Source organism: Poromitra crassiceps (assembly GCF_964638095.1).
Source record: "Poromitra crassiceps genome assembly, chromosome: 16".
NCBI classification, from domain to species: Eukaryota; Metazoa; Chordata; class Actinopteri; order Beryciformes; family Melamphaidae; genus Poromitra; species Poromitra crassiceps.
Genome location: NC_139645.1, coordinates 30,978,549 through 31,050,637, shown reverse-complemented (window position 1 = coordinate 31,050,637; position 72,089 = coordinate 30,978,549). Strand labels below are relative to the sequence as shown.

Genomic DNA, 72,089 nt, shown 5'->3' with positions numbered 1-72,089 from the left:
ATGTGTAACGTTAACAGTGATGAATAACTGCTGTCCATTAGGGACTGTGGACTGGACTGATCTGATGACACCGACCGAGCGGCGAGCACCATGGAGGCTAACGTTATGGACAGGGATAGCGGAACGCATCTGAACTTGGGGGGGCCAGGGGGCGTGTCGGGGGGGCGTGTCCCCTCGTCGGGGGGGCGTGCCCCCCCCACACACACACACACACACACACACGTCTGTGAACCACCATCATTGATTATTATTATTATCATCATATAAAGATTTTGGTCGTTTGAAGCCAGATTCATATAGGAATATCTCATTTTAAATTAACATTAGGATTAGACGGTTGTGATGTCAGTATTCAGTCTTAACAATCATATATTTGCTCCTTTTCTCACTCACTCCTATGTCACCACCTGCTCTCACTGCAGGGTTTGAGATTCAACTTTTTTTTATCACCAGCCAATATGGCTGCTAGATTTTAAAGTTAGGAGCCAATTAATTTCAACTAGCCAAAATGTTTTTCTTGAAATAAACCAGAATATGAGGGCGACTGGGTTTTACAGCAGGGCTATTCAACTCAATTGTTCAGGGGGCCACATTGTCAGAAACCTAAGGGACCGGGGGCCGGACCGTTCCCCGAGCCAGTACACTTGACACAATGCGCCACCATATTTTTGCAGCCGCGCTGGAACTATTATTAAGTAGGGGGTGCTGTAAGGAATGGAATCTCGGCAGCGCCGAAGAAAATTTTATGTTTTTTGGACTTTTATCCATATTTAGAAGAATATTTAATTTTAAATTAACATTAGGATTATACTGTTGTGATGTCATTATTCAGTATCTTCTCCTTTTCTATTATTAGTATTAGTATTAATATTAAATACTGAGTATCTCATGAAAAACTATTAATATTGCATCTTTTGTGTTTAGCTCCGTCTCACAGCAGGCCCGGCTCCAGAACCAAATTACAGAGGGGGCCTGCCCCTAGCTTGGGGGGGCCAAGGGGGGTCCGGGGGGATTCTCCCCCGGAAGAAGATTTTGTACATTTTAAAGTAAAATTCGTCAAACTGGTGCATTTGAGAGCAAAAGGAAGAGGCTAAATCTATGAGGAACTACAGACATCTCTAATGTGTTGTGACTTTACAAATAGGCCTAAACAATTAATATTAAATGTATTTACACATTGTGCACAAATTGCATTCATTGTGACAAATTTACAATAGTTAATTAATATCCAGCCAGAATCATTGCAAATGGAGGTTCAAAGTAACAGTTAGCAATAGCATTCAGTTAATCAATGCCTAATGACAGCCAGATTCCGTTTTAAACTTTAAAACAGAAAAACGGAAAAACGTTTTTAGCACACACACAAAAAAAAAAAAAAAAAAATGAATGGGGGGGCCAGTTTAGGGAATGGGGGGGCCCGGCCCGGTCAGGCCCCCCTCCAACGCCGGGCCTGTCTCACAGCATTGTAACATTGTAGTGCAGCAAGAAAGGAAAACTACTGTAAACATTTGAACCACATTTCTTGTTTAGAACCTATAGCTAGCAACATCGCCATCTCCTGAAAAACATTAATATTGCACCTTTCTTGTGGCTACATCACAGCATCTACTGAAAAACATTTATAGTGGATCTGACTTGTTTAGTTCACTTTAGATTCACATCACATCTGAAAAACAACCAGTCGAGTGTAATAAGTAAATGAGGTTTAATTGTAAAAAAAAAAAAATCTAAAAAAAAAAAAAAAAAAAAAAAAATTTTTTTTTTTTTGGGGAACTGAAAAGTACCCGGGCCGCGGCCCGGGTGGCCCGGGCGGTTCCGCGATCCCTGGTTATGGAGACCCAACAGGCACAATGAATGCTGTCATATTTACGTTTAAAGTGTTAATCTGCATGTGGCTCATTAGGTGTTACTCGTATGCTCTTCTGAGACGTCTAAAGTTAAGTACATGAGTGAGCTGATGAGTTTAGTCATTAACCCGGGATCATTGCAATAACATATCAGCCAAAATGCTGCTACGCAATACAATGATTTACTATTTAACATTAATGGCTGGTGAATATGAAGGTTATCTGTCAGTGCAATGTTAGATTTTCACGCTTGACCAGAGGATATTGTTATTATTTGCTTGCTTTTGTTAGAATAAACAGAGATAGCCTCCAAAGAGATCCAATTGTGTTATTGTTGTTGTATAATGTGCTAAATCATGTGACATAACATCTGAATCATGTATCACATGCAGACGAGGAGCTCATTCTCTGTTGTCTGGTCAGAGGCACGGTTTGATTAAATGATAAGATGTTCATGTTGAGTGAACACCAAACAGCTGACTCTGACCAGCCCCTGACCAGAAGATGTTAAAGGTAGGGATGCAGCGATCCACATTTTTTCGGTTCCGATCCGATTCTGATATACTATGTCCAGCAGCTCTCCCTGTGGAAAACCCTGTGGAAACTGGCCTTATTTCTCCATGCTGGCCAGCAGCTCTCCCTGTGGAAACAAGTTGTCGGCTGCTGACATTGTGTTCAGCTTGACAGCTTGATTTTAATTTCTATTCATTTTTCTAATTTCTATTTTGCTCCACTCAGCTCAGCTCTGCCTGGTGCAGCTAGTCCAGCTGGACCAACTCAGCTCAGCTCTGCCTGGTGCAGCTAGTCCAGCTGGACCCACTCAGCTCAGCCCTGCCTGGTGCAGCTAGTCCAGCTGGACCCACTCAGCTCAGCCCTGCCTGGTGCAGCTAGTCCAGCTGGACCCACTCAGCTCAGCCCTGCCTGGTGCAGCTAGTCCAGCTGGATGGTGGTTCTCATTACATTTACATTACATTACGTCATTTGGCAGACGCTTTTATCCAAAGCAACTTACAATAACACATTTTTGTCAGCAATAGAGCAATCAACTATGCAACACAGTCTATGACAACTACAACATCTGAAGGAATAGTGGTAAAGTTAAAGGAGAATTTCGTTTTTTTTTAACCTGGACCCATCTCCTGGCATTAATTATGATTTGGCCACTCACCAGGCGATCTCCGCGGCGTTTCTGGCCGTCCTAGCGTTGTTTTGACATCAATAGCGTCCAAGTCAGTTGTAAAATGGAGCTGACTTGGGGCCAAGTGTGAGCCTGTCTTTCCTGCATCTAAATAGCTATTTTTATTCCCGTTTTCGCCAAATATCGTCATAATCTGATCCCTCAAGAACCACCACAGTGATATTTCGCCAAAGGCTGTTTCCTGGAGTTGCACAGGGATCAAATTACCTCAAACGTGATCTCGGTCACCAAGTCTCGTGAAGTCCCGCGATACTTTCCTGCCGACTGGCCAAGTACAGGAGGACGCTTTGCGGTGGTGGTTTTAGCGCAACCTATGTGGGATTCGAAATAACGAAGGTTATGCCAAACCCCACATAGGTTGCGCTAAAACCACCACCGCAAAGCGTCCTCCTGTACTTGGCCAGTCGGCAGGAAAGTATCGCGGGACTTCACGAGACTTGGTGACCGAGATCACGTTTGAGGTAATTTGATCCCTGTGCAACTCCAGGAAACAGCCTTTGGCGAAATATCACTGTGGTGGTTCTTGAGGGATCAGATTATGACGATATTTGGCGAAAACGGGAATAAAAATAGCTATTTAGATGCAGGAAAGACAGGCTCACACTTGGCCCCAAGTCAGCTCCATTTTACAACTGACTTGGACGCTATTGATGTCAAAACAACGCTAGGACGGCCAGAAACGCCGCGGAGATCACCTGGTGAGTGGCCAAATCATAATTAATGCCAGGAGATGGGTCCAGGTTAAAAAAAACCGAAATTCTCCTTTAAGTTCGTATTTTTTTTCCACTTTTTTTTTTTTAGAGAGAGAAAGAAGTTAGTTCAAGAAGGGCCCAGATGGAGCATGAAAAGGTGTGTCTTTAGTCTTTTCCGAAAGACTAAAGACACACTCGAGTCATGTCACTCACACCTCCAGGCAGGGCTTGCTTGTTTATCCACATTTACCAGTGTGTTGGGAAATTTATACATTTTACAATTTACCCTTATTTAGACACAAAGAGGTTTAATTAGTCAGTCCGATGCTAACGTAGCGTTAGCATGTTATCAGCCCAGCCTGTTCAACAGATGGCTAGCGTTACATGTAGGTAACTGTGGCTACCTGTAATGTTGCAAATCAGTTTAACCTGACACATGTTAATCAATAGTAATAAACGTACCTGGCATTTGATCCATCAAGTGAAGAAAAGGGCTTCCCAACTGCTTAATTATGTCCGTCCTATCTCTTAACGCTACTGTAGGCTATAGTATATGGGGAGAAAAATGGCGACCGAATCGGAAATAAAGTGGGCGTTAGTAGGCGTGACCATGCTGTTTACCCCAATCATACCCCAATATAATTTTGTCTGGAACTTTGCGCTCACTCTATTGCCTGCAGGTAATAATTATGCTCCAAAAGGATTAAATATTACTATTTGAGAGGAAAATAATATTTACTCTGGGAAAAATACCCTCCAGTTTTTCCTGTGTACTGTGTACTAGGCTACTGACGGTGGACTGCTCTGAGAGGCAGGCGAATCACAGGGCGAAGTCAGTCTTTCAGAAAGCTAATCAGACGGTGTTGTTTTTGCGCCTCCTGGTGGGTGAAAACAGAAGTGGACTTCCAGGGTGAAAAAAAAATATTCCCACCGCACCACTGCCGCACGTTGCGCGCAGGACAGTCGCGGGGAAGTGGTCTCAGTTTGGCTGGCTGCATCTGTACCATTCTCAGCCTGTATAAAATTATAAAAAACCTACAAATGCTGCAAAAAATGTGTGTGACTCTCAGTCTTCTAGCAGATGGTCCCTCTCCATACCTGAGTCTCCACTGTCCAACAGACAACAGCTTCACTGAGGCTCCTGGATGATTGTAGCTCAGGTCCAGCTCTCTCAGATGGGAGGGGTTGGAGCTGAGAGCTGAGGCCAGAGAAGCACAGCCAACCTCTGTGAGCAGACAGCCTGACAGCCTGCACGCACGCACGCGCGCGCACGCACACACACACACACACACACACACACACACACACACACACACACACACACACACACACACACACACACACAGGAAGACACACATAGGTTAGGTTAGGTTAGGTTAGGTTAAGTTTATTTGATATGGACATCACAGAGCATTGGAGATGTAACATACATGTATGCACAGATACACAGTGTTAAGTGTTCATAGCGGAACGCTAATTTTCAACACCTGTCCACAGGCGACTCCTACACCAAAACACAACCCAAGAGGACATACCCAAAAAGAAGCAAAATCAAATATAAAAAACCACAAGAGTAAAGCTATAGACATACAAATGTATTGACTAGAAAGTCACTATACAGAAAGTCACTAAAATACACCCCAGAGGACATACCCGAAAAGAAACAATCAAATATAAAACCACATGAGGAAAGCTATACATACAAATATTCAAGGATGTACATACAATACAGTACACACAATGTACACTAGGGCTGGGCGATATGGCCTCTAAAGAATATCGCAATGTTTTTCGGCTATATCGCGATACACGATATATATCTCGATATTTTTGAAATCTCTCATAAATGCTCAATTTAACCCTTCAGGGTTCATACACATTTTGACCAATGGATTTCCATGACTTTTCCATAAGTTCTTAACCTGTATTTTATGCACACCTGGGGTAAAAAAGAAGAAGAAAGAAAGGGCAGGTCAGGACGACAGCACCCTATCATTCCATTCCCACATCAACAACACCATCCGGTCCGCCTACTTCCACCTTCGCAACATCAACCGCCTCCGCCCTTCACTCACTCCCAACAGCGCCGCAATCCTGGTCCACTCCCTTGTCACTTCCCGCTTGGATTACTGCAACTCCCTTCTCTTTGGCCTCCCCCACAAACTCCTCCATAAGCTTCAACTCGTCCAGAATGCTGCTGCCCGTATAATCACCAGAACCCCTGTCATCAGTCACATCACCCCCGTTCTACACCAACTCCACTGGCTCCCCATCAAACTACGCATAGACTATAAAATCCTCCTCCATACTTTCAAGGCCATCCACAACCTCGCCCTCCCATACCTGTCCGACCTCCACCTCAACATTCCCACCCGGTCCCTCATGTCTGCCTCCTCCATCAACCTCACTGTCCCCCCTGTCCGTCTGTCCACTATGGGGGCAAGAGCATTCAGCCGCTCTGCCCCTCGCCTCTGGAACTCCCTCCCCCCCGACATCAGGAACATCGACGCCATCAATTCATTCAAAACAAACCTCAAAACACACCTGTTTAGGCAGGCGTATGTCTGAGACACATTTCCCACTGGTTGCTCTGCTGCAAGCTCTGTGCTTTTTTTCTGTCATGTAATTTAACTGTTTTGATTGTATTTTTGTAACTGTTTTTACTTGTTGTACGGCGACCTTGAGTGCCGTGAAAGGCGCCTTATAAATTAAATGTATTATTATTATTATGTAGTGAGCAAAGATGGATGATTTAATATTCCATAGCTCTGACCTAAGCAAATCTGACATCACTATTGTGATATAATATGATTGTTTTAGTAAAGTGTATCACTCAAAAAATAATGGCTTTTATAGAACCGAAACAAGCCTAGCTGCTTAGTCTGCCGATAAAACATAAAAGGCAATTTAGACTCTTATTGGCATGACGGCAACATATAAGCTGTCTGAATTTTGCATTGGGCCAGTTCTATAGTGAGGCATGGAAAGCCTCACTATACGCCATCATATCTGTGTCGTCTCACTTTTGACTGAAAAATTATGCCTCTAGATTAAAGAAAAGACACTATGTGATGATGTTGACTTTTATGTAAATGTGCGCATTCGTTTTCCTTATAGATTACGTTTAGATTATAGACTACGTTAGCTTCACGTTACCTTGCATGTAACGTTAGCGTTAGTTGCTTTTGGAGACACAAACCCTGGACGTTTCATTTTGAGTAATGCATGAGGTTCTCTATGGTTTACGCCAGCTCTGGGAGTATGAAGTGCTTTATGAAGTGATTTTGGTCACAATAAGCTTGTGGAACGCTGCCTGCAACTAGAACTAGGTAGCCACAACCAGCTAGCTAACGTTAGCCCCCATCACAACAGCTAACGTTAACGCCAAACAAATCCGCTGCCTCCTCCCCACGTTTGGTTTAGCGTAACGCCAGCTCAGACTTCCCCCTAATCTCAGAAACCTTGCGGGACATGTATTGCAAATTGCAATAGTGGTTGTTTCGTTATAATTTGAAACAGTCAGCAGCCACACTGGAGGCGGCCATGTTTCGCCTTGGTTGCTGGGGACGGGTGTGTGAGGCTGTTTGATGCGTTTGACGTATCCATGTGATTCCCCCTCCCTTCCTCAGTGTGACAGAGCTCTCCCTTGAGAGGGAGAGCTGGCAAGAGGAAACGTGAAGCGAGTCATGCCGGCGGCTCAAGTTATAAACAATGCGTGACAATTATACTCGAATGTTCGCGATATAGTCATTTCTACATCTCACGTGGCACAAGCCGCGATACATTGAGTATATTAGAGATATCGCCCAGCCCTAATGTACACACAATACAGACATAATACACAGAGTACCACCAGAGGTCTACAAGGGTATTAAGTGTGAGAACACAGTTGTTTCTCTTTTAACCATGACTTAATACCCCTGTTAAAAACATTAAAATCGTGTTGTGTTTTCAGCTCAGTAGGTAGACTGTTGCATAGTTTTGCTCCTTTATCAGAGAAAAGTGATTGTCTTGCTGGTGTTAACTCATTCCCTGCCACAGTTTCAAATAGTAGAGCGGATAAGCTCCCAAAAATACAGGAATTGTGGACTTTTTGAAAGGAACATGAAATTTCTCACAGTGAGTAAATACCATAAGGTTTATTGTCAGATGTGGAGGGAAGTCAGATTTGAGCTCAAATCCAAGATGGCTGCCATTCCCCCGGGTCTAATGTACAAATGTGCTTATAACACTTGTGCACTCCTTGTCTAAAAAGCATGACATTTCTCACGTAGTGAGTCAATACCATAAGGTTTATTGTCGGATGTGGAAGGAAGTCGGATTTGACCTCAAATACAAGATGGCCGTCATTCCTCCCTAGTCTAATGTTCAAGTGTGCTCATTGATAAAACTTTCACAAATCTGAAAGTATTTCTTGGTGAGAGTGTAGGGTGCCCTTGGTAATCTAGTCCAGATTTGAAAGGCCTAAGTGTAATGGTCTTTGAACTAGACCTGGTTTTATGCGGTCTAGATGGGCAAAAACAATGAAATCTTCCATTTTCCATTTTCACAGATAGGATAAAAGTTTCCCAAATCTCAAAGTGTTTCTTGGTGAGGGTGTCGGCCGGGTCCCCTTGGTAATCTAGCCCAGATTTGAAAGGTCTAAGTGTAATGTATTTTGAGCTGGACCTGGTTTTATGTGGTCTAGATGGGGAAAAACTATGAAATCTCAGTGAAACCACCTATTATTTTGCTTTTCACAAATGGGATAAAAGTTTCATAAATCAGATAGTGAGTGAATACCATAAGGTTTATTTTCAGATGTGGGGGGAAGTCAGATTTGACCAAGATGGCCGCCATTTCCTCGGATCTAATGTACAAATTTGCTTATAACAATAATTGTGCAATTTTAATTGTGCACTTTTTCAAGTGCACAAGTGCTAGTAACATAATTACTTAAACCCATTCAACCTCTTAATAAACAATATAGGTAATTAGTTTCTTTAATGTCCATTATGGTGTAACAAAGTCCAATTCTTTGCATGGCAGCCAGCTAGCAGCTAAAAGGCCTTTGGCTGAGAGCACCAACTGAAGCTCGCTGCCACTGTAAATATTAATTTGAGTATGAACCACAAAAAGAAATGTAATGTAACTGCTGACCAGTTGCTGCTGTATTGTCTTCCAGGAGGATCTGTTGTTGAACGTGTTCAATGTGACTTTTCAGGTTGTTTTCTCCTCATTCAAACTCTAAGTCGAGTATTCTGTCAGTAAAAACGTGTTTTAAATTAAATTTGACAGATCTTCTATTCAACTTTTATTCAGGAGGAAAATTAAACTTCGAGAAATAGTGATTTTGCATAGTTATGAAAGTCAACACTGCCTGATATGAACATTTGTATTGTAACATTTTCAGCGTCATCACTCAGCACTAATAGTTTATCATTTATTTATTTTGAATCTAACCCTCTAAAAACAGATCATAGCTCTCAGTGGAAACTCTTTGATTAAAACCAGCTACATGTTGGATGTTCTCATTAATAAACTGCTTTGAAATCACTTATAATACAAAAAAGAACTGTCTCCAATATTTGCGTTTTCATTTCAATTCTGCACTCAATTTAACATTCTGACAAGTCCTTTGCTTCAGGTTTCACCCACAGAGGCAGTGTGGAGAGAAATAATGAAATATTCTCTCAGCAGAGAGAGTAGAGCTGAAAGTTGGTTTCTCAGCTGGTTTAAAAAATCACTTCAGCAGGAAAATGAGGGTTCACATATTTTCTTTGACATTCATGTGCAGAGCAGATTTTTTTTCTGACACCCCCCTCCCCCCCCCCCCATTTTTCTCCCCAATTGTACTTTGCCAATTCCCCCTGCTGCTCTAGTGGCTGCCCCGGTCACTGCTCCACCCTCTTCCAATCTGGGGAGAGCCAAGACTAGCGCCATGCTTCCTCTGACACATGCACATTTGCCAGCCACTTCTTTTCACCTGACAAGGGAGTTTCACCAGCAGGACGTAGCACGTGGGAGGATCACGTTATTCCCACCAGTTTCCTTCCCTCCGAACAAGCGTCCCGACCGACCAGAGGAGGCGTGAGTGCAGCGACCAGGATACATACCCCCAATCCAGCTTCCCACCCTCAGGCACAGCCAATCGTGCCTGTATGGACGCCCGACCAAGCCGGAGGTAACACGTGGATGCGACCCTCGTGTTGGCAGGGAATCTACCGCTACACTACCGACGCCCATGTAGAACATTATTTAAACGGTCTGTTGAACAGTAACAATGATCCTGACCTGAGAGTCTCCAGTTTACAGTGTGGACTCCGCAGTCCAACAGAGAGCAGCTTCAATCCGGTATCCTGGAAGTCATTGTTGCTCAGATCCAGCTCTCTCAGACTAGAGGCCTGGGAGCTGAGAGCTGAGGCCAGAGCTTCACAGCTTCTCTCTGACAGCTGACAGACACTCAGCCTGAAGGACAAGAAGACATGTTATTGTTATATTGTGTCATTATTGTATTATTTCTACTGACAAGACTTTATTGGTGAGGCTAACTGACCCTTATATTTAATGTCATTATTGTATTATTTCTACTGACAGACTTTATTGGTGAGGCCTGGTCTAAAGCAGGTCCAGTGTGTTTGCATGGTGCTGTATACTGAGCAGACTGGAGCACTAACACTGACAGGGAAACTGGTTTGATTCCCACTGGGTCACACATGCTAACCATGTATTCACACATGGTGCTGTAAGCTGATTGGATAAATAAATCCTCCAAATTGCACATGCTTTGTTACGCTGCACATTGAGCTATAAAAACAAAAGAAAAATGTGGATATAAATTATGAAACACTTTAAAAGAAAGTGGATGTAAATAATATAAAATACAAACATGAGAAACAAGATGAAGAAGTCAGGAGAGACAAAACATGTGACACAAAATGAGACAAAAGCAAGTCAATCAAAGTTTCTTTTCCAAGGAGTTTTAAAGATGATAGTGAATCTGGAGCCTAAGTACCTCAGACAGGCTTTCCACAGTCTGGAAGCCCTGAGGACTAAAGTGAAACCACCTTCAGTATTGAGTCTGGAGGAAAGTCAGGACCTGGAAATCTCAGCTCACAGGGAACTAAGAGCTCCACAGTTAAATTCAGGACCAAAAGTAGCCTGCTTTAAATGTGTTCAGCAGCATTTTAATATGAATTATCTATCTAACTGGGAACCAGACGACATTATGTTAAAACTGGGGAGATGAAGAGGTCACCTTCCTACTGGTTAAAATCCAGCTGCTCTATTCTGAAGCAGCTGGAGAGGAACAGAGAGAGGTGCAGTAACAATGACAAGATATCAGAGTATGGATGATCTTCTCTCAGTCACTAGCTTCACTGCTGTGTATATGAAGCTGGATCAATAAAAGCCAAATCCTTACAGTATGTAAAACCTGCAGGGCGACCTTTGCAGATTCAGGAATCCTGTTTTGAGAGACGAGAAATGTGTTGAATCAACTGAGAAAAACTGCAAAGTGCAAACTGATTTTACCTGAGAGTTTCCAGTCTGCAGTCTGGACTTTCCAGTACAGCAGAGAACAGATTCAGACCTGAGTCATGCAAGTCATTGCAACTCAAGTCCAGCTCTCTCAGAAGGGAGTGTTTGGACTTCAGAGCTGAGGCCAGGACTTCCCAGTCAGTCTCTGATAAGCTGCAGCCACTCAATCTGAAGAAAGAACAAAGCTATTACATGAAATATTGCTGAGGGCTTTCTGGCTTACTACACTGTAGTCTTTCCATCTGAAACCAGACAGCCTGTCACATCTCTGTCTCAGGATTTCTCCATTTCCCCTCAACACATTCTATAACCAACCAGATGAATACATCAGCAGTTTGTGCCCTGAAGTTTGAGTTAAGGTCCAGAATGCACTTCTTATTAGGACAATATTTTCATATGGCAGTTTTCTCTGGAAATAATTGTAATAAAAAGTTGAATTTGAGTTGGGTGGGAAACCTACCCCTAACTGCACCGTAACTTAAAGGAACACATTTTCAACCAGCTTTGTATCATTAGAACATCAGTAGTATATCAGAAAACTGTAAACGGTTTTGAAGTCTGTCATTTAATTTGACAGTTATTGAGTGTTAAAGTGTGGACCAGTGACATCACTGGTCCACACTAACTCAAATTAATAACTCATTAACTCAAATCAACTCTCAATAACTGTCAAACTATTCATCATTCATCTAGTTTGACAGTTATTGAGAGTTGATTTGAGTTAATGAGTTATTAATTTGAGTTAGTGTGGACCAGTGATGTCACTGGTCCACACTTTAACACTCAATAACTGTCAAATTAAATGACAGACTTCAAAACAGTTTACAGTTTTCTGATATACTACTGATGTTCTAATGATACAAAGCTGTTTGAAAATGGGCAGAGTGTTCCTTTAATGAAAACTTGACCTTATACCTGAACTCTCCAATTGTCTCCACTGGAGCAACAGATGAGAGTGAATCACAGAATTTGCGGTTTTATCAATTCCAGGAAGCTATACGAGGGATCAACCGAGCAGCATTTTGGTAAACAAACCGTGTCACTGGGTGGCAACAGCAATGGAACCCTATGGAGCATGAGCTTTGGGAGGCTTGAGTGTGTCAGCTGACTCTGTTTACATTTTAAAAACTGCGAATTTACTCAGGAAGATCAAATGTTGCACTGTCTGATAGTGATGGTACCAAGCACCGATATTATTTGGTACCCGTTCCTGATTGGCCGGTACCAGGAATTGTTAAGGTCCTCGACGTTTGGTGCTGCTAGTATTCTTTTACCATTCCCTAACAATGATGAAGCGGCACCAGGCTTTTGATGTTGCGTGTTTACACTCCTGTCCTGTGACTACACTTGCGGCAGGTTTAAAAGATCAGTAATATATTTGGAAGAAAACTAGTTTTATGATGGTAGGCATCGCGTTGCTGATTCACACAACAATATAAATACAATAATCTGATAAAGCGAGCGACTGCCCTGTGATGATTCTGAGACAGAGAGAAATTTCTGCCTTGCGTTGCACAAACCTCACAGTGCTTTGCTGAACCTGACCTATTTTCTGACAGTCACAGAATATTATGTGGACTTTGCCAACTCTGAATACAGAACAGCAACGTACAGCGACGGTGTTCACTTTACCTGTAACGTGTTAGCTTGCAGCAAATTAGTTACATCCAGAGCCATCCATTCAGATAAAGTTGGTCCACGTAACGTAACTGACTCTATCTTGCTGGTTTGTTTCATAATCCTGTGGAAACGGGTGTGATTTATCCAGACTTGAGGAAGAAAACGTTTTGTAAGTGAAAATATGCCCCAGTAAAGTGTTGTATTGCAGGCAACTTTGTTTGTGTCGAGTTTCCAGTCAGTGACGTGCACAATGCATTCTGGGTGTTGTAGCATGATTCCCCCTTAACACATTCAGTGCCAGCGACGCCATATGGCGTCATTAGAAATTTACCGTAGAGTGCCAGCGACGCCAAATGGCGTCAATAACTCGATTTTTTTTTTTTGACGGGGGGGGTGTCGATCTATGCCTCTTACATCGCCTCTTACAATATTCAGAGGTATTGAATGTGTCTAACCTATTTTACAGAACCCTTAGGTGGCGACAGCGCTCTCCAGATGAGAGAACGTGGAGTGAAACACACAGAAGAAGTCATTGGGGGGAAGGAAATCGCATCGCATCCGTCCGTATGCAGCGGCTTCATTGAAGCAACGTTTAGCTGTGCCCCTGCAGCAGCCAATCTGCTATCACAATTGAGTACCTCGGTGTCCGCTGCAACAGCCTCCGTGTCCGCTGCAACACATGATCAGCCGTGGATTTGTTATTATTCTCAACTCGAAGCATGGGAGCTGGTACACGCGGCTGTAAAAAAGCAGGATCTAGCGGACTTTTTCAGTGCTGAGCACAGGCAGAGAGAACAGCAGAGCAGAGAGACACTCCTCCCACAACGGGGGGGGGGGGGAGGAGGAGGGGGGGAGGTGGGCACGCAGAGCCAAGTACACAACACAGACCCAGACAGCAGGACAGGGTTGGCAAACGCAAGCCAGAATATCCGATGCCCACCAGCAGCAAAAGATCAGCAAGAAGCTGCAACCAGCAGCGCATGCAGGCGCCAGCGCTGCTGGTTTCAGCTAAAAATATTATTCTTCCAAACAAAATTCCCTTGCCTTCACTGTTTTATTGAAGGAAATTATTTTTGAGGTGTGACTACATCAGAAAATTAGCTTCAGAGTCAGTGATGTGCTTGAAATGTTTAATTTCACAAAAGGCTCATTATCTCAGCTCGTAGAAAAAAAGCTCTGTTTTTCGTTCAATCAAGCTATCTTCTCCGGCTCATAACTAAAGAACGGAAAATGGGATCAATAAACTTTTTTTTGCAGGTGATAGAAGAGAGTCTCATCGTTATTTGTGCGTGTTCAGTGTTTACATAGTAATTATTAAAGAAATTATATGACTGTTTTAAAATGCATTGCGGCCTATGTGGCACAGCAAGCAACCTTTTGCCCAAGGGCCGTGGCACTGAAAGTGTTAAGAGTGACATGGGGAAAACTACAGCCGTTTTCTCTGGTCAAATGGCTCCAATTTAAAAACAAGGCTAGGTTGAAACATAGCATATGGCCGGCGTGGGAAATAGGGATGTCGAAAATCATAATTTTTCTTGACCGACAACCGACACTCATTAGCCGACAACTGTCGGTTAACCGAGAAGATTAAAATGCGCTATTTGACTGTCTGTGCCCCATTAAACAATTACCACAACAAATGCTTGATTTTTTTCATTAGAAAGCGTTTATTTTTTACATCTACAAGCAGAAAAAAACAAGTTGAAGCCTCCAGCCATCTAAACAAAAACATTCCTCCGATAGGCTATACTTTAGAGCTGCACGCATTGCATATTATAGGCACGTCAATTGACACGCAGCTGCACGGTGAAGTAGTGTTTGAGCGGACGACAGCCCAGGCTGCAGGGCGCACTGACAAAGTGTGCAGCATCACTACAGTATCTTCACCTTTTAGCAATATTCTCACTAATCCCACAGTGGTTTACCTGCTTTTGGTCTCACCCCTTATTCCTCTCTCTTCACACACGCGACGAGGGCTCTGCTCTCTGTGTGTCTCGCTGGGCTCCACATTATGAAGACGAGTCGCACGCAGCTGTCAGTATAGCCGCTTTCACACCGGCCTTGAAAGTGTCAATGAATACAGTCTACAAACAATCCGTCTCTGTCCCGTTCTGAAACAATTTCTCTGAACTGCGATGTGTTGGACAGTAAAGACTAACGTTAATTGTTACTTTTCAATCGTCAATTAGACCGCTTCATGTCTGCATCTTTAGGACACGGTAAAAACTACTGTTTGATCAGTGCGCGCTGAACGCTGTGAGATTAGCAAGGTGTCGGGTTTCAGGCCATGCGCTCCTCTCTCTCTCTCTCTCTCTCTCTCTCTCTCTCTCTCTCTCTCTCTCTCTCTCTCTTTCTGCATGTGTTTAGGAGACGTGAATTCTTTTTTTTTTAACCGTTTAACTGATAGTATTAATCGGTTAATGTTCTAACGGTCGATTATCGGTTAAACGGTTATCGGTTGACATCCCTAGTGGGAAAGCGTTGATGAGCCTGTTGTCAGCCAAAGTGGCTGGCCGATTTGAAATTGTACCAGACATGCACATTTGTTTACCAGGCAGGCATATTTTGTAATCCAACTTTTGTACGAACAAATCACTTGTGAAACAATGCAGTGTCAATAAAGGCAGGCATGGGACAAAAGTAGGTCCAGTCTTTGATTGGCAGGTGCTATAGCATGCTTGGCACATATCGTCGCTGTTGTGCCAGGACCTCGAATGTCCCTTTTTTCACTTTTTTACTTTTTGTCATAAATCAGTGCCATTGGTCACCCTTCACGTCTCTGTGTGGTTTTTATCAAATGCAACCAATGGAAAAGCATTAAAACGAGCTTGTGAGTAAATCTTGTAACGCCATTCGCCCTCAATCTGTCAGTCAAACCTCGAAATTCGTCGCCTACATCCGTATGTACACCCCCACGCAGGGCAGTAAACCCGGAAAAGTCACACGGCAGACGTGCTGTGTATTTCTGATATCGTTTTGACTAATCCTGGCTAGATCAATCAAATGTTTTCCAGTTATTCCTAGGCTGTAAACTTGTTTTAACATGCAAATCGGAGTGTTTTCTGACGAGAATAAAGTAACGTTAACGCTACGTTATGTCAGACTGTTCTCACCCCATGCCCAAGCCCTCGCCTCGGCCATGAGAGCCGAGGAGGACTGCTGCTGCGCACGCCCCCGCGCCCCGGAGCTTGGGGCTCGTGCATGAGCATACGACTCTCTACTGCCTGACTGGCCAGGAGAGAGTGCTTCCAACTCGGACTGATAATATAAACAACATAATTTGAGCTTATCCAGGTAAGATATTAATAAAGTAATGACACATTCAGCGGGAAACTAACTATAATTAAGACATGTGCCAACTTTGACGACGTTTGGTTCAGTATTTTAAGAGCAAACAGGTTTTTTTAACTTCCTGAAAAGTTGCTGTTTTGGAGATTCGAGGTCCTGGAACGACAGCGACAATATGTAAATCTCAGTTGGGATCTTGTGGATACAGAGCAAGTGGAATAACAGCAATCTGTTCAGATTTGAGGATTTTAGAGCGCTCTAATGACGGACAGGTCTGTGAGATGCACATTCACTGCATGGTGACGCACTGTGTCCCTTCCTTTGTGTGTGTGTGTGTGTGTGTGTGTGTGTGTGTGTGTGTGTGTGTGTGTGTGTGTGTGTGTGTGTGCTCGCTGAGCCTGCCCTGTCACTATATACAGAGCCTACCCTGTTGGATAGGATTTAGTGACAGTAAATCCCGCAATTACGCAGGTGAGCTTCAAGTTCAGCGCCCTCAGCGGCTTTCATACTCCCCCCGAATCGCACGCTATTAACTCGTATATTGATGCAACCCTCGTTAACAGTGTGTCAGAATACATTCGGCAATAAGACAGCATTCTGTGCGTTATTATGGAACACATATGTACGAGCGGCCAATAACGATATAACGAGAAATCTGGGCCAACATATGGACCAAAAATATTACCTCTGTATTTTTTTTTCTCCTTTTGACGCCATTGACTGTATATGCACGCACGCAGTGTGGCGATCTGCCATTTCCAAACATCACTCCATTCATTCCTCTCCCCCCCCCCCCCCCCCCTCTGATACTACGTATTTCTCAATGGAGACACACACCCCTTGTACGGCAACCATTTTAGGGCATCCTCGTCAGTCAGAGTATAGGCTATCGTTCCTCAGTCTAAAGCGTTGTCATTTGTCATGTCTCCTATAGTAAACCGTCGAGTGTGCTCTGAAACACCTTCAGTCCTCACACGAAAACGCTGTCATTCCTCCTGCCTCACTAAAAACGTTGTCGATCCTCCTGCAGACTAGCTGTCAGACATCACTCAAACTAGCTGTCAGGCATCACTCCTCACGTCTCACACAAAAACGTTGTCGATCCTCCTGCAGACTAGTTGTCAGACATCACTCAAACTAGCTGTCAGGCATCACGCCTCACACAAAAACGTTGTCGATCGTCCTGCAGACTAGTTGTCAGACATCACTCAAACTAGCTGTCAGGCATCACGCCTCATGTCTCACACAAAAACGTTGTCGATCGTCCTGCAGACTAGTTGTCAAGCATCACTCAAACTAGCTGTCAGGCATCACATGAAAACGCTGTCATTCGTTGTTTTTGGTTGTTCTTCCGTGTGGGGAAAGAATGCCTGTGAAGTTAGCAACAATGTTTTACAACTTCACTTCCGGTTGAATGCTTTTTGCCTTTCAAAATAAAAGCACGCGTTTTTTTTATATTTACAATAGATTAAAGTAGTAATCTATGAGACCCAATAGAATTAACATAGTAACACTAAGAGGAACATCTAGTTTAATTGACAATAGACTATATATATATATTTATATATATATATTTATATTTCTTGAAATTCTTTCAACACAAAGACCGGAAGGCTAAATTTGGACACATGTAAATTAAACATAAAAAGTTAAATGGCTTTAAGGTAGATTCCTAGGATACTTCTTTATTGAATGGGAAAGCATGTGAGGTCGAGGAACCATCTTTGGTGGCAAATGTGGAATTTAGGCATGCAGCAGAGGCCATTCTTCAGAATGCTGAATTGTCATCGTCAGTGGATGAGTGTCTGGCTGGATATCTAATACTGTTGGATAGTCTCACCACTGCCATGGAAGAAAGGGATATTGCAAGACCATCTACATTTGCAGAGGCCAATGATATATACATTCAGCTGGCTGACATAGGGCGCTAGCAGGCCAAGCACCAAGGTGTATAGGCTCATTTCCAACGCCAGTATCGGGCCGGGTCTACTCGCTTCCCTCCCCCCCCACCCCCACTGGGCAGTAAACATGACGATCTGGGTTGAATCTATACTTTTGACAACTGATTGGTCAGAGAGATTCGGGTTGAAAGGACATCACACACATCTTTGCTGCACAGACTTCTAAATGAATGGACTGCACTTTCAAGTAAATATGTCACTCCGCCTCTCTCATGGTCCTGATAACAGCCAGCTACTCTGCCTCTCTCTGATGGTCCTGATAACAGCCAGCCACTCTGCATCTTTTAACGTTTTGAAATTACATAAAGCCTTCACGTGATGAAAATGAGTATCAAGTATTTTGAGATTTTTACTTATTTGGTTACTTTAATCTCTGTTCATGAAACACAGGGGAAAGTATTTATTTTTATGGTCTTGTTGGAATGTCACTGTACAAAATACGTTGTGGAATGTTATGCCATTTGTTCTCACATTTTACTTTTAGACGCATAACAGATTAAAATACTCTATATACTATCTCAGTCATTTGAAAAGTTATATATAGGGGAGAGTTGATATGCATATTGGACAAAGTCAAATTCCACTGTGTTATGATTACTCACTCTATTAAAATGAACCTTTAATCTGGACACTTGGGCCTTGAACTGTAGCCTAGCCTATTCTAGCATTCCATGATGTCACATGCATTTCCTACCAATATGGTGCTTCACAATACACAGCTCATTGGCTGCTTTTGTCATTTGAGTGTAATCACCTGCCAATGGATTATAATCACCTGTTATTGACCTACAAAGGACAACTGTTATACTGAATTTTGGTGAATTATCTGTCTTAACCTCTGACAAAAACAAGAATTGAAAATAAAAATGGAAAAGATACATTGTCTTTTTAAAGAAATAAATTGTAATAGGAGAGCACTCAAACTACTGCACCGTCAAACTGTTTACTTATTTGGATAGAAAATAATGTTTTGATGGAACTGGTGGTTTTAACTGTTTCTTCCTAACTGCAGCTGACGTCATCACTCATACACATGACTTGTGTATCTAAATTTTGCAAATAACTTCACAAGACCAAAACCTTCCATTTTGCTTAATGTGTATCACCTCTACTTGCTATTCTTTGGATGTCTTCCAAGAGGCCATAACCAAGGCTATTGGAGAAGTCAAATGTTTTCTGCACACACCCTACATTGTTTGGATATCTTATGCCTGATGGAACAACAGTTTACCATTAAATAATTAAATAAGCTTTCCCATTCAATAAAGAAGTATCCTAGGAATCTACCTTAAAGCCATTTAACTTTTTATGTTTAATTTACATGTGTCCAAATTTAGCCTTCCGGTCTTTGTGTTGAAAGAATTTCAAGAAATATAAATATATATATATAAATATATATATAGTCTATTGTCAATTACACTAGATGTTCCTCTTAGTGTTACTATGTTAATTCTATTGGGTCTCATAGATTACTACTTTAATCTATTGTAAATATACAATGATGCCTGACAGCTAGTTTGAGTGATGCTTGACAACTAGTCTGCAGGACGATCGACAACGTTTTTGTGTGAGACGTGAGGCATGATGCCTGACAGCTAGTTTGAGTGATGCTTGACAACTAGTCTGCAGGACGATCGACAACGTTTTTGTGTGAGACGTGAGGAGTGATGCCTGACAGCTAGTTTGAGTGATGTCTGACAACTAGTCTGCAGGAGGATCGACAACATTTTTAGTGAGGCAGGAGGAATGACAGCGTTTTCGTGTGAGGACTGAAGGTGTTTCAGAGCACACTCGACGGTTTACTATAGGAGACATGACAACTGACAACGCTTTAGACTGAGGAACGATAGCCTATACTCTGACTGACGAGGATGCCCTAAAATGGTTGCCGTACCCTTGACACGCATCTCCTATCCACCCAATCACAAGTTGACATCTCCCTCACCTGTTTTCGTCCAATCCCCTCCTTACACATAACATAACTATGGCGTAGCCCAGCGATCCCCAAAGTCCGGACTCCGGTCCGCATCCGGACCCAGACGCCGTCCTATCCGGACCGAGCCCTATAACCTACAAATCATTGAGAATCGTTACATTTCACCGAGCTTTTCTTTTTTAACCGGCACATGCTTTTCTACCCTTTACGGTACTGGTTTAATCTGCCAGGAAGCTCACAGACCAATACATGCGCTGTAAATCATCACACGTGATGCTACTCAGCCAATCAAATATCCGATTCGATTCTGCCGGTTCCAGTCGGTTCAGTGCTGCAGGCGAGAGATTGTCCGACACGGAGATATGCGAGAGATACAAGTCATTTCACATGGCGTGCTCAAAAAACAAAAACAAAGATTTTGTTTTAATCCGGAGCAGGCAGACTCTTTGATGTTCATTCATTGTTCTCACGGGCAGTTCAAAACCAGGCAGTATGTCTCATGTGAAGTGCGATGCGATCCTAACCTGTCTGTGAAAGCGCCACACGAGCAAACACACTCAAATCCAGACTGAGGGCACACTCACACATTCACTGCCCAACGGCATGTGACGTTTGCATTGCGAACGATCGATAGACAGACAGACAGACAGACAGACAGACAGACAGACAGACAGGCAGATAGATAGATAGATAGATAGATAGATAGATAGATAGATAGATAGATAGATAGAGACAGACACTGAGACAGATAGATAGATAGGGAACTCACTTCTCTCAAGAGAAAAGGTGGAGTTAAGGGAAGAAAAGAAGATTTTCTTTCTCAAATTAAAACACTTTTAAGATGCACATTTTCCCAAAGCACTCTGTTGTATGTTATTTTTAAATGCAGCCATTATTTTACTTGAAATGAGAAAAGAACATGTATTTATTATTAGTGTAGGCTAGTTATTTATAATTAATCCAGTTAAATATGAAAACTAAATAAACATTGTTGATGTTTATTTTGATTTAACAGTCAGTCGTTGACTACATACAGACATTGTACCATTAGGCTACTGCAATCATTGAAGTAGCCTAAGTTCAATGGCACTGAATCATAATGCAAGCTACTGTACGTTACAATGTTCCGGACCTTTGCTTGAGGACATTTTCTCTAACTGGACCTCTATGAATTTTAATTGAGTGCCCCTGGCGTAGCCTAAACCTAAGATGGCGACAACTCACCAAGCAGGGGAAGAGGCAGAGACCGTCCCGCAGTGACCGCGCTGGTTCAAAATACCCTCGTGCTGAAAAGTCCGTGTATAGTAGCGTTGGTACCGCTCGTCCTACGCCAACACTGGATCAACGCATGCCAAGGGAAAACCCATTCACAAAAGCACCGGCTTCTCAACTCCGTGCTACTTTGGAGGAAGTGATCCCGTGACGCAGGCTGAGGTAACTGGCTTTGCCAGAGATTGTTTACGTTGGGAAGAGGAGTTTTCTGTGGGGCAAATTTCGTGCGGATTAATTTTGGGCTTTTTGAACTACTTACTTTACTTTTGATCATAAGGAGATTCCGGAGTGGAATTACTTTTTGTTGGGGATTTAAACTATTTTGTTGCTGGTTTTGAACTGAAATTCTGCATGCATTGCATTGCATTGAACTGAACTGCAGTGAACTGAACAGTCATTACAGCTTGTTGCATATACGATCTTTGTGTGTTGTGTGGTGATTATTGCTGTCAACTGCCTTCATTCTAACTATATGGAATTGCTTGCTTACGAATATTATGGTTTTCTTGGGTTCATGATATGATTTAATATATTTGCATTTATTCCCATATTGTGAATCCTTTGTGGGAGGTTTGACTCTGACTGATTTTACTCAGTCTAATATATATGACAATTATTGTCAGGCCTAAACCTGACTGGCACCCCGGCACTGAGTCAGACCGCTACAGCACGCAGACACACACACTTAACATAGCCGGCTGGCATCTTCGAATGAGTGAAAGAATGATAAACATTGCCTTAACCTTACCACAGCTCAGACTTCCTTTTCCTTACAGCATTGGTTATCGCTGCCTGCTTGGTAACTGACGAGAGACGTGCTGCTCGGTGTAACGAGCTGCGGCTTTGTTTGCCTTTGCCTCCTTATATGTGGCTCGTAAATGCTGTCGCCTCTCTCATGTTCAACAACGTTTTGCCACAACACAACCTGCATTTTGCTCGGCCCGAGCTTGGTCTTAGGCCCAATCCCAATTCCTATCTTAACCCTCAATCTTAACCCTCAGTCTCAAAAATGCGCACTCCCGCGAAGTGCTAGTGCTGTCCCGATTCTCACTTTGTTAAGTTAACGGTCGAGTTTGAGGGCTCTACGGCCCTCAGTTTTGAGATTTTCCACGACCACACTTGGCGGTGAGTGCGATCCCAGAATCCCTTGCGTGTCATCAGCTAGATCCCTTCAGATGGAAGATGGCGGCGAAGGAGGAAAAAAGGAGCCCTACAAAGTTAAGTATTTCCTTGTTAACACGTTCACTGCCAATGACGAGTTGATACGTCAAAAAAAATCCAACGGTTGACTGCCAATGACGAGTTGATACGTCAAAAAAAAAAAAAAAAAAATTTGACGGTGGGATGTGCATCTAACCCTTTTACATCTTCTATATAAATATGGGAGCCACCGGGTTTCCTGCTGTTATGGAGGAAATTACTGTTCAAAACTATTGTTTAGATGTCTGACGTCTTACTGATGCCAGAAATGAATGGTTAAAGTGACTGTTCTATCGAATTTCACAAAAAGCTATTTATCTCAGCTTAAATTTTCAGACGCTGAAACCATGCTGTATTCAAGTGCTAATGCCTACATAACTACTAACTCTACAAACTAACTCTTTTAGACAGAGAAAGCACACATTCTATTAGTTCTTTTGAGATATTTTGTGTTCACAAAATCTTAGCAGAAAAGAATCCTCGGGTCTTGAAAGATGAGCCAGAATCCTCAAAAAAAACCTTTGGCAGAAGCTACCTACAGTAAAAAAAAACGGCTGGCAGTGAATGTGTTAATAGCGATGTAAAAATTACGATAACCATTGTATTAGCTTAGTTTAATGTCACTTTATCGATTTCCGTTTTGGAATCCTAACAACATTGTTGTTGCTAACGAGTGGGGGCTAGAATGACCGTGCTTTCCGACGTGAGGGCTGGCTTGACTGCAGTGTTTAACTGCAGTCAAGCCAGCCCTCACGTCGGAAAGTACGGTCATTCTAGCCCCCACTTGTTTTGTGGTGCGTTGCATTACACGTAGGCTGTATCTTGATAAAAACAACTCAACAACGACATTACCACCGAGAATTATGGCATTTCGTAACAACGTTAACAATGTTATAATATAATAATAATAATGTGGCTTGACCAGCACGGCTACTGACTATCGATAGTTAGCAACAACAAATGTGTTAGGCTCCAAAACGGAAATCCATAAAATTACATTTAAACTAAGATAATACAATGGTTATCGTAATTTCTACATCTATATTATCAAGGAAATATTTGTAGGGATGGCATATTGCTGCCCCCCACAGTCTGAAGACGTATCTGCCTTTAAGGGCTGTCCCATTTTAAAGTAGCAAGATAGCCCTTAACACTTAGTTTTGAGGGCTACTAAGATTGAGGGTTGAGCTGGAGGGTTAAGATTGAGGGTTAAGAAAAGAATTGGGATTTTCAGTTTCTCAGCGGAGTAGTTTCACAGCAGAGTAGGCGTGTCAACAACTCTGGTTCCCAAATCTGCCACTAAATCTGCCTGGACAAAGCAAGATACAGGGTCGTCTCTGCCGGCCAAAAATAATTGCATTTTCTAACATAGGTGGCCGGTGCCGCGTCTATATGCTGACAAGCCGCAATGCCGATGGCCCCCTATTGTGCCCACAGGTTATGAGATGCACCAATGTTAACCTAACCTTATACCATGGTCTGGGTGAATACTCGATTCTGATTGGCTGCAGGGTGTCCAAAAATTTGTGATCATGTACAGTGATAATGTACACCAAGCTAAGTAGTTCCAGTCAGGTCTGTTCATCGTTCATGTCAATGCGCCAGGATCACGACAGAGCCCTATACCACGTTAAGGGTTAATATGGCACTTTCATAAGTTTAGAAAAAAATTGAGTCGGTCAAAGTAACTATTTAGATTACCCCTGTGTGCTCAGTTTATTAAAACAACAGCTATTTAGAAATCTGTAGTTTTCGCAGATCTGCTGATGTTGTCAACTTTGCAGAAAGCCAGCCAGGCACTTTGCAGGAGCGCGCGCTGCCTCTATCACTGACACAAATCAACTCAAAGAGGAAAAAGACGAGATCAACAAAATGAAAACAACGAAATGGGCAGTTAACAGCAACACACTGAGAGACGTCCTTATACAAAACATACCTGGACTCCAACATAGAAAGCTTCAGATGGTTTTCAGTCTACTCCGAGCGAGCGTGGCACGCGCCTTTTACGTCTTAAAGACCCGCAGACATTAACGTAGTTTCCCTGGAATGCCAGTTTAAGAGCCAGTTGCATTCTTAGACATTCCTGTTTGATTTATTTGGTATGTTACATACAATTGGCCAAATTATTAGTTAGCTTATGGTCTAGAAATTCTGCAAGGTGCAGGCAGGGTGCAGGCACTAAGCGGCCATTTTATCCAATGATAGCCTAATCTAGAGCAGCCGAGGGGACTATTTTGTCTTGCTGGTTCTCAACTCATATTCAACGTTATGAAAACTAGATTTTGATTGCAAAATGCATGAAAATATAAATGTTTTGTTTTGTTTCTTTGGCAAGTGACCATGGTATAAGCGGGTTAATGCACTTCGAGGTGTCCATTATCAGAAATTAATGGACTTCGCGGAAGCAACCGTCCGAGGCGAAAGCCTCTGCGTTGTCCATTAATTTCTGATAATGGACACCTCGTCGTGCATTAACCCTTACATAACCCTTTGCAGGTTGTCGGCATAGTGAGCGGACCCCAGGTGGCCTAGGTTTAATAGATCATCAAATTCACAGCGGTGAAATAGGCTTTAACTTGTAAGTAATAAAATAACTGTTGAATCTTGTCATGTCTTTATTTTTTTGCACCAAATTATGGAGAGTAGTATCGGTAAGAGTATCGATAAGTATCGGTATCGATAAGCAGTACCAATATCGATAAAATCAATAGGTATCCATGAAAGGTATCGATAAAATCCAAACGATACCCATGCCTACTGTCTGATTTCAGATGGAAAGACACAATAGAGACAGAGCAAATTACAATATTCATATCAGCACATTATCAAATAGGTCTGACCTGAGAGTCTCCAATCTGCAGTGTGGACTCTCCAGTCCAGTAGAGAGCAGCTTCACACTTGTAGAAAGCAGGAAGCTGTCACTCAGGTCCAGCTCTGTCAGATGGGAGGGGTTGGACTTCAGAGATGAGGCCAGAACTTCACAGTGAGCATCTGACAAGGTGCAGAACCTCAATCTGAAAAAATAATAAAGGAGTTGGACTTCAGAGCTGAGACAAGGACTTCAGAGATCAGGTCTCTCAGAGTTCACAGCCACAAAGTCTGTTTACAGATTTAATGTAAAATGAGAGATTATCAAAGCAGAGCTGAGACTAAAGCATACCAATCAAAACCTATACAGCATAATACTACGTCTACTATGACTAGTAGTATTACTACTACCACCACCAATAATAATGATTATAATAATAATACAAATAACATTAACAACAATAATAATGATGATAATAATAATAATGATGATCATAATAATAATACTTAGGCTACATGTATTATTATTATTGTTGTTGTTATTATTATTATTATTACTCGTGCAATACCCGTGCCCGTTCCCTCCCTCCCTTTCTCCCCAATCACCGTGGTACATCCACCCAGATTAAGTTCCTGCAACCCCCCCCTCCCCCCCCATGGGTACATCTACCCATTCCCCTCTCCCCCATTCATACATCATGCTCTCCCACTCTTCACTGCCCCTCCGATTGGTGCAGTACCCATTACGCAGTGCCCGTTCCCCTCCCCCTTGAATCACTCATGTCACAATGAAAATGTAAAATATCACTGTAGCTACCACCGTGGGCACATTTCTTGAATTTTTTTCTCGCACTGCACTCGGTCAGGTCCCCCTAAGTGCACTCCCCAAGTTTGAAGTCGATCCGACAACGGTTCTAGAGGGAGTTGGGGTCCGTTACTCAAAAAAGTAATGTATTACACATTACACATTACTTAAAAAAAGTAATGCCTTACTTTACTTGATTACTCCCTGGAGAAAGTAATTTGTTACACTACTCGTTACATTACTTTTGCGTTACTCCGTAACATCGCCTGAGATGCATTGTCACGTAATTTGCCAGTTAACAATACAACATTAAACCTTACATTAATTACTATGCCCATATATTAGCACAAATCTCTATCGTAATAAGGTAGGTTGCAAAACCTTTCCTGTCTGATGGTGGCTGTGCGTTCCCTGCCATCTGTATTTTGCTCAATATGTTTCTGAAAAATGGCGATTCTACTGTTGAAACTGGCAACATTTCCTCTACCATGTACGAGGCAACAAGCCTGTCCATCTCTGGACATCCCCTTTGGCATCACTGATGATGTCACAATGACCTAAAGTGGCCTGTGAAGGCCTGAAAACGTAAAATATCGCTGTAGCTCCCCCCATGGGCACAGTTATTTATTTATTTTCTCGCACTGCACTCAGTCAGGTACCCCTAAGTGCACTCCCCAGGTTTCAAGTCAATCAGACCAACGGTTCTCGAGATACGCAAAAGACAGACAGACAAAGAGAGAGACACAGACACTACTGGAATTAAAATATAGAGATAGATAGATAGATAGATAGATAGATAGATAGATAGATAGATAGATAGATAGATAGATAGATAGATAGATAGATAGATAGATAGATGACAGATTTTCAGCCTGAGCTCCACAGGCAGTTACACTTTTGATAAAAACAGCCTGGCACCATTAGAGTCAGTCAGGCTTCACCACAGATTTGGTCGGGTTTTAAGTTTTGAGCCTAAAACACTAAATTCATAAATATCTCTGACATGAGCTGAAGGCAGAATAATACAAGGGGGATATTTCATAGAAATTACATCAATAAAGAGTTGATCGACTAAAGAATGAAACTCACAACCTACTGTATCTGTTAGATTACTAATTGGAATGTGAAACTGAACCTGCAACAGTAATGACTTTACTCTGTTAGAGGAAAAGTAATGTGATTACTGTGTGCCACTGCTATGTAGAACAACAGTTGTGTATGTTTGAGGTACTATATATCTTTATAGTAATTCTGATTGTGTCAGCTATATGAAGGTCGCTACACTGTTCTATACTGTTAGTGTTCACATCTGGACTAACCGAGCCTTCCTGCAGTTCCTCACAGCTGGGATCAGCCTCTGTCGCCCAATCGTCGATGTGTTGTAGGCCTCCAGGTCCAACACATCCAGAACCTCCTCTGACATCTGCAGCATGTAGGCCAGAGCTGAGCAGTGGATCTCAGAGAGTGTATCTGATCTGTTCTCTGACTCCAGGAAATGTTGGATCTCCTGATTTACTGACTGGTCGTTCATCTCCATCAAACAGTGGAAGATGTTGATGCTTCTGTCTGGAGAGGTTTCGTAGTGCTCCCCTTTTCCAATATCAGTGTGCATCTTCTTCAGGTTGCTGATGGCTCTCTGGATGCTTTCTGGTTTGCACTCTGTCTGACCCAGCAGGTCTCGCAGGAGTTTCTGGCTAGACTCCAGTGAGAGACCATGAAAGAAGCGGACAAAGAGGTCCAGGTGGCCATTTTCACTCTTAAGGGATTTGAGCATGGCTCTCCCCAGGAAGACATCCAGGGATTGTTCACTGTCTTTAGATGTACCTTCTTCTTCTTTACCACCCAGGAATGTCTCCAGAACCTCCTTATCCCTGTTTGTGTGACAGTGGAGCATGTAGACAGCAGCCAGAAACTCCTGAATGCTCAGATGGACAAAGCAGAAGACCTTCTCCTGCTGGTACAGCACACACTCCTCTTTAAAGATCTGTGTGAAGACTCCTGAGTACACTGAGGCTGCTGTGATATCAATGCCACACTTCTTCAGGTCAGCTTCATAGAAGATCAGGTTGCGTGTCTCCAGCTGCTCAAAAGCCAGTTTTCCCAGAGCGAGAATCATCTTCCTGGTCTTTTTATCACTTCTCTTATAAAACTTGCGCTTCTGCTGTTTGGACTGAACTAGCAGGAAGTGGATGTACATCTCAGTCAGGGTCTTAGGCAGGTCTTTTCTCTCACTGTCTTTGAACAGATGTTCCAGAACTGTAGCAGTGATCCAGCAGAAGACTGGAATGTGGCACATGATGTAGAGGGTTTGTGACGTCTTGATGTCTTTGATTATTCTTTCGGACTGCTGCTTATCTGTGAATCTCTTCCTGAAATACTCTTCCTTCTGGTCATCAGTAAAGCCTCTCACCTCTGTCACCATGTCAACAAAGTGAGGAGGGATCTTATTGGCTGCTGCAGGTCGTGTGGTTACCCAGAGGCGAGCAAGGGGAAGCAGTTTCCCGTTGATGAGGTTTGTCAACAACACATCCACTGAGGTCAACTCGGTAACATCAGTCACAATCTCGTTTTTTGTGAAGTCCAGAGGAAGTCGACACTCATCCAGACCGTCAAAGATGAACACAACCTGGAACTCTTCAAAGCTGCAGATTCCTGCTTTTTTGGTCTCAGGAAAGAAGAGATGAAGAAGTTTCACCAAGCTGAACATTTTCCCTTCTAACAGATTCAGCTCTCGGAAAGTGATCAGGAATATGAATTGTATATCCTGGTTCGCTTTGTCTTCAGCCCAGTCCAGAGTGAACTTCTGTGTTAAGACTGTTTTCCCAATGCCAGCCACTCCCATTGTCATCACTGTTCTTCTTGGTTTATCTCTTCCCGGTAAGGCTTTAAAGATGTCTACAGATCTGATTTTTGTTTCTGGTCTCGCTGGTTTCCTGGATGCTGCTACCATCTGTCTGACCTCATGTTCATCATTGACCGCTCCAGTTGCTCCCACTGTGATATAAAGTTCTGTGTAGATCTGACTCAGAAGTGTTTTGTTTCCTGCTGTAGCAAACCATTCATCCAGACACTCAAACGTATGCTTCAGATTAGATTTGTGATGACGTTGACACGCAGCAAGAGTTTCTGAAAGACCAAACAACATATTCAATCAATGAGAGTGAGTAAAGAGTAATGAAAACATTTCCCGCTAATTTACACATTCCTAACTCCATGGACTCTATTCAGCTCATTACTGGTGGGTGGATAAGCAGGACCTGCCTGGATAAGGTAGCTGTTGTAGAATTGGCTATTATTATTCAACCAGGAGTTTTAGAGCTGACCAGGCCAAGGCACACCTGTGCAATAAATAATCATGCTGATTAAACAGCATATAGATATGTCACACCTGTCAGGTGGATGGATTATCTTGGCAAAGGAGAAGTGCTCACTAACACAGAACACATTTGTGAACAAAATGAGAGGAACAAGCCTTTTTTGTGCATATAAAAAGTTTTAGAACTTTATTACAACTCGTGAAAAATGGGAACATGTATTTTTGTCAAGTATAGTTTGAGGTGAACAGGCAGGGAGTAAGTAGAGCTGTACAGGAAATGATTTGCACGTTTATTCTTATTCTTATTATTATAATGCATCAATAGGAATAATTGTATGAGTGATTTAGGTACCGACCTTCTTTCAGCTCCACTGTTACTGCAGGAAAAGAAGTATAGGAAAGAATATGTTAAACAATCACTCTTAGCATAAATGAATAACTGAATCATTGGATGTCTGCTAAATGTAAGTTCAGCCGAAGATAAAGTTTAAATCATAGTTTGATCAACGATGAGTTTCAGAGCTAACCAGGCCATGGCACACCTGTACAATAGAGTAGTGCAGGGATGACATATTTCTGTAAGCGCTTTCTGAAAATCGTGTTTAAAAAAACAATTTACGCTTTAAAAGTCATAAAAGTGGTCCTAGTTTGTGAAGATGATCTTGCTGATACACAAACTTCACTGTTTCATAAACTTGTGTTATTATATTGCCTTATCTCATGCATTTAACCTAAATCTCCATACACAAATCCCATTGCCTTTTACATGTACTCATTCCTGTGGTACTCTATCATGCTGTTTAATCACCATCTTGATATGTCACATGTCAGGTGAATGGATTATCTTGGCAAAGATTAACACAGATTTAAAAATATTTGTGGACAAAATGAGAGGAATAAGTCTTTTGTGTGAAAATAAAAAGTCTTAGATCTTTTATTACAACTCGTGCAAAATGGCAGCATATAATTCTTGTTCAGTATATAGAGCCCTGCTGTAATGAGTCCGGAAGTAGCATGTTGGTGCTTATGGAGAAAAGTGAATAGGGTTTTAGAATGGGGATTTTCACTTAAATTCATAAAATAAGGTCTGTGGCTAACAAAGGATTATGGGAGTGGCAATTTGTGTGATTTTCAGAAAACGCTTCAAAAGGCATAGAGACACTGCATGAAATAGGCCACGCCCATCATGGGGGAAAGCTCTCCATTCACTTCCAAACACCAGCATTCATTTTCCTTGAATTAAACATAGCTAAAAGCTGTTGTTTGGTGGGCTGTGCAGACTACAAATATAAAAAATTGCCAATTAAAGTTTTTTTTTTTACTCCCGAGCAAAACAAGGAAGCCATTGAAAATTGGCGAGAAGAAAAATGTGGATCTAGCTGTCAAGGAAGTAAGTTGGAGTGTTCATCTTCCATATATATGATCTTGTGTGCAACATGCGACCATGCACGCAACATAGGAGAACACCAGGATTGGGGGGGGAGTTTGTGTTTACCCCCGTTTTGGGTGTGGTTTCTGAATGATGACGTGCTCGGGGTCCACCCGCTATGCCGACCACCCGCTATGCCGACCACCCGCAATGCCGACCTTAGGTTTAGGCGTGGGGGTGGGAGAGGTTAGGTTTTGGGTTAGGGTCTGGGGGAGGTTAGGTTTAGGCATGGGGGGAGGTTAGGTTTGACGTGGGGGCTGGGAGAGGTTAGCTCCACCGACACGCTGCACGCCGCCTCGCTCAGCTGGTTCTGCTTGTGGGCGATCGGCATTGCGACCTGTCGGCACTGCGGCCTGTCGGCACATAGACGCGGCACCGACGTGCTCCGCAGTGTCTCTATAAAAGTGATTCACATTCATGAAGATTATCCTGCTGAACACAAATTGCCACTCCCATAAACTTAACCACAGACCTCCCAAGGAGGAGAGACAGACTGACTGCCTGACCATGCAGGTGTCAGACCTCTCTCTAATGGTCTTGATGCCAAGGGGCTGTCTCACTGTAATAAGCAGGATAGTGTAGAGCAGCGAGTTGGTCATTATCACAAAATAAACCCCTGATCAACCTGAATGATCTCCCTTTCAGGAAGTGGAGCGGTCTTGAATCACCCTGAAAGAGTATGTATCAGTAGCTACTGTATTGGCTCACTGTTAGTACAAAAGGCATTACGCTGTACGTTGCAGGCTGTAATGTAAAGCTTTAGTGAAAACACCTGGTAATCTTTTATTCAAGTATATGGGAGAGGAGTGCAGCGCCTCCTGTGTTGGCAGGGTGGAAATGGAACTCAAGAGAGACAGTTCAACAACATTAAGCATGGGGGGGGGGGGGGGGGGGGCTGGTCTAGGCCCGGTTATGGAGTAAGGCAACTAAACCTAAATAAAATATAGACATAAAATGTGAATACTATCAATTAGAGGCAAAGATCCTTTTGATTACATCAGTATTAATAATATCAATTAGACAGTAATTCATTGTAAATAAATATAGTATTTCTTGGCTTCCTACCTGTTCTGCGTATGCGTTTGACAATGGGAATTATGACGAGCAGCAACATTGTCAGTACCACGAAGATGGTGACTATTCTCCCTGTTCTCCGTTTCCCTTCACCATCAGACTCTACAGAAAAACAACAGCAACAAGTGTTAAGTCAAGTCATGTTGCTTTATATAGCAGCAAATCATAACAACAGTTATCTGAGATGCTTTACAAATGGTTGAAGACCAGGGTCTTTACTAAGTTTCGACGCAGCAATTTAAACAATTCCCCAACATGCATTTGGCAGCAGCAGGAAGGAAAACAACTCCTCGAGCAGACCTGGCTCTAGGTGCCATCTGCCTTGACTGGTGGGTTGAGATTAAGATAGAGAGAGAGAGAGAGAGAGAGAGAGAGAGAGAGAGAGAGAGAGAGAGAGAGAGAGAGAGGGGAGGGGAGAGACGAGAGAGATGTAGTGGCAGAACTGCATTGTTGTTAAAGTGTTGTAACTCACTCGGGATGAGGGGGTTGCTGATGGGTTGGCTGACCTCCTCACTGACTGGGTTCTCCACCTTACAGCTGAATGATGCATACTTCAAATCATTCACCTATAAAACCAGTGAAATATAAGATCACAAACCACATTTCACTTTCACTTTTTAACAGAGCATTCAGATTCAGTGTCTTGCTCAATGGCACTTCAGCAGCTTAAACCAGCTACTCTGGTTAAAGCACAGTATTCTTAAGCCAACGCCCACATTGGAAGCATCCAATAACACCTAACCTCCTAAAGCACATGATGTAATCTGCTGTGTTGAGAGGAGCTGCTTAGACACAGCTCACAGAAGCTGCTAGCTAAGAACTTCACATGCTCACTCTCTTTCAGTCTTTCACAGGTTCCCCATTGTAGCCCTGAAAATCTTTATGATATAAAACTGACCAAAGCTAAAAAAAAATGTGGATTTAGCGTGTGTTTTTTAGTCTGAGTGAAATGTTCTCTCTTTATGGTCTCTCCTGATTCTAAATATAGCTGAATCGCTTGGTTTGACCAAGTAAAACTATTCTTATAAGCATTTTACAAAATGTCCATGAAAAAATAAATGGTGGATGAAACCCCTTGGTTTGTATGTCTAACCCGGAAGAGGGCGTGACTTTGGCACTCTATATTTGGGCTTGCTGCAGGAAGGGAGGGGGGTTAAAACAGCTGAAAACTAGCGGCTGGTGCAATGAATATGTGATGCAAGTTGAACAAATCATTATGGTGTATTCCTGTAAAGGAATGCATTTGTTCATCTCCTGATATTACTAGTGGACATTAACTCAGTGGTTCTCAAAATGGGGTCTGGGGAACCCCAGAGGTCCATGAGAGGGTCCCCAGCAAAAATAAGGATAACTTAATTTCACTATAATTCCATCCACAAGTAACACAATGACTGTTTTGGTCATGAGCTTCATACACTTTCTGTAATAAAACATCTAAAAGCTCAAATCTTATCAGATGAGAGTCTGTGGTCTAATTTGTGTCAGTTGATGTGAAAAAGTTTGAGAACCAGTGCATTAACTAACTCACACATGGACAGAAAGACTCAGAGGTACAAACACTGTCAGTAGCATCGCTGTATTACCTTTGTAATGGTCATTTGGTGTTTGAGTAACTCTGTGGAATTCTCTCTGGTGTTGTCTTTCTCCCAGGTGTAGCTGACTGGTTCAGCGTCTGTGGTGGTTTTTGACTCACAGCTCAGAATACAGGAGGTCAAATCATCTGCACACCATTTAGAGATGGAGGGTTTAGAGACAGGAGCTGTGAAGAGACGAGAAAAAGACAGTTACAGTCATGATCACTCACATGCACATTTTTCATTTTGTTTTCGTTTTGTTTTTTCAACATTCAGTTTTTCTTGATTTCTCTGTCTCAGTGCAGAAAGCTGGAAAGAGACAGACAGAGACACTCACACACCTTTTTCACATAATGTGCACTTAACATGAATAATAAACATGTAACATGAAGGATTCCCCCCCTGCACAACCAATGTTAAAACCATAGACTGTATGCAAATCACACCCAGGTGCTGAAGTAAGTAGTGCAGACATCTATGGTCAGATTCCAGCCCTCACACCGCTCCCTCCGCCCCTCTACTAGTGCTGGACGCCTCGCCCCTCCACCATTACATGTACTCAATAATCGCTCATCCCGTTCAAGACCCTGGAACCGAAATGGTGGAACGAACTCCCTCCCTCGGTCAGGACGGCCGAAACTCTACCCATCTTTTGAAAAAGACTAAAAACACACCTTTTCAGTATTCCTTCATGAACGGATTTTTTCTGATCCTGTCACTGCCTTGTTTTACTGTTTATATTGTTCTATTTTTGCTAGTCTCTGACTTTGTATTCTTGTTGGTTTTTATTGTAAATAACTTGTATGTCGCTTTGGATAAAGGCGTCTGCCAAATGAATAAAGTAAAGTAAGACATGTAGACACCACTTAACCAATTTTAGCTAAAGAGAATTGCTCGAGTGACATCACTGATGACATCATAACTGCCTGATGACATCACAGTCGAGCAATTGCGCGACATAATTTCCAGTTGGGTGAGATAACTTCGCACACACACACACACACACACACACACACACACACACACACACACCCTCTTCCTTGTTGCCTCGATCCAGGCCCACACACACACACACACTGCCCGAGTGACTTCCAGGTGACCTCTTAGGTGACTACATCTTAGGTGACTACATCACAACTACCTGATGACATCATCGAACTGTGATGTCATCAACATCACAGTCGAGCAATTGCGTGACATCATTTCCAGTTGAGTGACATCCCTTCCCACACGCACGCACACACACACACAAACACACCCTCTTCCTTGTTGCCTCGATCCAGACCCAAATCTCCAGTGACATCACAGTTGGGCAATTGCTCGAGTGACATCACTGATGACCTCACGACTGCCTGATGACATCACAGTCAAGCAATTGCCTGACATTACTTGCAGTTGGGTGACATCACTCGCCAGATCTCGTGAGACTGTATCTTGTGCTCCTACACAGGAGCACGAGATGGATTTGCCCAGGTGACTTCACAACTGCCTACCCCTAACTCCTTCCAGGTGAACTTCCAGGTGACGACACCTCTTGTACTCTTGTGTAGCCTACCCTCGTGCTCATACACACAGAAGTCGCGTTCGGAATCGTTCACTCATTCACTATTCCCATATAGTGTAAAAAAAGAAAAAAGAAAAAAAGAAAATCAATCATTTTTCACTCACATAGCTCACAAGCTTGTTAGCTCGCGAGCTAACGACTTTCTTCTTCTTCGGTAAAGACAACCGCATTGCATTGTGGTATAGCAGTGAAAATGTAGGGTATATTCGCTGTTCACTAGAAATCGCTGTGGGTATTTTATAGTGGACTAAATAGTGAATCAAATTCACAGTTTAGAATTCGGACACTATAAATAAAACACACACTAAATAGTCCACTATTTCTATCATTAGTAGAGCTCTTTTAGCCCCCGTTGTTATTTTTTGTTCTCGCTTAAACCGAATGTTTCATGGTCACTCAAGATTCTCTGGATCAGGTGTTGGCTTGGTTCCAGCCTTAAAACTCTTACTTACTTCCGGGGCAAATTACGTGATGAAAAGTCACGTGTCTGTTGAGCTCTATTGTCACTCATAGAAGCGGTTGCACCGCTTAAAAATATGGACATAGTCACCATGACGTCAACCTGCTATTAGTCCAAGATCGGCAAGCTGGGCGATCACTGGACATGTGACCTGTCAATCATGCTCCCAAAACATAACCTGCTACCAAGTGATGAATTCAGGGGAAACCAACACACATCACCCACTTGAAACTGCCAACATAAAACACTTACAGATTAACTTGAGAAGATGAGTCTGCCAGGTGAGTTTGTTGATCTTGACTGTGTACGGTCCACTGTCTTTTCTGGTCAATCCTCTGATCGTCAGGTCTCCAGTTGAAGTGTTCAGTTCACCACGATCTTCAAATATGAAGCAACATGGTTATGCTTGGTTCACACCTGAAGCAGCTCAGAAGCAGCGTGTCACGTAAGCGTCCTGTCAGCTCGACTGCCACGCTACACCAGTCACACCAGAAGCACTCTGTTTTGCTCCATGCCTCGCGAGCTCTGTTTTGCCCCATGCCGGCTCACAAGTTGCATTGACTTCATGCCTGGCTGCTCGCATCCTGCTCACGGCTCGCACAAAAAATAGACCAGACACCGAAACTATCGCTGCAGCACGCGTGCAGTCGCTTCAGTGAGGCAACGTGCATAGGATAGACGTCAGGTGTGTTTGGGCCATTAGGCTTAGCTTCTCAAACAGAGTTCTTAACATGGTTAGGGTTAGCTTCTCAACAGAGTTCTTAACCTCTTGCATGGCACCGTAACACGGGCGTTACGTTTCAGATTTTTTGCTGTTCATCTGTCATTTACGTGATTAATTAGGTAGTTAATTCTGAACAATGCTGTTCATGCTACATACCAAATTAATCGTCTGAATCTTGCGCATCGCATTTTTCGGATCAGATCAACACAGCGGAAGTTATAGCCGTCTTTGTACAAAGACAAAGACAACATTTCAGATTATTTGGCTTTTTCAAATGGCTTTTTCAAATGGCTTTTTGGAAATCCGCCTAGGTATCTCCCTACAAAAACTTCATCTGTCATTTACGTGATTAATTAGGTAGTTGATTCTGAACAATGCTGTTCATGCTACATACCAAATTAATTGTCTGAATCTTGCGCATCGAACCATGTCTTCCTTTTTCGGATCAGATCAACACAACGGAAGTTGTAGCTGTCTTTGTACAAAGACAAAGACAACATTTCAGATTATTTGGCTTTTTTAATATTTTTTTTTATAAAAAAAATATATATATATATGTTTTGGTATTTTTTCATCTTCTTTGAGTTGGGATGTGGTAAGGCCTGCGGCTCAGGGGCATATCTACGGGTGGGCCTGGGTAGGCACAGGCCCACCCACTTCTTGCCCTGGCCCACCCAAAAAAAAAAAAAAAAAAAAAGTTTTTTTTTTTTTTTTTTTTTTTTTTAAATTGGTTGTTTTCTAGAGGCAAACTTGCTGCTGCATTGCTAGCCAATGGTTTTGTTACTTTTGTAAAAACGCAGAGCACATCATCTCCAGAGTCTAATGCATGACAACTTCATGACATCTAGGAATTTTGTTCTCTCTCTGGATAAATAAACCAGACGGCGTCTTGTTCAAACTTGAAGCAGCCTCAGTGTTGTTATTTTTTAAACTCACAGCAGTTTATGGATCAGTGGTTCTAATTTCTGTATAAAGTAACAGTATACACACAAGTATAAGCATTCATGTATGCAACATTTGGCACCTATATGTAACCTTTTAAGGTTGAGATAATTGTATTATCATTATATGGTCCAAATATTTCAGTAAAGCACTTGAAACACTTGAAATATTCTTGCTTGGGTGGTATCATTCTACTTGAAATGATGGTCAAATGCATTATTTTTAGTAAAATAACACGTCAAATTTTTTGGGCGGCCGGCCTTTGGCCGGCCAACCGAGTGGGGCCGGCCTTCGGCCGGGCATCTGCACCCCTTCCTATCCAGGCCCACCTATAATTCAATTTCTGCATACGCCCCTGCTGCGGCTATGTCTCCATTGGGTTTCTAGCCATAAATACAACAACCACAGGTAACTGTTTACACTCTAAAAGTGTTTTTTATTCTAGGCGAGAATCAACCACTGTGTTTGAGCTGGTGTTACTCAGGGTGAGTAACACATAGAGTCATTCTGACACTTGGAACAGAAACTTCAAAGTCTTACCTTTCAGAAAAGGTCAGGCAGTTGTCTGTAACCCTAGCGGTTCAGCCACAGTAAGCATTTTAGTTTGGGTATGTCGTTTTCACCATTTTCTTCAGAAATAGGTGGCTTTAGAGTTAGGGTTAGCTTCTCAACAGAGTTCTTAAAGGATGGCTTTACCGGTAATCAACCCACTTTGTATCATTAATAATCTCGGTAATATAAGCACACGGGCAGTGTTTACACTACGGAATTATTTGCCTATCTAAAAGCAAGAGGTCGTTCAAGCAATTTGAGAGCATGATTTATCAATTTCACGTTCATATTTTGGACCCTTGGACTCAAAAAGCCCCCGTCTGTGCTTTAATTTTCTCTGCTTGTCCTCAAACTGTACTCTCACACTCAAAAGTTTTCTGCTTGGACAGATTTCCTGCACTCGCACTCAAAAATCCCCTGCTCACACTTACATTTCCTCTGTTCGCGCTCAAACTCTGTTAATGAGCTAGAAAATGGCATTCCTGAGGTCACAGTGACCTTGAACTTTGACCACCAAAATCTACATGGTACAAGGTACAAGTTTGTGTTGATTACAGGGACAATGGGGTATTCTATTCCAAAGGATATGGTACAGTAAGAACATGGTAATACCATAAACACAAACAAGGCTTCCTTTTACACTACAGTTTAAGCTTACTTACTGTGTAACTTGTGAGGTTTTACTTGATAACGTTTTGGAATGTACATGGTACAAGTTTATAATTATTGGGTAAATACCAGGTAAATACCTGGTAGTTATTGGGTTAATATCTGGTAAATACCGGGTAAATACCTGGTTATTACCGGGTAAATACCTGGCCATTTACTGGGTAAATACCTGGTAAATACCTGGTAAATATCTGAATTATTATCAACCTAACACGGTCACATTTACACGAATTGATAGGTAATAGTGGAGGTTTATAATCTATAATTACTGGGTAAATACCAGGTAATTACCAGGTAAATACATGGTAGTTGTCAGGTAAATATCCTAGTAAATACCTGGTAACTACCTGGTATTTACCAGGTATTTACCTTGTAGTTACCAGGTAAATACTTGGTAATTAGGGGACTGTAAAGGAAAGGGTTACCAAAATATCTTAAAAGTGACAAAATACACTGTGGCTCAGTATAGCCTACCTTTGAATTGATCATAGGAAAGCACGTCCTCTCCATACCACTCCATGGCCAACTCAGTTCCATGTTCCCATCCTATGTTGGTGATGGAGCCAGTCACAGAGGACAAGTCTGGCCTGAGGACAACACTGCCCCCTAGTGTCCCATAGTGTGTGTTTTCTGCAAAGACAAAAAGTATGGACGCTGTGACATTTTAAATGTGAGCGTGTGCTTTGTCAGTGTCAGGGGGGGCGGAGCAGCAATGCTTCAGCTAAACATTCAACCTGCTTTGAGACTTAAAGGCATGCAATGATGTTCTGACTCATTCTGATATTTGTCTTAGTCAGCCTGTTGTAACATAAAGGGAGAAACAGTTCCATCAGTGAAAGTAAACATGTATTGTTAGCATGGCCATCGTTCCTCCTTGATACTGAGTCTCATTCAGGGTTAAAACCTTTTCTTTAAAGTGTTAATATGGAATATTTCAGTTTTGTTCTCTTGGGGGACACCTATTGGCGATGAGTGGTAAATGTAGGTGAGATCCAAACAGTGTTATTATGTGACATTACTCAGTGTGTTCAGCCATAGTAACCACCCGTAATGCTGGCAGAGACCGTAAAAAAGTAGCTTGTTATCCTACATCACACAAGAGTTGTCAGGAACCTACAGTAACCTACAGAGTGAGTCTATTGTGTTAGCTCCGCCCACCCTGTGAACCTACAATAACCTACAGAGTGAGTCTATTGTGTTAGCTCCGCCCACCCTGTGAACCTACAGTAACCTGCAGAGTGAGTCTATTGTGTTAGCTCCGCCCACCCTGTGAACCTACAGTAACCTGCAGAGTGAGTCTATTGTGTTAGCTCCGCCCACCCTGTGAACCTACAGTAACCTACAGAGTGAGTCTATTGTGTTAGCTCCGCCCACCCTGTGAACCTACAGTAACCTACAGAGTGAGTCTATTGTGTTAGCTCCGCCCACCCTATGAACCTACAGTAACCTACAGAGTGAGTCTATTGTGTTAGCTCCGCCCACCCTGTGAACCTACAGTAACCTACAGAGTGAGTCTATTGTGTTAGCTCCACCCACCCTGTGAACCTACAGTAACCTACAGAGCGAGTCTATTGTGTTAGCTCCGCCCACCCTGTGAACCTACAGTAACCTACAGAGTGAGTCTATTGTGTTAGCTCCACCCACCCTGTGAACCTACAGTAACCTACAGAGTGAGTCTATTGTGTTAGCTCCACCCACCCTGTGAACCTACAGTAACCTACAGAGTGAGTCTATTGTGTTAGCTCCGCCCACCCTATGAACCTACAGTAACCTACAGAGTGAGTCTATTGTGTTAGCTCCGCCCACCCTGTGAACCTACAGTAACCTACAGAGTGAGTCTATTGTGTTAGCTCCACCCACCCTGTGAACCTACAGTAACCTACAGAGCGAGTCTATTGTGTTAGCTCCGCCCACCCTGTGAACCTACAGTAACCTACAGAGTGAGTCTATTGTGTTAGCTCCGCCCACCCTGTGAACCTACAGTAACCTACAGAGTGAGTCTATTGTGTTAGCTCCGCCCACCCTGTGAACCTACAGTAACCTACAGAGTGAGTCTATTGTGTTAGCTCCACCCACCCTGTGAACCTACAGTAACCTACAGAGTGAGTCTATTGTGTTAGCTCCGCCCACCCTGTGAACCTACAGTAACCTACAGAGTGAGTCTATTGTGTTAGCTCCGCCCACCCTGTGTCACCACAGACAGCAAGTTCATAAATGCTGCAATACTGAAAATGCAAAAGCTTCCATCAATGGGTCATAGGCTCAATCACCATTGTGTAAAGTCACTATCAGATAGATAGTGACTTAACACACATTTATTTAGATGAACATCTTCCGTATTATCACTTTAAAGTCCCTGGAAACCAAAATCCACAAAAACGTTCTAACTATGTTATTTAGGGTCTTATGTTAGTAATTTTGTGCCTCCGAAATTATTATACATTACTTTCAACTCAAAGCCTTAAAATCGCCACTTTTCTACAAGATTCTACAAAGTACTTCCTCATTGAAGACAGCAGTGCGTGAGGTGCTAAAACGCAGGAGCTTATGACGTCATAAGCTCTATATAACCTTTGTACACGCGCGCAATCCGCACCCACCCTCCTTTTTGTTCTTTGCCCCCAGTGACAGCGCTCCCTCGCTGTCCATCTCCCTCCCACTCTGTGTGCCGTCTGCCAAGCGCTATGCTTCTCTCTCTCTCTCTCTCTCTCTCTCTCTCTCTCTCTCTCTCTCTCGCTCTCTCTCGACTAGTGAGAGAGAGAGCGAGAGACACACAGGCTGGTGGCTCACACACACACACACACACACACACACACACTCGCGAGTAGGGCATTCACGACTAGTGAATTTTACTAGTCGACTAGTCGTCCCTAAAGGTAGTCGACTAGTCGACTAACCGTTTTTAATTTATTTTTAATTAAAAAAAAAAAAAATTTTTTTTTTTTTTAATCTTTAAGAAAGAACATGAGGTATTTACACGACATACAATACATGGACTATCATATCCCATATCCCCCACAAAGAACATCAAAACACAACAAAACAAAACAAGAAAACTGCATAAGATACACAATAATCCAAGAACAAACAACAAGACAAACAACCAAACAAAAACAATGCATTCAGCTCCTATCCTGATAAGCCTAATGACACTGGGGTAAAAAGTTCTTAAAGTCAAACTCTGTATGTGGTTGCCATATTTTGGGGATGTCTAAGAATCTGCCTTTGCTCTTGTAGTAAATGCTATCCAACGTATGGTAGCTTGAGAGTTCATTCCACCAGTGAACTACAGCTGGGGGATTGGATGGTTTCCAATTTAAAGCTATGCATTTCCTAGCTGCCAACAGGGCAAGATCTATGTATTTACTTTGAATGCATTGTTTTTGTTTGGTTGTTTGTCCAATAGTCTTGTTTGTTCTTGGATTATTGTGTATCTTATGCAGTTTTCTTGTTTTGTTTTGTTGTGTTTTGATGTTCTTTGTGGGGGATATGGGATATGATAGTCCATGTATGTTCTTTCTTAAAGATAAAAAAAAAAAAAAAAAAAAAAAAAAAAAATTTTTTTTTTTTTTTTTGCTAAAACGACTAGTCGACTACTAAGCACAGTGTCGACTAGTGGTTTTACTAGTCGACTAGTCGACTAGTCGACTAGTCTGTGAATGCCCTACTCGCGAGTGCTGTGTAACTCGATCTCTTTCTCCGTTTCCCTCCCCCCTCTGTCTCGCGCTCTCTCTCTCTCGGAAAACCTGCTGCAGATGGGACACGCCCACACAGTCCGCGGGAGAAATACACTCTAAAAAATAATGATTTTCTCATGAGTTTTGCCAGACTGTCAAACCTAAATTTATATACTTTGCGACGTTCATCATCGTTCAAATTTGGCTGGTGGCTTATTAACATAGGGTCCTGTGATGTGATGAACTCAAAATGCTAAATAATAAAGAAATATTTCTGGTTTCCAGGGACTTTAAGTAGTGACGTTAAAACAGGTTGACTTTATTGGAAAAGTGAAATAATCTCAAGACAGGAGGTATTTTAAGAAAAACAATACTGTTAACACATAATGATACATAATTATTTCTTAAATGTTTTGCAGTGTGCGGCAGTGGTGGCCCAACGGTTAGAGAAGCGAGCTTGTGACCAGAAGGTCGGCGGTTCGATCCCCGGGAACGGCAGGAAATCAAAAAGCAATGCTTGCCCCTCCCTCATTACCACCACTGAGGTGCCCTTGAGCAAGGCCCTGAACCCCCAACCACTCCAGTGGAGCTGCTCAGTGGCCACAGATCAGACTGTGGTTGTACTGGTCAGCTTCCAGGTATGAATGTGAACTGGGCACTCCTGAAAAAGAGAGCATTGCTCTCAGTGAGACTCCCCTGAATAGATAAAGATTCGGAGAAGTCTCTTCTCTTTTCTGTTCTGTTGCATTCTTCAATTTTAATCAATTTCATATTTATATAGTGGCAAATCTTAAGAGTTATCTCAAGGCGCTTTAGAGCAGGTAGACTGGAGATTTTACAATTGAAAGTATTTCCCAACAAGAGCAGCACTTAGCAACCGCGGCAAGGAAAAGACCCCTTTTAACGGGAAGAACACCTTAAAGGAGAATTTCGGTTTTTTACACCACGGTCCTCATTTCCAGCTTAAAATATTATGTTTTACTTACCGAAATAGTTTGGCTTCATTCGGATGCCCACGGAAGATTTTGAGCTCCGAGTAGTCTCCTCAAACAGGCTATAACGAGAGCCTGCGGCGAGTGCGGGGCATGATGGACGGGAGTGCACGCGCTCTCTAAATGACACTTTTTCTGTCAGATCACGGTTCATTATGGTTGTAAATATAATTATTTAGCTAATAGCTAAAAGCTAAGCTAACAACAACACAACAGTCAATGTTGATCTGCCCCGGATGGGGTTACAGAGCCCATCTCCCCCCTCTGTGAAACCACACTTCTTCAGAGGAACCACAGAAGGGGGAAGATAAAAAACCGAAATTCTCCTTTAAGAGAGGGTTAAGAGAGAGAGAGCGAGCACACAGTAATGGCAGAAATAATGATACCATTAACAACTAACCATTTTCTTTGTTCCTAGAATTTCAAAAGAAATTGGACGACATGCCTTTGAATTTAAAGCTCCATCTGACTGGAACAATTTGCCTGGTAATCAGTGGGTCTCAAACTTTTTCACATCAAGGACCCCTAAACTGACACAAATTAGACCATGGACTAGGGGTCGACCGATATGTTTTTTTCATGGCCGATACCGATACCGATTATCGCGAGTCAAGCAGACCGATAACCTATATTTTGGAACCGATATATATTTGCAGTAAAATTGAAAATCTTGGTGTCAAAATTTTGAATAACACGACCCATTGTTAAAATGCATTTTCTTCAGTTTATCCAACTGCAATATTAACACGTTCACTGCCATTGACGAGATATCTCGTCTTAAAAAATCCAACGGTTGACTGCCAATGACGAGATATCTCGTGGGACGTGGATCAACGCCCCCCACGTCTCCTATAAAAATATTGGAGCCACCGAACGTGTACAACCCATTCCACCGACCCACTAAGTGGCGACAATGCTCTCCAGACTAGAAAAAGCCGAGCCAAAACTGCAGGGGAACGCGCGAGGAAACCATTCTCTCATACTGTAAAATGGATTGGCGAAAACGCTTTCGCTTTCGCGCATTATCGCGCTGGGAGCTGGCGGTGGGGGATTGCAAATTTGCATAATAGATTATGCGTGCAACACACTTTGAAACACCCGCAGAAAGCCCACAATCGCACGCAGCTTCATTGCAGCTGAGCTCACAACCGAAACGACTCATGCAGACTCGCCCAAAGAGCAGCCGCCAGCAGCCTGGCAGCACAGACAGGCAGAGCCTCGCTTGTGACAAACGCTGCAAAGCCACCAGAGACACACCCACGGAGGGAGGAGTTTGAAGGAGAGGGGGGTTTCCTGCTGCTATGGAGGAAATTACTGTTCAAAACTATTGTTTAGATGTCTGACGTCTTACGCCAAAAATAAATGGTTAAAGTGACTGTTCTATCGAATTTCACAAAAAGCCATTTATCTCAGAATAAATTTTCAGACGCTGAAACCATGCTGTATTCTACTGCTAATGCCTACATAACTACTAACTCTACAAACTAACTCTTTTAGACAGAGAAAGCACACATTCTATTAGTTCTTTTGAGATCATTTGTGTTCACAAAATCTTAGCAGAAAAGAATCCTCGGCTCTTGAAAGATGAGCCAGAATCCTAAAAAAAAAACCTTGGCAGAACCTACCTACAGTATTGAAAAAACGGCTGGCAGTGAATGTGTTAATTGAAAATAGTCAACTATTAACATTAAGCAAAGTGGTGTGTGTGTGTGTGTGTGTGTGTGTGTGTGTGTGTGTGTGTGTGTGTGTGTGTGTGTGTGTGTGTTCAATCTAGTGGAGACTTGGGCATATTATCAAGATAAAGCTGTGGACTTATACTTTTAACAAACTAACACCGACTCACTACAGTAACAAAATAATAGAGGGTTTCCCTCCGCTTACACCTGACACTAACCTCACCCCCAGGCTCTCAAAGGAGAATACTGAAACAAACACGTTCATCCGTGCATCCGCTGATGTAATGTCTCATCCTCGTTTATTCGGTTCCTTGTTTCATTCTAGAGTCCGCTGACGAAATGTCTCGTCCTAGTTTATTCGGTTCCTTGTTCCAAGCAGAGAGAGAGAGAGCAGAAAAAAAGTCCGCTCTGCTTGCCCAGACATGCCTGCCAATGTATTTTTCGGACACGCAGCGTCCTGCGTGTCCGTGGACCAATAAAAGAGCTTCGCTACTGACAACCATGGCCATTTGATTCAAAAAGAGCGACGCTACACCGTGGACACGCACGCTACTATGGAATTAAAAACTAGTGCCCCATACATGCTTTGTGAGGTTACTACGCTATTTTGCCCTCTTCAACAGCGGTGGTGATAAGTTTGAGTTGCACTTGCACAGCACTGCAGGCACCAACATTACTCAAAGATATATGCTATCAGTACACAAATAATCTCTGTTATCTTATCGTTATCACTGCAACAAAGTGCATGTGCGCATTTTCAATGATACTGCTTCATCTCTCTCACTTATAGACAGACCTATCTCCACACACTTTGCACTGTGCGAGGCTGCGCTTCATACGAATCGCTCATAAGATCGTGGTGTTTTTGAAATGTCAGCGTAGGTAATTATTATGTATATTAACTTTAGTACAACTTCGGCATGGCAATATCTGCAGCTTTACCTTAACACTGTGACTGTCACAGTCGCAACAGCCAACTAGTCAAGTCCACTGCACAGAGGCAGCACAGCTCAGACGGCCTGCCTCTGTGCAGGCTGGAGCACTGAGGTGTCAGATTTCATCTCTGAGCAGCCCTCTGATAGGCTATTGCTCGATGTGTAACCAATCAGATAGCGCTGTGGGAGGGACATTGCTCCAGATCACACAGAGGGAACTACAGTACTGTAGGAGAGGCTCCTTCCAGCTGCAGCAGCCGCAAATTAGCGCATTTTTTTATTAAATTATTATATCGGCAAACAGCCAATGAAAATGCCGATACAGATAATCGGCAAAATGTTGAATATCGGCCATAATAATCGGCCAAACCGATAATCGGTCGACCCCTACTTGTCTCTATTCCCTCCTCGCCGTGACATATTTACTGTTTCAATGCCCATGATGTAATGAAGATCACTCAAACTATGATTCAAACTATTAAAATGTCTCACAACTGATGATTTCTCATCATGATTGCATAATAGAGCATTTGTGTTTCTGGTTTTTAACTCGCGTTTTGTTTTGCCTACATAGTATAAATGACATGGGCATTTCAACAAGTAAACAACATATCTAGTGTTACATGTGATTCTGTGTTCTCTTAATGTTCACACCACAACTTGGATGTGTGAAATGATTACCTTTGAGCATAGCATAACAATGTATACAATTATGGCAAGGAAAATTACCAGAAGGAATAGAATGAGAAAGAAAGTGAGTGGGTCTCTTGGGCAGATCTGACTTTACTAAAACATCTCTTAAATTGGAGGACCTCTTATAAAAATATCTGGGTGAAGTTTGAAAAGCATTAGAGATGTGAAAGTCACTTTCCAGTATGTGCCAATATCTACTCACTACTTCTTTGACTGACTTAGATAGGCTATAGGACTATAGGTGGACACAAATGCTAGGCCCTGAGAGGAGGTGTCTCTGGAACTAGATTTAAAGGGATAGTTTGGTTTGTTTGAAGTGGGGTCCTATCAGCTAGTTGCATACACTAACTGAAATAGGTACAGTGTTCTCTGACGCTGAGCGCACCGTCTATCGAGACCCAGCACTCAAGCAACAGCCTCCACAGCTCTGTCTCTCTACTACACGGCCAAGAACTAAAACGTAATTTAGCCACCTAAAACAACGCCCACTTAAACAAATCGATATCTGTGTACATGCACGCTCTATTTTGACAATTTTCAGCGCTTTACTTTTCTGCCAAACAGCGGTCTCATTCGGCACTGCTTTTTCTCCCAACCATACAACTACCGTATTCCTCCGCTAAAAGCCTGCAAAGTGGATTACTTTGAGGAAGTTGTGTCAGCTGGTGATAGCCTACAGCAAACTCCTTTAAAGGCCCATTCCGTTGGTTCTGGCGAGAAATAAATGTGCACAAAGTGTTTATTATTGGCACTGAGTGAATGCGCCTTGACGTAACTTAAAAATGGCGACCAGGGGCGTTTCTCTCCGACCAGCCGTTCAGAAGATACATGGAAAAACCGCAGTTTCGAAGTGGATAGCATCTCCCGCCACAGCTAGAGGATGTGACGTCTGCGCGCGTTCATGAGCCTCTTGTCCTAGACGGCTAACAGGAAATGGCTAAACTAGCTTTTAACGTTCCGTTCGTCGCTAGCTGCTAGCAAAAGGAAACAACACAGACTCCAGAAAAAGTCCACACTAAATGAATAAATAAATATTTATCTAATGAAGCCCGTCTGGCCAGACAGCAGCAATGTGACCGACATTGGAGGGAAACTAGAGTCAGGACTGTGTTTTCGGTTCATGAAGGAAACTTGCTGCTTGTAGCTACTGTAATGTGGTTTTGACCAGATAACGTTAGCTGCTTGCTAATGGATTTTCAAGATTCAAGATTTTTACTGTCACTCCGTAGTACAAGTATCTGACCACCTGGTCAGAAACTCTGCTAACATTACCGTCTTGTGTGAAGTAATGCAACCCTAACGTTACTACCGTTATGCTTATGGTCATGGAACATTATTGTTTGACTGCATTTAGCTGCGGTGGTGAGTCGTTAGCTTGATGCTATACGCGGCTAACTAATAGATTTAGCTATATTTATAGAAATTACCACCAGCCCCACTAATAACGTTACTGTCTTGTGTTGATAATGAATCTAACAGTCGGAAATATGCCTAACGTTAGCCTACTGTCTGTTATGCTTACGGTACATTGTTTGACTGTTCAGTTTGGTCAACACCAGGCATTACACGGTACCGTACATACAGGGGGAGCAGGCTATTTCCTGGCTTGTGCTAATGTGAGTATCCACTTCAGTTAGCTGCAGTGGGACTGCACATATTATTGATTTTAATCGCGGGTAACTAATTTTAATTTACATTTATAGAAATGACCACCAGCCCCACTAATAACGTCACCGTCTTGTGTGGATAATGAATTTAACAGTCGTAAATATGCCTAACGTTACTGTTATGCTTATGAAACATTGTTTGATTGTTCAGTTTGGTCAACTCCAGGCATTACACGGTACCGTACATACAGGGGAGCAGGCTATTTCCTGGCTTGTGCTAACATGAGTATCAACTTCCCCCGCAGCCAACGCAAGCCAAAACACGGCCAAACATGCCACAATAACGTCCCCTAATTCATCCAGAATCCTTCCTGGGCATCTCAAGGTTGATCTGACCGATAAATTGTCCAGGTTGCCGTTTTCAAGTGACTTTTATGAGTTAACGTTACAAAGCAACAACAGCTCTGCTGTTGCCAGGCAACTGCTTGTGCGCGTGCGAGTATGGTGCCCGCGCGTCAGCTCGTTCACACGCTGCCTGCAGTTACACTAACGGCCACCGGTGTCAGTAATAGTGAGTATTGACGGATTGGGCCTTTAATCTGCCAATTGTGCATGCAATATTAAAATGAAACTGACACTTGCATTGAGAGTCATCACAATTTTGATATATTGACATAGGCTGGAATCAAATCCTCACATATCCCTACCTAAGAAACGGATATTTTTACATGTGTATGTTACAGGCTATAACAAAACATCTCATTACAGTAAGCACGTGCTTAGAATGAGGACATAGCCTAATATTATAGGCACAACATAGGAATATGCTTTAGCCCAGTGATACTCAACTTGCGGCCCGCGGGCCCCACAGATGGAATTGCATTTTCTTTTTCCCAGTGCACCTGAACGCAACATGCAAGATACCCGCTGAATAAGTGTCCAAATGTTCATGTCATTCTGGCCAATACTCCACTTCTGTTATAGCATTTCAGTCTGGAATATGGAATATCTTTCAATAATCTATGATTTAGCTGCTAAATTGTCAAATACCGCTGTCTGCTCGCTCCTCAGGCACTTATGTATGTATGTACTTAACCTAACTAACTTAACCTAACTAACTATCTGGTGTGCACAACATTGTCAGACTAAACTCCGGCTGACACCCCAAAACCCTACAGAAAAATGTATATTGTTTGTTTAACTGGCCCCTGGCCTTCTATCATTTCACGAAAGTGGCCCCCGGGCAAAGCAAGTTGAGTATCCCTGCTTTAGCCTAACCTGAGTGGAGAAAAGATACAAATATATAGGCTACAATGCAATAAGCCCTATCTGTGTGTGTGTGTGTGTGTGTGTGTGTGTGTGTGTGTGTGTGTGTGTGTGTGAGTGAGTGAGAGAGAGAGGATGTGTTAAGATGTGTTTTGCATGATTTTGAAAGGATAAAAGGTTAACAAAATAGATTTGTCTGATAAAGAAGAGAGTGGTATTGGTACGCGATGGTGTTGATGCGATGGTGTGCAGATGTCCAAATTATGCATGGAGATTATAGTATCCATCGCGCAATTTCATTCAAATTCATTTGCAAAAACAGTTAAATGCCATTCTTAAAATCAATAGACAACACCTGTTTGATATTGCCTTGAGTGCACATTAAAAATAACATTATTTGGGTGTTTTATGTGAAAATTACGAGGTGAAAATGTTTTGTTAATATCATGCACGCACGCACGCACGCACACACACACACACGCACACACGCACACACACACACACACACACACACACAGCATCGCCCAGTTTAACAGCAATGCTATAATTAATAGCCTACTATAATATTAGTCTACAATTATTCCCCCCCTTTGAGTAGCCTACATGCATCTGTTAGCTCCCATCCCCCTCCCTCAGGAACAAATAGGCTACAAAGAGAGGTTAATGGGAAATGAATTGAGAAAACTTGGACATTGTAGCCTGCTTGCAATATTATTGTCAATCAAATGTCCCTGTTTCACCGTTGCAAACACGTTTCTATTTTCCAGCCAACCAAATAACCCGAATTGCATCAATTAAAAGCTGCAAATCATAGATGTTTTTTTTTGGTATTTGATGCAATGATTGTTGATATCCAAATTTTGCATGGAAAGAATTACAGCATGCATCGCACAAACTGTATTAGAGGGAATGCAAGACGGGAATCTGATTGGTTTGATTGTTGTAATGCCCAGGCATTGCCAGGCCACACCTGTGAATACTTCTGGACTTAAACACGCCTATTTGGAGCTTTGCACCGAGTGTGCGCTGAGCGCACAGGCATTTAGTGCGGCAGAGAGAATACCAATGCGCTTAAGCACGACCCCATTTTGCGATCCGCTCGGCGCTAAACATGTGCAAGCGCTAAATTACAGATTTTACGACGATAGGGCCCGGAGACTCCGGGAAGAAGCCAAGTCAGTAATATGTATGAATGGGACATGAATGTGAACAGATGGCTCCGTGTGTCTTGGAAAAGACTTTAACGGGAAGAAGAAAAAACATCAGTCTAAGCCTATAGCAGCATAGCAGCTGGTAAGCCAGCCCTATATCCACTGGAGATTTTACTGGGGGTGCACCTGGTGGCCAAATGAAAAAGAAAATCAATTTAATCAATTTAAACAAATCTAATACATACATACATACATACATACATACATGTATATGTATATGTATATATATATATATATACACATAGATACAGTATATATATATATATATATATATATATATATATATATATAGAGAGAGAGAGAGAGAGAGAGAGAGTGAGTGAGAGCTTGAAAGATATAAATGAATAAATGACCAGTTTTCAGACTTTATAACCCTAAGCCTGTAAAATCAATGCAAACTTACGCATCTCTGGACTCTCTGCAGCCAGCAGGCAGGCCCACAACAACAACCTCAGAGTTACAGAAGGCCACATCCTCTTCTCTGGAGCCTAGAGGATAGTACAGGATATTCAAGCATATCACAATATTACAGGATAGTACAGGATATTACAGTATATTGAAGAATATTACAGTATATTGCATGATAGTACAGTATCGTACAGTATAGTACAGTATATTACAAGTATCTTACAATACTGCTAAGACAAGGAATCTAGGTAGCTAAGCTTGAACTGTTACTGTTACTGCTGCCCTTGAGTCAATCGCCCCTTTAACACAGCCTGTGAAAGCCGTGATCGTTGCAGCATCATTACGCCTCGTCTCCTGTTTAAAAGTCACAAGGACGGAATGGCGAGTCACTTTGTTATGGCTTTCGTTCTGCCAGTGGACGTAGCCCTGAATCAACGTCTGTTTAAAAGGGTAACGGGCACCATCTTTGTGGTCAGGAAAAACCTTCCATGCGTGGAGTGAGAAGGGACTGGTTTCCATCAAAGACCTATACATAGATGGTCATTTTGCATCATTTGATCAACTAAAGAGGATGTTTGAGTTGCCCAGCATGCACTTGTTCAAATACCTGCAAATCAGAAACCATGTTCGATCCAAGATTCATAATTTTGAGGGGGTCCCAAATGAACATGCCTTTTTCGATGTTTTGCTGAGCCCCCCTCACTCCATGCACCTCATTTCTAGACTTGTACAACTGTTTGATAACTGTACCATGACCTCTACTGAGAGAATTAGAGAGGGGTGGCAGGGGGAATTTGGTGTTGATTTGTCTGACATTGTATGGGGTAGGAGTCTGTCTGTGATACAACTCTGCTCAGTTAATAGTAGGCACCCGCTGATCCAATTCAAAGTCGCTCATCGTCTTCACTATTCTAAGCACAAGTTGCATAAGATCTTCCCCTCTGTGCAACAGTCTCTGACACCGGGGACAACTGTGGCCAAAAAAACAAATTTTGATTGAATGGAAATCTCCCTCTTCACCCTCTTTCAAATTGTGGTCGACGGAAATGATTTCTGTTATACGGATGGAGAGACACAGATCCCTAAGGACCAACTCATTTAAAATATTTCTAAGTATTTGGGAGCCGTTTCTAGCCTACCTTGATGAGGTTAGGGGCAGCAGGTGACTTGCCCGGCTAGTTCCTCATTGACCTCTTACACAACATCTCCTAGAAGCACATAAGCATCCTATCCAGCTGGTAGCACGATATTAAATTACGAAACTGAAACTGTAATATTGAGTGTCGTTGTGGCTTGTTTTTTGTTTGTTTGTTTGTTCGTTTGTTTGTTTGTTTTGTTCTGTTTCAAGAAAACTAGAAAATAAAATATTGGAAAAAAAAGGGTAATGGGCACGGTCGGGAAGAAGGATTGAAGCTCAACTCATTAAAAAAAATACAAGGGTGGGTCTGGTCGGTGCACGTTCCCTTACGAAAAACAACTAAAGTTATCGTATTCCTGTGCATTTACTGCCTACTAAATTTTAGTAGCCTATTTAAAACAATTTAAAATAGCCTACAGTATATCCCAACAAATCCATAACTCCATAGGAATAATAGATTTGCCGCAATAAAAAGTGGAAAGGTTTAAAAGAAAGTAAAAAAAATAGCCTATATGCGATCCATTACTGCAGTGTATCTTAAAGTGTGGGGCGCGCCCCACTTGTGGGGCGCAGTGGTATTACAGGTGGGGCGCGGGTGAAATCCGCGGAACCTATGTTTTAGCCCATTTTTAGGTCGGACTTCTTTTCCCCGTGAGGAAATAAACAAACCCCGCTCTTCCGTAGTGACACGTTCATTCATCAGACAGACTGGAGGCTGTTTTAGTGTTTTAGATTAGTGCACAATGAAGAGACATTTGGCTCGGACAAACAAGGAGTCGGAGGGCGGCAGTCAACTAACAAGCGAGACGAAAATATGATGACGCCTATCTTGCTCTGGGATTCACAGTCAATGCGGTAGGAGACGAGGAGAGACCAGTCTGTGTTCTCTGTCTGAAAACTCTGGCAGCGGACAGCATGAAGCCTAACAAATTAAAAAGACACTTGGAGACAACACACCCCACTTTCGTCAATAAGCCACTCGGGTTCTTTCAGAGGAAACTCGGTGAATACCGCAAGCAGGAAAATCGCTTTGTAAAAGTGGCATCAGTGAACAGCAAAGCACAACTAGCGTCATACAAGGTCGCATACAGAATTGCACAGTGCAAGAAGCCGCACACCATCGCTGAGGAGCTCATACTCCCAGCAGCTATCCATATGGTGTCAACTATGCTGGATGAGACCAGCGCTGCAAAATTGAAGACTATCCCGCTGTCCAATGACACAGTTGCAAAACGTATATGTGACATTTCAAATGATCTCGAGGAACAACTCACGGAAAAACTGACAGACACACGTTTCGCCTTACAAGTGGACGAGGCTACGGACAGCAATAAAGACTGCTTGCTTATCGCCTATGTTCGCTTTGTCACGTCGGAGTCACTGAGTGAGGATTTGCTGTTTTGCAAGTACGTTACAAGCAGAGCAACAGCTGAAGAGCTATGCTTCTGGACAGTTACCTGACACAACACGGGCTGAATTGGGAGAACTGTGTGGGTTTTTGCAGCCACTAATACTGAGAAAACTTGAGTCCTCACCATTATTATTATTATTTTCTGCACAGGTTGCACTTTATTATTCTTTTGAAAAGATTTGCAGTGGAAAACAGGCTCATTGCAGCCACTAATACTGATAAAACTTGAGTCCTCACAAATGTCTGCACTTATTATTTTCTGCAGGTTGCACCTTATTATTGTTTTGAAACGATTTGCAGTGGAAAACAGGCTCATTGCAGCCCTTAATACAGTGATAGTGACTTGAACTCACAATTAAGATATTTGAATTTATTTTGTTTTGTAGAGGTTGCACTTTATTGTTATTGTTTTTGAAAAGATGTGCAGGGCAAAACAGCCAGAATATAGAAATGAATGGTCATTATGTCAATAAAAGTTAAACTTGGACCGTTTTGTTTCAATTTTGTTGGGGCGGTGGGGCCCGAAAGATTTTCTTCCTCCAAAGTGGGGCCTGACAGAAAAAGTTTGAGAACCACTGCATTACTGCAACAGGGTCGCCAGGAGGAATGCTCCGTGCCTACAGTTTATGAGTATGGTAAGTAGGTTAGGCTATTCGGCTCAAACGAAGTTGACATTAGTCTGCAAAATTAACAGACATAATAATAAGCTTAATCTGTCACAGGACCTCTATCGCTGTTTTTCTCGCCCACAGCCCACAGCAGTTTCCCCACGTTCTTCCTTTTTTCTCTTTTTACCTCCTGTGTCAATAAAGTCTGTTTTTTCCCCCTTCACATCTCCCTGCTATATAGCCTATATTATACCCTATAATAATATTATACCCTATAATATAGCCTATATTAGGTAAATGCACTCTGTCATCTGTCTACACACTTTCTCTCAGGGGGAAACAGCTGATACTGTGGGGAGGCGGAGAATGACTTGATAAACAAAACTATGGGTTGTAGTTTTTTTTACACTGTTGTGTGAACATATATGCTATTCACATCGAAAAAATAACACATTTACTTTTCAAGGGTCTTGATTTTCCCTAAATTGATTTCTCAACTTTTAATACTTTTCAAGACCCCGCAGATAAAATTGTAAAATAAACAAAATATCCCAAAATATCCCCACCCCCTCCCTCCTCCTACCAAACACCAGCGGGCGCACACACGCGGAGTCACAGATACACACGCAGACACACACACACACACACACACACACACACACACACACACACACACACACACACACACACACACACACACACACAGGCACAGAGTTCTTCTTATTTAACAGAAGAAGAAGAATAAATAGTTGGGGTGACTGCAGGGTTTACTGCAGTGTACAGTAGTTAGTGTTAGTAGTTAGTTATGTGACGGACAGCAAACAGAGCAGGTTGTGCAACGCCGGCAGCACTGAGCTATTTACAAGACATGAATACAGGTGTTTCACATGCCCTGTTTTCCTCGTTATATACCTGATATCAGGTCGCAGTTCAACCTGATTATGGTTTCTGCTGATGCTAATCAAACCGAAGTTGTCAGGGTGACTTAAACATCATAAAGCTGGAAATCAGGTCCAGGGTGTAAAAAAAACTGTATTTGTACTTTGTCTTAGTTCTCCCCGCTCCTTAGTCAAAGTTGGTCTCAGCAGCTTTGTGAACAGGTTTTAAGAGGAAACTTAGCTAGGAACTTTTAGTGCTACAGTATTTAGGAGTCCTCTGATCACCTAATGTAGTTCTACTTTATGTCCAGTAGATGGAGACATTAACCACATAATGTACAGTCAACTAAACAGCAGAACACTGTAATGTTTATGGCCACAAAGCGAACACAGGTTGGATAATGATGGCACTATGAAGGAGGCCATGTGCAAACAGCAGATTTAAAGACTTTAGCAGCTGGTCTTCCAACAGTGGTTTAGTTTATTTTTAAAAACACTTGAGAACCAATTCTCATTTAAAATCACGAAACATGACACCATCCATACAGTCACATCAGACAATGTCAGCTAGTGTCTCCATCAAATGGTCATGTTACCTTGGAAGATGTTTGCCTGCTGAATTCACAATATCCAGATCAGATTATACGCTCATCTACATTCACTTCTTGATCTGTAAAATAAGGCACTAGAAGTTAGATTATACCTTTTTCTCTTTTTTTAAGATGACCACCATTTAAAAAATGTCTCTTCTGACAGCTATCTTCCCTCACCTTAAATTACACACCATATTGGTTTTAATTCCATGCCAGGAAACATTTCCAATTTCCATGGAAAGTCAAAGACATAAACTGTGCCGACATAAGGGTACAGATAATTAAAAGATATAAACAAAACTGAATTGTACAAAACAAATTAATAATCAAATGCAAGACATACAAATGGAGAGACAGGGTCTAGTGATTGTGGGGTTTCTTGTTAGGTGGATTTGGTAGTGTGTCGGGATATGTTGTGTAGGGAGGTTATGTGGGGGAAGGGAGCACGCCAAAGAGCTCCCCAGACCACCTTTTCAAGTGGATCCTGTCACGGTTCCCTGTTGCGCGCCCGGGCGCAGAACGGAACGCAACGTTCACACTCGTCAAATGTTCCAAAACTGGGGTCAATTTGGGGACAAGTGTGCTCGGGAACGGTACCTGGGCACAGGTGTGAAAGCACCCTGCATGAGAGTAAATAGTGATGGAAATAGCAGAGGGAATAATATCCATAATAAATAAAGTGCGTCCTATCCATTGTTGGGGTAATGCATTACAAAAGTAACATATTAAAGGTAATATATTACTTTTAGTAGTAACAAAGTAATATAATTTATTACCAATAGGATTTCAGTAATATTATACCAGTTACTATGTCAAGTAACGCAAGTTACAACTTGAAACTGAGCTGCTCATTAGGTTGCATTGAGTTACTTTATAATGCATTAATCTAGCTACTCAGTAAAAATTATTGGGCAAAAGTAAATTAAAACCTAATGATGTGTTCTTAATGTATCTTGTAAAGCTATAGTTTTTGGTCCGAAACTTATAGAAACTTAGATAAAAATATATTAAACTAATGCCAAGACGTTTGGATGGTTTACACTCCAGGATGGTTGAAATTCTTTTTCAGCATGGTTCCGGGAGAGCAGTGTCATTCTGCGGTTATTTTGGTGAAAGTAACGCAAAAGTAGTGTAATAAGTAACGAGTAACTCTATACATACAGTAATATTGTAAAGTAACTTATTACTTTCAAATGAGAGTATAGTAATACATTGTGAAAGTAACAACACTGCTCCTATCAGAACAGAGTTTTGGCAAAGCAAGTCTGTTCTATTATGATCCTTCATCCTGGAATGATCCGACTGCAAACCCTTCTCTCTTTAAATGATTTTAAGCTGAATAAAGGAAGTGGTTATTGTTGGTTGCACTTGTTTCTGTTTCAACTAACATGTAAACACACAACTAAATACTGCTGCCCTTTTATTCACTGTAGCCTATTCTACATTTTCATTGTACTATAGCTGCATTGTGACTTGATGTTGTTGTCCTCATCATGTGTGTTAATGTTGTGTTTTTAATCACATCTATTGTTGCTGTGTTTCTGACGTGATGTTGTGGTCATGTTACGTGTTTTTATAGGTCTCACTTGCAAAAGAGGTTTTCATCTCAACGTGACTTCCTGGTTAAATAAAGTTTAAGAAAGCGACAACAATGTTATTCCTTCTGCCTTCATCTGGATAGGAGACACTGCTGCTCACTCTCCTTCCTCAGTTCAGACTTTCTGGGAATATATTTTCTGAGGGTGCGGCCATTTCTCGTTCATTTCCTCATAACTTCTGCCTGCCTGTGCTCTGCCTTAAACAGGAAATCAGTGAAAACAGCGTGGCTAAATAAGTCAATATAAGACATGAAAATAAAGTTTCCACAACATCACCAACGATGGACTTGATCTGCTGATAGAGTCAGGAATGTAAAATAGACTGGAAACTGTGTGGAAACAGATGTTACAATACCTTTCAGCGGAGAGAAATATCTGTGACTCGAAGAGAATACAAGGGGGAGGAGCAGAGAGAGAGAGGAACAACAGGAAGAGGGAGACGGAGGGCGTAGAGCTGGTGAGACCTCTGTTCTGCTAGCAAAAATAAGACGAGCAACAACAAGCATTTCCAGTGGCCGTTTTTCAAAGTAAAAGAACCTTTCTACACAAGTCTAGAGCATACAGCAGACATTGAAAAATTATTAATTTGCGCATTAAAACTATAAATTAAGCATTTAAACAAAGCTATACAATACAAATTAAGTTTCTGTATAACAATAACTGTGTTAATAACATTGAGAACATTCTTCTCAGTATCTAAATAGCAGAGATGGGAAAAGTACCCACATTCTTTTGTAAAAAAAACGACTCTGGTAAAAGTAGAAGTACTGATTCAACTATTTACTCAAGTAAAAGTAAAAAAGTACAGGCTATGAAATGTACTCAAAGAGTAAAAGTAAAAAGTTTTTTTACCGGATGTTTCTGTGCAAAGCTAACTGAACCTCACGTCATATTAATAATATAATTTAAAGACTATTGAACTTAAAATATCCCCTACAAACATGTTTTTATACATCTTAAAACTCTACTTTGAATACTAATGTGTGCTGTGGTTTTTCCACAAAAACAGTCAAATTATCGCATTAAAATCCTTAAAATGACATCTATTCCTCCCTCATGAATATTTCCAGGATATATGAATATGCAAATCGTTCATTACAAAAGTGTAACTGTTGGATACAAGGTGTCTCCTACTTTATTGAAGCCTCTGGAGCACATACACTGAGATTCAAAAACACAAGACAAGATGAAACTATCCTTTGTGCAAGAACTATGCTGTGCTTGTCCTGTGTTTTTTCTCTAGTGTCTGAGTGTGCCTAGCCCCATAACGTGACCCTGCTACTGTACTCTGTATATTATAATAATATACTCATACAGCAGTCAGGGTCACACAGCCTTCCCATAGGCAATAAGGGGGAAAGGCTGGGTAACGCTTTAGAATACAGCCCGCAAATAACCATGTAACTAGGGTAACAAGACTGTACTTATAGTGTAACTACAGGGTAACAAGACTGTACTTATAGTGTAACTACAGGGTAACAAGACTGTACTTATAGTGTAACTACAGGGTAACAAGACTGTACTTATAGTGTAACTACAGGGTAACAAGACTGTACTTATAGTGTAACTACAGGGTAACAACAAGACTACTTAAAGCCCCATTCAGCAACTTTTCCAAGTTTCGCTATTGGAGAAACTGCACCCTCTGGGTGCAATAGTATCGATATCGATATCGCCGTTCAAAGTCAACAAAACACAGCGCAAGAGAGCTCTATGTACATGTACATGTTGTGACATCGGGTACTCACCACGTGATGAAATAATAATCCATAGTTACGTGAAACGTCATTTTCATAGCAAATCCGCATCCAGTTACTTCTTTGTTTCCAGGAACCCAACGCTGCCGCTGTACAGCACCAACCTTCTTAGTCCCAGGAGAGGCCTTTGGAGGGCACTGTGTGACCAATAGAGGTGACATTCTTCCTGTTACAAGTCACTCTACCATTCTCAATGACTAAAAAGCTGTTATATTAAGATGAAAAAGTTACTGATTGGGGCTGTAACTACAGGGTAACAAGACTCTACTTATAGTGTAACTATGGGCTACAAGAAGTGAATTTAGCCTGTAACTAAGACTGTACTTAGTACAGTCTTGTTACCCTGTAGTTACACTATAAGTACAGTCTTGTTACCCTGTAGTTACACTATAAGTACAGCCTTGTTACCCTTAGTTACACTATCAGTACAGTCTTGTTACCCTGTAGTTACACTATAAGTACAGTCTGTACTTATAGTGTAACTACAGGGTAACAAGACTGTACTTATAGTGTAACTATAGGGGTAACAAGACTACTTATAGTGTAACTACAGGGTAACAAGACTGTACTTATAGTGTAACTACAGGGTAACAAGACTGTACTTATAGTGTAACTAAAGGGTAACAAGACTGTACTTATAGTGTAACTACAGGGTAACAAGACTGTACTTATAGTGTAACTAAAGGGTAACAAGACTGTACTTATAGTGTAACTACAGGGTAACAAGACTACTTAAAGTGTAACTACAGGGTAACAAGACTGTACTTATAGTGTAACTACGGGCTACAAGAAGTGAATTTAGCCTGTAACTACAGGGTAACAAGATCTGTACTTATAGGGTAATTATGGGGTACCACACCTGTAGTATTAAAGTTAGTCAGACTTTTCTAGTAGAACAATGTCGCATACTAATAGCTTATACTGAAGTAGAACCATATACTGTAGTAGGCTATTACTGGTTCATTTGAATAAGACATTAATAATAAGAGCACAGCTTATGGAATTCATAAATGTCCTTTGTAATATAGCAGCAGTGTAGAGACTAAATATCTGCAAATGACCTCAAAGAGGGGATGCTGTTGAGAAAGATTTGAGGCTGTCTTCAATTGTGCCAAAACAACAGATTGGAGAGCTTTGTTTTATACAGGCCCACTGTTGCATTAATATTGATTTGCATAGAGACAGTCTGTGTCTCGTCATAGACGCTGGGGTAGCTGGCTGGGGGCGTGGTCAGGGTAGGGTAAATCCCCCGTTCTCCCCATTCAACATGATTAGCATTTAGCTGATAGCTCAGCCCAGGCAGACATGGTCAGGGATTCTGATTCTGATTTCTGTGTGGAGTTTGCATGTTCTCCCCATGCCCCCTGGGGGTTTCCTTTATATAGGAACCCCTTCACCAAAACATGCAATATCCTGGTCGCTGATGTGGTGCCTCCTCTGGTTGTTAGGGGTGCCTGTTCGGAGGGAGGGGAACTCGTTGGAATAGTGTGATCCTCCCACATGCTATGTCCTACCGGTGAAGCTTCCCCTGTCAGGTGAAAAGAAGTGGCTGGCTACTGCCCATGTCTCGGAGGAAGCATGGAGCCAGTTTCGGCTCTCCCCAGATTGGCAGAGGATGGACCAGCAACCGGGGAGGGGGGGGAGACACAATCAGGGATTCAACCACCGCACTCAACGCAAATCTGAACAGACGTCTATGTACCTGCTCTAGAATCCCCAATCCTGTAATGTAGAGCCGCAGCACCGTCCTATTGAGATATATGGGGGGTTTTACTCCACCCACATTTTGTGGGCGTTCCCACACAGACCTACTGTACCTATCAGAGATGCTCACAAGTCATTTTTTACAAGTCCAAGTCAAGTCTCAAGTCTTTGAGCTCAAGTCCAAGTCAAGTCTCTGGTCACAAGTCCAAGTCAAGTCTAAAGTTTCTTATGGATCAGTGTTCTATCATCTGCTGCATGCAATCCGGTCTGCTTAGAACACTGCAGCTAAAACTAAGGAATTCAAAGCATGTACTGTATTATCACCACTCCTTATATTAGCATATAGTATCAGCATTGATTGGATGACATCAGAAGATATTTCCTTAATGTTAATGCACCAAAAAAAAAAAAAAAAAAAAAAAATCAGATTGTGATCCAAACCTCAAGTCCAAGTCAAGTCTCAAGTCACTGTGGGTGAGACTTAAGTGCGACTCAAGTTCAAGTTCCAAGTCCAAGTCCCCATCTCTGGTACCTATGCCATATGTTATTATTTCTTACTGGGAATACTCACCCATCTCTCAGCCAGCAGTGTAAAAAAACGGAATTCTCCTTTAACGAGCACGTGGGTGCAAGCGATGCGCTCTCTCTCCCTCCTCCTTTTTCATGTCTCGGTCTCTCTCTCTGTATCTGTCTCTTTCTCTCTCTCCCTCTCTATCTCTCTCGGTCTCTCTCTCTCTCTCTATCTGCCTCGGTCTCTCCATCTCGATCTCGCGCAAATGCGGGACATCATCTCAATTTGCAGGATGCGTAAAAAGTCATGAAAATGCTGTGCCGTCCCGCACAAAGCGGGAAATCCGGTCACCCTACGTCGCACTGATCGTCTATGTCCAAGATGATGACTCACTCGGCAGTAAACGACTGGAGTGAGTGAAATCGGGGGACCCGCTGTTTATTTTTTTGCCAACGTGATTACCGCCCGCCCCCACGAGATTTGCGTTGGGTCCCACGTGAGTCCCATCCTGTTGCACCTCTCTAAGGCCCACAGGCCCAACTATTGGGGATCCAAAGGCCCAAAGACATCATCATCTCAAAGTATAGGTTTCTTTTTCTCATTTTCTTCAAGTTAATCCTCAACTTCAACCAAATCCAATGGGGTTTCAGTTTTCGTGAGGGCCAATAGATTGGACAGTTTCTGGTGCGCAGTGGCAGTCCATCGAAAACTTGGGGAAACTTTTGATTTATTTTACTCTGTAATTGAAGCAATTTAAAATGTAACAAAGTACGTTACTGTTGGTTGGTCGGTTGTTGATTGGTTGGTTGGTTGGTTTACAGATATGTCCCCACCCCCTAGCAGCCACAGTTTTTCACACTGGCTGAAGTGTTGCTTCTTCTCTTGCAGATAGACAGAGACCACTTCCTGTGTTCTTCAGTCAGACAGCCTCCATCTGACTGGCACTGTTGTGTAGTGGACTTATTACTAAAAACTCAGAGAAACAAAGCCAACGCTGAATGTTCTTTTGTTTTTATGTTTCCTTTTCTCTGAGCCTGGGGCAACAAAAGGTAAGCCTGACACTTTTTCGGGGGTAATACTTTGCTCTCAGCAGGGTGACCTGTACTTTAAACTTGATGAGCTAAAATAAAGTCCTGAATGATACAAGGAGAAGTCAAAATGTAAGTAAAACTACTGGCTTTTCCAGCTTCTATAGTATAGGCCTATATCAGCCTATGTGAGCTAAGTTTGGTTAGCGAGCTGAAGGGGAAGGGACTCCCCCACACTAAACCAAGGGCCTGAGGGATGAGTGAGGCTGATACAGGGTTTGTATGTGATTCTGAAGAGCATCCACCATTGTGCCATTTCATATGTTTTATTGGTCCTATTTTACTCAACAAATACAGAACTTGGATTTCATTGAAGTTCCCAATGGCACAAGGACAAAACAAACATGTTTTCTATAGAGCTGTGTTCAAATCTAATGTGATTGTAATGGAGCCTCTGGTGTCCATGTTAGAGGTCCGCAGTGACATGGAACATATCAGATTGATACTTTTTCAGCTAAATCTTTTTCATGAAACTTTCAACTTATAAATAGCTACAGCGATAAAAGACCACTTTTCATTCTAAACTACTACTTTTTTCTTTTGCCTTTATCTTATTTTTTTTTTTTTTTTTTGAGTTATGCCCTTTTGGCAGCAAACAAATCCCTATTTTACTGTTATGGCTTCAGTTTTGGTGTCATAATGTATGGGTCATGGTTGTAGTTGTGTCCTTTGGCACTGAAAAGATCTCACTGAGATCGATCAAATGATATATTCATATTCACCCCAAATCTCCAACCCTTTGATATCCACATAAACCCTAGGGTGCACGGGGACACCCCGGCATTCCGAAATGTCGGCACTCCGAAATACCGGCATTCCGACAAAATTGTCGGAATGGAGATCTGTCTCACCATTGCGAAAGAACCCTAACCCTAACCCGGGGGACCGGCTGGATCTAACCTCTCCCAGCCCCCACATCTAAACCTAACCTCTCCCACCCCCATGCCTAAACCTAACCTCCTGCAGACCCTAATCCTAACCTCTCCCACCCCCCACGCCTAAACCTAAGCTCCTGCAGACCCTAACCCTAAACCTAACCTCTCCCACCCACCACGCCTAAACCTAACCTCCCCCAGAACCGAACCCTAAACCTAACCTCTCCCACCCCTGTAGGCTAAATAACTCAAGATGCTATGTCCGAATGGTGGACCTAATATCTTTCGCAATGGCGAAACCTTTTTTGGAGATAAAAAGGGCCGCCTCTCCGAAAGCATAGAAGTCAATGATCGGAATGCCGACACTTCGGAATGGCGAGAGGACCCCAGGGTGCACTGCCGCGGCACCCACTTTGGGAACCTATGCCCTAGAAGTCTCAGCTGTCCTGCTCAAATCCTCTGAAGGATGAAGGAATAATAGACACCTCTCCTCCATTCAGTCTAGGCCAGTGATCATCTTATAATAATATGAGAAGTGTTATGTGTGCGTGTGTCCGTGTGTGTGTGTGTGTGTGTGTGTGTGTGTGTGTGTGTGTGTGTGCGTGTGTGTGTGTGTGCGTGTGAGCAGAATTTGGTCCAGCCACGGCTGTGCCATTTTACGTGTGAACGGGCTGAAACTTTCAGGGAGTGTAAAGAGCACCCGTGCGGGTGACCTGACCTCATTTCCTAATGATCTGATGTCATCAGTGATGTTGTCATCAGTGATGATGTCATCAGTGATGTCATCCTTCCTGGTTGATGCTTTATCAATACCGCATTCATGACAACTCAGACTGCTGGAAGTTTCAACTCGGAACCTCCGCCTCAGGCATAATTGCGTTCACGCTGCACTTCCCGGTCAGAGGGAAAACAGGGAAAAAATACTCGGACAAAGCGGAGCTCTGAATGATACCCGAATTTCCGAGCTGTAATTCCGGCCTGGACGACCGCTCAATTCACTTTTTACAGGCCGGAACCCATTTTTTCCGGTGGTCCGAGTTGTCTTGAACGGGGTATAACTCACCGCTAGTGTTTTTGAATACTTAATGTCAAGCTGAAATGGGATACCCAGGGTCTGTTATTCCTTATCTTGACATATTCCGACTGAAACAGGATAGAGAGGCGGGACATAGTGTGTGGAGGATTTTGATTTGACCATTGGAAAGTGGACGTGTCTGAGGGACTCACTGGACTGACATCTACATTAAATGAAGACATAACCGTTTGTTTTATTTTGTAGAACAAGAACAAAAACTAACAATGTGGAAAAAAATCTAATCCAACTGTTGTTATTTTTTTGTTCTTGCTTAAACATGGGTTGGCTTGGTTCAAGCCTTAAAACTCATTATATAAGGATTTATGGAAAAGTCTATGGAGAACTGCATTCCTTTATAACTGGGAACTGGTAATCTTACGACTTCAAAGGTCACGAGCTGGGACGGTGATGTCACCAGAGCTGGTATTTCCCATTCCAAACGCGTAGGAGCCTCAGCAGCCCCGACCTAAAAAATCCAAGATGGCTGCGCCGCGCAACAACAGTAGTTATAATCATAGTAATGTTGTTTAGCACTGCTGTCTTGTTTGTGTCTCATTAAATCAGCTGTACACACACCACTGCCTAACGTCTATCTGTGTGGACATGAGGCTGCAGTGTTTGTATGCGCAAAATGCCGCGAAATGCCATGTTAACAACTGTTATTGCTAACAATGGCTAGCCTGGCTAGCGACTGGATCTGACCAGTGAACAGTGAACTTCCCAGCTCAAGTTTTCTGCAAATGGAATGCTAACAAAACGGATGTGACATCATTCAGCCTCCACATCCCAGTTATTTTGCGATAAAGGAACGCACTTCTGGGGGCAAATGACGTCACAAAAAGTCACGTGACTGTTGGGCTCTATAAGTTCAGTGATGATGTCATGAGTGATGATGTCATGAGTTATGACATCAGTGATGATGTCATCAGTGATGTCATAAAGCAGGTGAGGCCGCATAGCGGCCTAGCTGCGTATGTGATGCTCAGGGGGCGAGCTGCAGGCCAGTCGAGGCTGCGAACCCACGCTGCGGGCCAGCCTAGGAATCGAGCGCGCGTAGCGCGCGAGATTGCTCGTATGGTGGCAGGAGAGGCGCGCTGTACAGGATCAGTGATGATGTCATCAGTGATGTCATACATAGGCATTGTGACATGTTGTGACTGATGATGTCATCAGTGACACACACACACACACATGAGAGAGAGGGGGAGAGGGACTGAGGGAGAGAGAGAGGGAGACATTGTGCGCTCGCCAATAGGGCAGGCGAGGCCACGCAGCAGCTGAGCTGTGGGCCGCTTTTTCATCTCACTTCTACTTGGCAGTGTTTTTAGCGTACAGTATGACAGTGACTTTTTAGGGTACAGTTTGACAGTGACTTTTTAGGGTACAGTTTGACAGTGAATTTTTAGGGTACAGTTTGACAGTGACTTTTTAGGGTACAGTTTGACAGTGAATTTTTAGGGTACAGTTTGACTTTTTTAGGGTACAGTTTGACTTTCTTAGGGTACCTACCGTTTGACAGTTTGACTTTTTTAGGGTACGATTTGACGTTTGAATTTTTAGGGTACAGTTTGACAGTTGGACATTTTGGGGGTACAGTTTAAGAGTTGGACTTTATTCGGGTACATGTTGACTTTTTTAAGGGTACAGTTTGACAATTGTACTTTTTTAGGGATACAGTTTGACAGTTTGACTTTTTAGGGTACAATTTGAGAGTTGGGCTTTTTTAGGGTGCAGTTTGACAGTTTGGCTTTTTTAGGGTACAGTTTAAGAGTTGGACTTTTTTAGGGTACTGTTTGGCTTTCTTAGGGTACAGTTTGACAATTGTGCTTTTTTAGCATACAGTTTGACAGTTTGGCTTTTTAGCGTACAGTTTGAGAGTTTGGCTTTTTTAGGGTACAGTTTGACTTTTTAGCATACAGTTTAGCAGTTTGCCCTTTTTATGCTACAGTTTGACAGTCTGAAAGCGGCGACCGGCTCAGCTGAGGGTGAACAGAGACATGGAAGCTGTGATTGGACTGTTGATGGTGCTACTTGGAGTCTCTCATGGTGAGCTGTTTCACTATCTGTCTTGTCACATAATTACATTGATGATTGTATATTGCTTGAATAAGCTGTTTAGTGTTGAACCAGTAATAAGCAATACTGGTGACTCAATATAAACGTGACCAGGCCCAGTAAGAATAGGAGGTTCTCCTGTCACGCCTAATGCTCAAGGAACCATCCAAATACACACTGTCTAATATCCAAGGTCACAGACAGAGCAGGAGCCATACATCACAGATCATCACAGACTCATCTCAGTCCATACATGACCCGTTCCAACTCCTCCCCTCTCTGGCAGGCGCTACAGAGCACTGTCAGGGCCGTAACCAGGGTTCCGAAATAGGGGAGGTCCAGCAAGGGGAGGCGTATTCGGTGGTGCCCGCAAGCACGCCGCCGAAATTTTTTTGAGGGTTTTTTCCCCCTTTTTTAGCCATATTTAGAGTAATATATCATTTTAAATCAACATTAGGATTATACTGTTGTGATGTCATTATTCAGTATATTCTCTTTCATGTCACCACCTGCTCAGCTCTCCTGTCAACATAATTGTAACTAACAAACACAAACTGTTTTAGCCAAATTCATATCAAAATGACACCTACAAACACAGGTACACAACCCAAGCCGTACACAACACACAAAGTCATCATCGATAATAATAAAAAAAAACATACAGAGGGACATTTATTTATTCCTGATAGGAACGATTGAAAAATAAAATATATTATATTATGTTGTTTTTAACTTTACACCATCTCCTTTTGTTACTTATTGGGTCATGAAACTGAAACCATGCATATAGCCACCTGCATACCTGACTTCGGGAGCTTGGCAATTGGCATCATGCATGATTAGCCAGTAGCATCCCAACGTGTCACACAGGTAACATTACTTAAGAGACAGACTAGACACTTACTTTCTTGGTTGTTGCTAAAAAATCTGTCAGTGTCACTCACTGTCTGTCGTTCACTCGCTCACTGTCTCGCAGCTCGCTCACCTTCAATTATCTCGCCAGGCAGACAGACAGTCATCACTCACCACCATGCTGCTGCTCTCTCGGAATCAAGTTACCGCGGACGCGGCGTCAGATGACTTCCTGCCTGACCTGCCTTTCGTTTCAAAATAAAAGCGATCCCGTGTTTTTCATGCTTTTCCATGCAGATTGTATTATAATTTTTTTTTTTTTTTTTTTTTCTCTCTGAAATATTAGGGGAGGTCCGGACCTCCCCGTGCTCATAGCTAGTTACGGCCATGAGCACTGTACGCCAAAACCAACAGACACAAAAACAGTTTCTACCCACAGGCCATACTCTGATTAACACTTAAAATCTTTCACTTGAACACTTTTGCAAACACTGGAATCACTTGACTTCGCTCTGATCACTTTGAGCTTGAACACTCAATGTGCAGTAACCTGTATCACCTACCCCCAGTGTTGGGGGTAACTCATTACAAAAGTAACATATTACATGTAATATATAACTTTTAGCAGTAACTCAGTAATATAACTTATTAGGATAATAGGATTTAAGTAATATTATACCAGTTACTTTGTCAAGTAACACGAGTTACAAATTTAGTTACTTTTTTTATTTGATCAAAGTACATATCAAATTGTGTGTTTTTATGCAAATAACCACTATAGATGACAATAACAAAGGAAAAGGATAACATTTAGAATTTTGGACAGTTTACACTGACTTCAAGACGGTTGAAATGATTTTTCAGGATGGTTCCGGGGCGGCGATGTCATTCTGCTACTGCTATTATTTTGGTGAAAGTAATGCAAAAGTAGTGTAATAAGTAACAAGTTACTCAACACAGACAGTAATTTTGTAAAGTAACGTATTACTTTAAAATTAAAGTAACTAGTAATATGTAGTAGATTACATTTTGAGAGTAACTTGCCCAACACTGTATACCCCTGTGTACAGTATATATGAAACAACTGTGTGCGCGCACACACACACGCGTGCGCGCGCACACACAAACACACACTTTGAAATACATTTTACTGAGAAATATCTGTGCAATATTTGACGCAAAGTCTTGTTCACATTGAGGCTGTGTAACCACGGTGGCAAGGTTACACATTTACAGTTTATACATTAGTGACAGTGGTGTAGTTTTGCCTGGAGAAACAAGCACCCCCCCCCCCCACACACACACACATTTTTTTTTGGGGGGGGGGGGGGGGGGGTAGTCAATTCCATTTAGGTATTATCCCTTGCCAGCGAGCTATCATACCATGGTTAGTACCTACTGTACGTATTTGTCTGGATGTCGAGTTTCCACCAATACCAGAAACTACAAGGATAACTTATTAGCTTGCCAGAGCTCCTCAGGCACAAACTGCAAACTACACTGTGCCATATTCTTCTTCCCACGGCGGGCCCCCTGGTGGCTGCAGGGCTCTAAGAAGCTGCTTAGTTAAACTATAGATGGTTTTAACTTGACAACATAAACATTTTAAATTGAACGTTCACTTCCTGTTGCAGTGTTTGCTGGTACAATAGGACAGGACTGACAGGACTGCTACAGCAGGACTGACAATTCCGTGAAAACCGTCTATATACCCATATACACTGTTTCATAAACTATTCAATACATAGTACTACTATTCTCAATACTAACTCAAATATGGATATTGATTATGAAATTTACTTAACTTCTTATTTTTCTTAATGCCTATAGGTGTGGAAACCTACTGTGATGGCCGACAGAAAGAAACTCAATGTTTCGCTGCTCTGGAAGGAACTCTGATTCTCCAACTGTCCACTCATTTCTCTGAATCGTGTAGTTATGACTGGATAAAAGACAAAACTACTGAAGTTCTCAAAGTGAGAAATAATAGAGTTGTGGTTAATGAGTTAGGAAACAGAGCCTCATTTACTCCCACTAATGGGACTTTTAGGATAAGTAACATCAGCTCGACTGACGGTGCAGAATATACCCTTCACATCTATCGATGTGGATCCGAAAGGAAAGAACAAAAGCTACACCTCTCCATTCAAGGTAAATAATTACTCTTATGAACTGTTGGAGAAATTGGTAATAATGATAGGCCAAATATTCCAGTATCTCATAGCCACTCAATTTGCAGCACAAAGTAGTGGTATAGTAGGCTACAGTGGTTCTCAACCTGTGGTATGGGTACCACTGGTACTCCCTCCCTCTCATACATCCATATGGTGGTGATTTCTGATGTGGTCTTGGTGTAAAAAGGTTGAGAACCACTGGTCTAGTAGGAAGTGGGGTTCCTACGCACAAATAGTTTGAAAAGTGGGTTTTGCATGGGGATGTAAATCAAGTGATAACACATGTAGGCAGTTATCACTGGTGCAATGCTAGCACATATTTTCTTCAACCTTATTCAGCCAAAGGACACCTTGGTTGATAGAGCAGCAAAGCAGGGACCCTCTAGTTGCATTTTAAGCGTGGCCTAGGACCAATCAGCATGTTTGTAAACAAATGGATTGGCTATACTTCCTGGTGCAACTGCCATCCGTTTTAAACTGCACTTGGGAGTGTACCTATGTTCCCCGGGTTCTATTTTTCCCCGGGTTCTATGTTCCCCACTCCTGCTAAAAAGGGTCCTATGTTCCCCGCTCCCGAAAAAGGATCCTATGTTCCCCGGGTCCTATGTTCCCCGCTCCCGAAAAAGGGTCCTATGTTCCCCGCTCCCGAAAAAGGGTCCTATGTTCCCCGGGTCCTATGTTCCCCGCTCCCGAAAAAGGGTCCTATGTTCCCTGGGTCCTATGTTCCCCGCTCGTATGCGTAAAGTCGGCGAGTGCAAACCGCAATATCTCAAGGTTGTGAGACTTCATTGACAGACTGCATGAGGGAAAGCTCGAGTCTAATAGGCTCAGATATATGCACACATTCGAGTCCGACAGTAAAATTAAATTATAAGTTGGTGACTGCGCAGCGGCAGCAGCAGCTATTAGCCTACATTTTTCAGAGAGAGAGAGAGAGAGAGATCAATATTTGCAACATTCACGCAGCACAAATCGCTTCTGCCTATATAACCCACAGACATGCACAAGTTCTGTAAAGCCATCAAATATATTGTTTAATTTCGCTTGATATGTAGCCTAGCCCCAGGGAAAGAAGACTCTAAGTAAGAACTGGTGAGAAACTGCTCTGCCGCCACCTATGATTTCTCCGCTAAAGAAAGCCATTAAAGCAGGCCTATTTGTTTTCGTTGCCTATATATTTTCGTTGTCATATTAGGGTATCCGTTCCGTTCATTTTATGAAGTTAGAATTTACAGTTAATGTGTTTTTGAGTTTGGTATTAGGCTATTGTATTTGATAAATAAGAGCCGCAAACTAAAACAGACAGCCGGTGTAAAACATTTTGACCTTTTTTTCTATCACAATCCAGTCATAGTAAAGGAAAAATAACACGTACAAATATAAGAGTTAATTTCCTCTGCACCTGTCGGATGCGACTTGGATGTGCGTGTTTTTAACTGTTTTAGATCAAAACAGAACATGCGGAGGAACACTCATATGATCGCCCTAGTCAAAATTACCTGGATTTTTACTGTCGGACTCGAATGTGTGCATATATCTGAGACTGGAGCTTTCCCTCATGCAGTCTGTCAATGAAGTCTCACAACCTCGAGATATTGTGGTTTGCACTCGCCGACTTTACGCATACGAGCGGGGAACATAGGACCCAGAGAACATAGGACCCTTTTTAGCAGGAGCGGGGAACATAGAACCCGGGAACATAGAACCCGAGGAACATAGGCATGACCCCCTAACGTTAAACCAGTCACTTTTAGGACTCTATCACCTTAAAGGATGGCTTACCGATTATCAACCCACTTTGTATCATTTATAATGTCATTAATATAAGCAGGGTGGGCAGTGTTTACCTTCGCTATATGTTTTCCACACGGAGAGCTCCCATTTCCACCTGTGGCAAAGCGTTCCGCTGTGACACGTTTTACGTCACAACGGAACTGCGGAAGCTCTGCTCGAGATGTGGAATCTGCTCCAAGGGCTGTCGATTCAGCTTCCAGGGTGGCTGTTATTGTTTCTTTTTATTTTTTAAGTATGCACACATCCAAGCAGAATCACTTCAAAATCCTTATCGAGCCTTAGGGCTGGCCGCCTCCAGAACAGATGTGGTACGGCTCCAGTATGGCTGCAAACAGACCCACACTCATGTAATCTGTCAGACGTATGCGGGATCCGACAAAAATAGAACAGGTGCATAATTTTTCCATACAGAATGTATCGCCCATCTATTAACATGGACGAGAGTCGATCCTGCAGTTTTGCCGGATCCACAACAGAGCTGTAACGCATCTGATGTACATTGCCTGTTAACCCTAGAACACTTACGTCGGGTGATTTTCACCCGGACAATTGAATTCACGTGATTTTCATTGTCTTGCTGCTGTCTGAGGTGGGCGGGTCCTTAGGTACCTTCAGGATGCTCACTGACGTCCTTGAATGTAGGTTTGTTTCCCTGCTCCCATTCATGGTTTTTTCTACCGGCTACGTGTTCGGGTGATTTTCACCCGGCGTTAGTGATAGAGGGTAAAATATCTTCGGGTTAGGGTTAATGGTATTGTGGTGACTTTTTTTTTTCTTTTCCGCCACACAAGTCCCATGAATGGGTGGACCGAAGGAGAAGTTGGGAGCTCCTGTTTATTTTGTGGGGGGGGGGGATTTTTTTATAACGATTACCTCATTTTTCCCGAATTTGACATATTTTTTATAGTGTCCCCCATAATAAACTTTTTTGTGTTTTTTGTGATATTTCACATTTAAAAACAAAAGAAGAGTACTTCAATTTGCCATGTATTGTTGTACTTTAAGATATTTTGATGAGAAGTATGTTTTATGGGGTATATGGCATCGGGTGAAATACACCCGAC

The 72,089-nt window shown here is 42.4% G+C and overlaps 1 protein-coding gene across 1 annotated transcript; it reads right to left on the bottom strand.

Annotated features, from left to right (window-relative positions):
• Positions 1 to 27,448: 27,448 nt before the first annotated feature.
• On the bottom strand, positions 27,449 to 51,539 carry LOC310791584 (NLR family CARD domain-containing protein 3-like; the record flags this gene model as incomplete). Its single annotated transcript, XM_083653251.1, has 7 exons — positions 27,449 to 28,119; positions 28,282 to 29,271; positions 31,956 to 32,066; positions 32,437 to 32,530; positions 33,548 to 33,684; positions 50,910 to 50,994; positions 51,522 to 51,539. 7 exons carry the CDS (start codon positions 51,537 to 51,539, stop codon positions 27,449 to 27,451), a joined length of 2,106 nt encoding a protein of 701 aa, XP_083509377.1.
• Between the last annotated feature and the right edge of the window lie 20,550 nt (positions 51,540 to 72,089).